This window comes from Perna viridis, chromosome 3 (genome assembly GCF_037379345.1).
Source record: "Perna viridis isolate PV_CMFRI_1.1 ecotype Kerala chromosome 3, ASM3737934v1, whole genome shotgun sequence".
In the NCBI taxonomy this organism is placed as follows: Eukaryota; Metazoa; Mollusca; class Bivalvia; order Mytilida; family Mytilidae; genus Perna; species Perna viridis.
In genome coordinates this window covers 29,067,404-29,139,492 of record NC_142447.1, presented here as the reverse complement: position 1 = coordinate 29,139,492, position 72,089 = coordinate 29,067,404, and the positions used below count along the sequence as shown (strand labels likewise).

General features: G+C 32.5%; 5 protein-coding genes across 5 annotated transcripts in view; 2 read left to right on the top strand and 3 right to left on the bottom strand.

Moving 5' to 3' along the window:
* LOC148621767 (acetylcholine receptor subunit beta-like 2) overlaps positions 1 to 5,539 on the top strand; it is an 8,793-nt gene extending 3,254 nt beyond the window's left edge. Inside the window, exons 2-5 of the mRNA XM_088576447.1 lie at positions 1,629 to 1,673; positions 2,262 to 2,371; positions 2,757 to 3,747; positions 4,362 to 5,539. Of these exons, the coding sequence (XP_088432573.1) occupies positions 1,629 to 1,673; positions 2,262 to 2,371; positions 2,757 to 3,747; positions 4,362 to 4,532 (1,317 nt within the window). The 3' untranslated portion in view covers positions 4,533 to 5,539. The remainder of the gene's footprint in view (positions 1 to 1,628; positions 1,674 to 2,261; positions 2,372 to 2,756; positions 3,748 to 4,361) is intronic.
* A 2,428-nt stretch (positions 5,540 to 7,967) lies between these two features.
* On the top strand, positions 7,968 to 19,798 carry LOC148621766 (acetylcholine receptor subunit alpha-like 2). Its single transcript, XM_088576446.1, has 5 exons — positions 7,968 to 8,440; positions 15,471 to 15,515; positions 15,831 to 15,940; positions 18,013 to 19,006; positions 19,491 to 19,798. The coding sequence occupies exons 1-5, from the start codon at positions 8,237 to 8,239 to the stop codon at positions 19,662 to 19,664; spliced, it is 1,527 nt and encodes a 508-aa protein (XP_088432572.1). The 5' UTR covers positions 7,968 to 8,236; the 3' UTR covers positions 19,665 to 19,798.
* An 11,293-nt stretch (positions 19,799 to 31,091) lies between these two features.
* Positions 31,092 to 46,318, bottom strand: LOC148621765 (acetylcholine receptor subunit alpha-like). Its single transcript, XM_088576445.1, has 3 exons — positions 46,223 to 46,318; positions 32,212 to 33,208; positions 31,092 to 31,618 (listed from the first exon to the last, which is right to left on the bottom strand). Exons 2-3 carry the CDS (start codon positions 33,178 to 33,180, stop codon positions 31,439 to 31,441), a joined length of 1,149 nt encoding a protein of 382 aa, XP_088432571.1. The 5' UTR covers positions 33,181 to 33,208; positions 46,223 to 46,318; the 3' UTR covers positions 31,092 to 31,438.
* LOC148621764 (acetylcholine receptor subunit alpha-like 1) lies at positions 38,007 to 55,529 on the bottom strand. The gene is made up of 5 exons (XM_088576444.1): positions 55,021 to 55,529; positions 47,825 to 47,869; positions 45,715 to 45,824; positions 43,464 to 44,451; positions 38,007 to 40,332 (listed from the first exon to the last, which is right to left on the bottom strand). Exons 1-5 carry the CDS (start codon positions 55,237 to 55,239, stop codon positions 40,147 to 40,149), a joined length of 1,548 nt encoding a protein of 515 aa, XP_088432570.1. The 5' UTR covers positions 55,240 to 55,529; the 3' UTR covers positions 38,007 to 40,146.
* Positions 55,530 to 68,328: 12,799 nt separating this feature from the next.
* The window catches only part of LOC148621763 (acetylcholine receptor subunit beta-like 1), a 20,141-nt gene continuing 16,380 nt past the window's right edge, over positions 68,329 to 72,089 (bottom strand). The window contains exons 5-6 of the mRNA XM_088576442.1: positions 69,461 to 70,499; positions 68,329 to 68,848 (exon numbers count right to left, since the gene is read on the bottom strand). Of these exons, the coding sequence (XP_088432568.1) occupies positions 68,651 to 68,848; positions 69,461 to 70,499 (1,237 nt within the window). The 3' untranslated portion in view covers positions 68,329 to 68,650. The remainder of the gene's footprint in view (positions 68,849 to 69,460; positions 70,500 to 72,089) is intronic.

The window sequence follows — 72,089 nt, the reverse complement described above, 5'->3', positions numbered from 1 at the left end:
TTGATCTTTTTGTAATCAAAATCAATTTTGTGTACACAAAATTGAATTCCGTCACAACAAAATCATTTTTGTTGTACAAAACTATGTTATACAGGCTTGTTTTATGGTCACTTCATTTTGTAATGAAGAAATTCTTTTTTTAGACAAAAGTCAATTCTGTGTCACAAAGTAATACTTTTACTATATATTACTTACTTTTGCAGAATAGCTCAGGTTTGGATTCAGGCGGGGGCGTGACGGGCGTGTCCTCTTTAAATTTGCAAAGCATGGGTTGTCAGGGGTAGATTTAGGCGGTTTTAGGTTGAAACTTTAATTTCTCGCTAATTTTACCCTAAAAGATACTTACATTGCACCACCCTAGAAGAATATTCCCAAAATTTAACCTACAAAAAATTTAACTTTGCACCCCCCTAATCTTAAATCCTGGATCCGCCCCTGTACCTCATCATATTGTATGTCCTTGCTCTAAGTAATCGGAAACCTGCGTCTGCGAGACCGCGGTTACTACATCCAATGAGAAACCTTCTTACAAAATCGTGATGAGAGGTTTCATTTGCATATCCAAAGGATTCTATAAATTAATTTGCATACAAAATTGACTTTTGTGATACAAAGTTGAATTTTGTCTCACAAAATTGAATTTTGTGACACAGAATTGACTTTTGTGACTCAAATTTGAAAATTTGTAGTAGGTCATAAATTTTGTTAATTTGAACTCATTTTTGTTGAACAAAATTCCCTTTTGTCTGTACAAAATTGAATTTTGAGTACAAAACTACAAGAGTCCCATTCGTCGCCCCGTATAACGAGCCTAAGGGAAGATGAACAACAGTCTTCATAATTATATTGAGACTCCCTCTAATTTTAATTGTTGATCCTGAAGTTTTTTCCTATTGTAGGAAATGGGTCATTCTTTTCTCCATAACACTCCACGATAAACAATACACATTTTTTTTAATAAACTGCAATTATTTCCAAAAAATACAATCTAAACCTGATGCCGAATTAATCTAATATAAATGTCGAGACAACAAGAAACAGACCAGGATGGGAGTTAACTTTTAACCAATCATTGCCAGAAAGGAAATATATATTGATGACTCTGAATAGATTACAAGAGGTTCATCTATATTTGGTCTTGACAAGGTCCTAGACAGCTAGAACATTTATTTGCATTACGACAGGAAGCAATAACTTGTTTACGATGATATGCTTTCGCCCCTTTGTTATATGAGTAACATGACAGAGGAATCTGGTTAAAATTAAGCAACAAATGATTTCCTGAAAACAGTTTATGCTGCTTAATACAGAATTGTGTGTATTTTCGGAATGAAAATCATCTTCTCTTGTCATATCCAACGGTATACTAGCCAAAATAAAAATTATCTTCTCTTGTCTTATCCAACTGTATGCTAGCCAGAATAAAACAAAATGGATGCTTCATAAACAAAACGTTGGTTATTTTGTGTTTATTTACTAAACCATTATTATATTATTATTAACTAGCTATTATTTGTATAATTACTTATTAGCTATTTATTTTGTGAACCTGTTATCAAGGTAGTTTTTTTTTTTTAAATTTGACTGGCAACTATCATTATTGAAACAATATCTTTATCTTTGTTTAGGATGAAAAGAACCAAATAATGACAACAAGTGTATGGGTACGTCAGGTATGTGTATACACAATATATTGTCATTTTCATGTATTTACTAGTAAATACAGCAATTTAAATATCTGATAAAGGCAAAAATGTTTGACCCGAATTAAACATTGTGACGTCATATTCTTTATCACATGTGTCACATGTCTAACCTTTATCTTGCCCTGTATCACATGGCTGACCGTTTATCGTTCCCTAATCGGACTTTTAATGACTTATTTGTTGTGTCTGTAGGAAAATTGTGTGATATAAGTAGTCTCATCCTAGATCAATATAAGCCCTCGAGTCAGAGTCCCTCTAGCTGATATAGATATTTCGGGATGCGATACAGATATTGTCATATATAAAGCCGAGTGTTCTGGGGCGCTGGACTTTGTGCAGGCGGTGTAGCCATTGATGTCAAAGCGGTACGAGTTCGAGTCCCGCGGAGGGAACGACAAAAAATTTGCATCGCAAATTTGACCCTTCTATCATCGTTGAGAATTTTTCAGACCCAGACCTCTCTCTCTCTCTCTCTCTCTCTCTCTCTCTCTCTCTCTCTCTCTATATATATATATATATATATATATATATAGCTTTTAACTACTGATTTTTCAGGAATGGTACGATCTTCGTTTACAATGGGACCCAAAAGCATATGGAGGAATTACAATAACACATATTCCAGCTGAACAATTGTGGATACCCGATCTCGTACTATATAACAAGTATGTTACTGTTGTTTCTCATGAGAAGTATATCTGTTACATTGTTAGATGGATGAGGGGCGCAAGGGAGGGCAATCCACCTTTGCAAGTTAGACTCGTTCTTTCGTCAAATTGCGTGTCCGTTACATTTGAAAGTTATAGGTAATTCATATACTGGGACAAAAGCGCTAATGACAAAACGTTTAACTAGGAAGAAAAAAAAAACTTGAACATTATAAAGGGGAATATGCTTTTTTTTTTTAAATCTTAACTAAATGATTTAGTATATGATTACAGTTAAGATCTGGCTTGTACAAGAGTTAAAATGAAAATCATGAGAAGACAATTTTTTTAAAAATAATTAATTATTATCATAACTATTTTTTTTTTGGCATTTATTTTACAGTGCAGATGGAGACTTTCCTATAACTTTAATGACGAAGGCCACGGTGCACTTCGACGGGAAAATAATTTGGGAACCGCCGGTTATATACAAGAGTTATTGTCCAATCAATGTAGAGTACTTTCCATTCGATATGCAGGAGTGTTTCATGAAGTTAAGTTCATGGACCTACCACGGAGAAGAACTCGATTTACAGCATATCTGTGATGCACAAGCAATTTATATTCCAGACAATCAGAAATTTATATTGAATGGGATAGATATTAAAGACTATATTCCTAATGTAGAGTGGGACATCATAAATGTAACTGCAAAACGGAAGGTGAAGTTTTACCCGTGCTGTCCGGAACCGTACCCTGATATTACATTCAACGTGACGTTACGCAGACGCACCCTATTTTATTCCCTTAATCTCATAATGCCATGCGTTTCAATTTCATGTTTGACGGTGCTTGTATTTTATTTGCCATCAGACAGTGGTGAGAAAATCACCTTATCCATTTCCATTCTGCTAGCTCTTACTGTGTTTTTCCTCCTTCTTTCAGACATAAATCCTCCGACGTCATTTGTAATACCGTTAATAGGTAAATATTTACTTTTCACAATGATAGTAGTGACGATGTCTATATTTCTGACGGTCTATACAATTGGAATAAATTTCCGCCGACCGTCTACCCACAGAATGAGTCCATGGGTTCGACGTGTTTTTACAGAAATACTACCGAAAATTCTTCTAATGAAACGTCCTGAACTAGATGTGAAGACTGCGGCAAAAGTTCCATTTAGAACATGTAATGGGATCGAAATGAGAGACGTCAGGGATTTCTATCAGGAAAATAAGGATACGAAAACCTGGGTATCAGAAACTGCTTATGAAAATCTTAGACAGAGAGTTGACAAATCGTCAGTCACTTATCGGAAAGAAATTCTAGAAGCATTTGAGGGTGTAATTGAAATTGCAGACCACATGAAGAACACAGATAAAGAAAATTCTGTAAGATTAATAGAAAAAATATAATAATATAATACACTAAAGATAATAACAATCATATACTACGCGTTACTAATTGTAGTGTATATTTTCGGTTTTAAATTTCCATTATTGTCTTGTGTGACATGATTACGGTATTTGATATACCTTTTAATATCGCTATATGAGCCCTACGAATAACAATAAAAACTGGTTCTCTGAATTTAAAGTCACTTTCTCAACCCAAATATTTTGTCATATATACACGTTCACCATAAATAAAAACAGAATTACTTAATTTACTTAGTTTACATATTTTGTCTAATAAACTGAATGTTTTGTGATAGCTTTAAAAGTTCAAAACATTGATACATCGGTTTTTTTTTTTTTCGTGAATGGTAAATTCTTCATCCACTGAAAGATTTGGAATGCTTTCTTTATTTTTTTTCGGTTTGGTTAAATGAAGAAAATACGACGTACCATCAGACATGGCTTCTGGATCTCTACTTCCGCATACATATCTTATTTGTCACGTTCTTACAATTGACAATGCTGAGCCTTGTCTGGAAGCCAACGAAAGTCACTTCTAGTTTTATTGGTATATGTCAATCAAATAATTCATTATTTTTTTATTACAGGAAGAGAGGGATTGGAAATATATTGCCATGGTAATGGATAGATTATTCCTTTATATTTTCACCATTGCCTGTGTGTGTGGAACACTGAGCATATTTATTTATGCACCGTCTCTATATGACGCCAGACCTCCACTTACGCCCGGTATCGGGAATGGAAATTGTACTTATTAAAGTTTGGTACTCTGAAACATGTAAGAAATTGCCAGATGATTTTATCTGATTTAAAATATCGACACTTTTGAAAATGATAGCAGTGATTTGATAAAAAGAAAGTCGCTATGCATTTTGTTGTTACTTACATGTTCATTTTAGCTAACCGTTCTTGTTGCAGAAAGGAATATGTATATGTGATTTAAGGCTTTCGTTGATTGCCAACGAACAGAATTTATTTAATCAGTATTTAGGACCGCCCCGTAAGAAAACACATCACTACATATATGGTTCGCTGTATATGTTCAGTAACATTTGATGCCTTATAATCAATACGATAAACATAAGATAGAGATAATTATAATTGATAAAAAGTGTGTGTCACAATGTTGGCAATACATGTATATTGCAACATCTTATTGATTGATATAGAATTTCAGATGTATTAATCTGTAAATTGCTTTCATTCACCGTTAATGTTTACATGTTTATAAAAAAGTTTAAAGCAAATTTGTATTTGCTATGGTCGGAGGTTCGACGGTATTAATATATGAAAAATGTTTCGTTCACAAAATGCATAAAACATTGCAAATAAGACATTAAACACAAATTACAAGATTAAAGTTCATCGTTTATCTTTGAAAACTGTGTCGGATAAACATTAATATGTCCCATTATATATTTAGCGTAAAGATAAAATAATGTGCCTTACAGGTGTGACAAAACCAGAACTTTTATAAGATACGTTTTAGTAGAACACATTTTGTATCGGACGCTTTACTTTATATCCATAACAGAACCTTCCATCTTTATATAATGCCTTACGGGTACAGTAATCAATTTTTGTTCATAATATTTTCAGCATTAACACTGAGATGACTTTTGTGACGCAGAACTTAATCCCTTGTTTTCTTTTTCTCATTATTTATAACATTGTTTTTTTTTTGTTTTTTGTTTTGCTTATTGATATCTGTGTGTATGTTACAACTGGAAATAATAGACAAATAAAACACCTTTCATTAAAGGAACGTTGTTTCTTTTCACTTTATTCATACAATTTAATAATAGCAGTGAGAATAAATTAAAGCCAGGGGTGATAATTGAAATGCAAGCAAGATACACACATTCGTGCAAGAACATTGCTTTTCTTTTACCCAAGAAGTATAATGTTAATAAAATTTGGTGAATGTTTATAGGCACACAATACAGAACTGCAAAGACCTCTTGTTGATAATCAAAAGTAATCGATTTCAAAACTATACCACTTTGCTTTCTTAACATGAAATAGTAATAATCCAATTTATACACGGAGAATGGAGAAAATCGTAGAAATGCAATACTGTACACTGCTTGATAATTTGATAAAAAAAATCGTCTACAAATACGGTGTTGGTTCATCTTACACACATATAAGTAATGTTGCTATATGTCGGAGAATTATATTTCAAATGTTTCTCATAATTCTTTATAGTTCTGGCGTCAGTTTTTATAATCTTTTATATGTATTTTGTAAATTTTTACAAGACTAATTTTAGAAATAGTTTCATAAACTGATAAAACAGGTCAATTCAGGTAAATTGTTGGAATTCAATTTACCAAGAAAAAAATAATAATAATAAAATAAAATAAAAAAATAAATTATAATAATAAATAATAGAATAGAATAGAATAAAATAAAATAATATATAGTAAAATTAATAAACAACCCCAAAGCAAACCCCATACGACTCCCCAACATTTTTATCGTAGTAACTAACACAACAATTACAGTACTAAGTCCCCTTTAAATATTTTCTGTGTCTTGTTTTCTGTAATCAAATAGAGTTGTCGTATAAAGCTGTTGGTACTTGTCATGTGGTTATATCACGATAACTAGCCACTTCAGCATCAATCTGTATCATGACTAGCCCTATCAATACTTTAAAAGGTAATTAACACAGAAATGCAATAATATCAAACAAGCAAACATCTGCTTTATGAAAAGACAAGCTTAGTTCTTAATACTCAGCTTTCAATAAAATGGTCCTTTAGATTTGTAATATACAACTTCATTGACAGTATGTCACTGATAATTATATAGTTTGAGCTATATATTGATGACGTAAGGGTTTAATAGAGACCAGCGAAGTGACCTTCTTTTTTTTGTAACTTAAATATACTATATTATTGCTATTATATTGAACAAAATGATAAGAATTAAACAAAAATTAGTCGTCATTTTAATTACAAATATGACGAAAATATTTTACAATTGTTCATTTTCAGTTTTTGTCGCGTACAAGTGCAAATTTCATAATAATTTATTTTTAGCAGTCTTTGCACATGTACTTCGTCAAGAGGACGTTTTACTTATCATAGTATGTATATTTACATCAAATATCAAAACTAAAGGGTGCATTTCGAAATACCTAAAAGGTTAATCAACTCGTAGTTGAAAACCGATAGATATTTTATTGTTTACAAGGATCACATCAAGAGATTTAACTCAAGTAAACCTACATGTTTCTATACATGTTCTTATATTAAAATAATAATATAAAAAGAACATGATGCTATAAAATTTGATTAATAATGATAAACAGTCAGAAAAATAATGGCAGAAAATTAGTTATTATAAAGCATTTTGATATACCCTTTGTTAATGAAAAGAACTTAAATCTGTACACAAGAAATGTATTTGATTATTTTAAATGAAATGAAAATGCAAATGCAACATAGCCACCCACAGCAATAAAAATGACAGTAAATGTTAACCTAACAACAATCAGATATAATGTAAAATATAATAACCTAATGGCAGAGTCTGTATCAACAGCGTGCAAATGTGTTACAAAAACATAACTGATTTCTTTCAGAAATGGTCGATGAAATCAAGAGCATCTAAATCTAATTTGCCTTGTAACAAGATCAACTCTGACAATTAATTGAAAGATTTATTTTGTCAATATTAATATCTCCCCGAAGACAATAAAACATTGTTGGGGTTGCGATTTATGAATATTGTTTACACTTGCTAGTCAGCGACTTCATATAGACAGATATAATATTCCATATGAAAAACTCATTAAATTAGTTTCTACACATTATATTAACGACTTTCTACTATATGTATTGTAACAGATGGTTTTTCAAGTCTACAAATTCACTTGATCACGCCTTAGAAGTTTATATGATATTTTTCACTTATTTGCATTGCTGTAACAGCTGATGTTTTCTTCATGTGTAGCATGTGTTCTAATATTAGATAGAAATACACACTATTTTGTTACAAAAGTATTTTGTGGATCATAATAATTTGTAAACACGATGAAGCAAACTAGGAATCCTATGATTGACTCGGTTTTATCAATGTAAATGAGTGCTGTACTCAATGTGTATATATAATCTACAATACAAGATCTAAACAAACACGATTTCTGTCGGTTCTAATAAGAAAATGTTTTTGACGAGAAAATTATATTTACATAGTATGTAAGACAGATAAGAACTTTTGCAGTGCATTTAAAGAGAACAAATTCATTTGCAACAAAAATCAATCGAAGTCTTGAGACTTTTGATGAATGCTTCAAGATGATGTCGCGTGTCAGGGAAATAGCGGATTACGAGCTTATTCAAAGTTTTATATTAGAATAAAACCATAATGGTGATTACAGTAAGCAAATCTAACAGTATATTAAACGGACTAAGACAATAAAGCAACGATAAACGGACTTTAATTGACAATAATGCGGACGTTAGTAGCGAAAAGTGTTTTTATCATGGTAATTGTGACTTCATGTTATGGAAAAGAGAAGGAACCTGCTGAAAATCGTCTCCACCACGAGCTGCTTCACCTACGGTCTTACAGTAAACTTATCCGTCCGGTGTCCAACAACTCAGTGCAACTCATTGTCAAAATTGGACTCAGACTCTCACAACTTTTAGACATGGTAAGTTTTCTAAAAAAAACCTTAGGTATGGTTTATGATAGTTACTGATCTTCATTGAAAAAAGTCAAAAGAAAACACAGTGTATATGTTGTAAAATGATTTAACTCTGGTATTTGCAGACATATTGGCTTTGATTCAAGTTTTATGAAATATTAACAATTTACATTTCAGCGATCTTATTTTGGCCTTATTTTTTGTCTTTGCTTTATCCCATGGGAGACCATGTGTATAAGAAAATTTAATCTAATGTTTTTTTATTTTATTTTTTTTATTATTATTTTTTTTTACAAAATTCTAAACACAATTTTGCTTATTCCTAATAATAAGCAAGATTTAAGAGGCACCTGTTGATGTCGTGACGTACCATTAAATTCAACTATTTTTTTAATATGGGTATCAAGGTAATCAGGGGTCATAATACAAACAATATATATTTCAAACTACAGGACTTACATTATATACTCTAAGTGTTACAGTCTTCATCAATTATACAATGAAGAAGTATTTTACGGCATAGATCTAATATAGATCATAGAGATGATTTACAGAAATGCAAAGGCATTTACTGTAATTATACCAAAGAAATTGTCTGACAACAAATACAAAATACATGTTTATATCATATTATATTAAATCCCCCCCAAAAAATGATAACGTGCACTAACTATAACCCACTAATATTCAACACATTCACATCCTCACCCATTCACTCTCACTGAAATGAAACTTTTGTGTTTAATTTTTACAATTTCATAAGTTTCAACTGCCTCCATATAGGTACAAAGAAAAGTTCTTACATTTATTCCCCGCAAATTGATTAGTTCCAAATCTCATGTTTTATATCTTTATAGGTATATTTAATTTAATATAATTAAGAATCAATTTTATGTTAAAAATTGCTAGACACTATCAAACACTATCCTTTATTTACCCTTGTCAAATTGACAAGCTAAATGTACATGTAACATGGAAATGATTTTGTTTAATTATGTGAACGGAAGGAAACATATTGTAATGATATTTGATTTCCTAAATCAAATATAGAAATTGTATTTAGGGCTATTAAACACATGCAATATCATTTATAACACTGACACTTTTAACAACTTGTTAATATAAAGGCAAACACAAATCTGAAATAATAGAGTATATGGAATTCATATTTCAAGAAAACATAACGCTATGCAAATTATACCCAAGAGTTATAATCAATCATACAATATTACACATACACAACCTGGTAATTAACTGTGTACAAATATGAATCGGAATATTTTATTACTCGCCGTCAAATCTGAAATAATTAAGTTAATTGTATAGAATACAAACAATCTGGCCTTTGTTTCTTCTTCAAAAATAAAATTGTCAATACTTGGAAGTGACTGCTTTATATATTCCTATTAAAACAATATTGACGATCTAAAGTGTTATTTGTGTCAACAATATATTTAAAAGTTCCACTAGATAGAGAAAAGTTATATCGAACATCTAATTAATCATATAAAGTAATAAACGCTTTATTTTTTATTAGAAGTTTCTGTTTATTGTTAAGTATTTCTGTCTTTGCTTTCTTCACCCAAAATAAATTGCTGCTAACGTAAAAGTATATGAAGCTTATGTTACATGTTTTCAATAATGCATAAACTAATGTATTAAATCATGGGGAAGACGGCCACACACTACATCTGTTAACATGATGATTTAAATGCATGACTTAACATAGTTTAAGTTAATAATACATCATAGACTCAAACTAGCATTTACATGGCTATACAACATATTTTGTGAAGGTTTCTTGTATTGAATATTATAGGAAAGCCACCTAAATAATATCGAACGACACAAGATACAAAGAAGCAGAAGCATGGCTATACAAATACAAACAAAATTTGAAATTACATGTAAATTATGTAAAAAATGTATAAAGCTAATAGCAGCCCTTTCCAAGTGTAGCAATACAAAATTACAAACTGTGAAAGATTAATTTGTATATGTTTGTGTACGAATTATATTTTCAATACTAAAAATTATCACTCAATATGTGCCAACACATTTCAAATGGCACGTGCAAGTCTTCTTGCTCCATTTAGTTATACTGGATAAGCCTCAGTAGAGCGTCAATTTGTTCTCTGATTGATTGATTGATTGTTGGGGTTCAACGCCCGAGCAGCAATATTTCAGCTATATTCAGGCAATGAACATGAATTGGATGATAAGAAGAACATGAAATGATGATGATGATTAAATGAAAAATGGGATGGGATACAAGGATAATAGGGTCAAATTTTGATTGCCACAAGAAAAAGGGAGGGATGGGTAGAGTCGGGCAATTTAGCCCCCTATGGCGGAGCACAAAGGTTCCTACTCCTATCGAATACCACAGCAGGGTTCTTTGTGAAGAACGTGGCATTTTTCCCAACACGTTGTACCAATATGGCTTGCGGTCAGGTTTTCCGTATTATAACCGCCCCGTGCAGGTTCGGGTGTTAAAAGAATAGGCCTGCAGCAGCGCTAAGCTTGTCGTATAAGGCGCCTAAATAGTGCTCAGAAACCTAGCCGGGGGCTAGGCGCTCTGCCCACAGAGCAACTGGGATGTGTGCCCCAGGTGGTGGAATGGGGTACCCCTGGCATGGTACATGCTGGGATTGTCAGTCTATAATACGGAAAACCTGACCGCAAACTATAGTGGTGCACAGTGTTGGGAAAGATGCTACGTTCCTCGCACGTTAAAGAACCCTGCTATGGTATTCGATAGGAGAAGGACCTTTGCGCTCCACCACAGGAGGCTAAATAACCCGACCTTACCCATCCCCCCTTTTTCCAGTGGTAATCGAAGTTTGTCGACCCTATTGTCCTTGTGTCCTATCTTTTTTTTTCATTTCATGTTCATTTTATCATCCATTTCATGTTCATCGTCTGAATATAGCTGAAATATTGCTGCTCGGACGTTAAACCCCAACAAACAAACGTATTATAGCCTGACAACCCCAGCATGTAACACGCCAGGGGTATCGCATTCCACCACCTGGGGCACACAAACCAGTTGCTCTGTGGGCAGAGTGGCCTAGCCCCCGGCTAGGGTTCTAAGCACTATTTAGTCGCCTCTTACGACAAGCTTAGCGCTGTTGCAGGCCTATTCTTTTGACACCCGGACCTGCACGGGGCTACTTGTTCTCTGTGTCTTTCCAACTAATCTGACATATTACGCTTCTTATTTTCAATATTCAACTCGGACAAAATCAGTAAATAATTAGGATTAAAACATATTTTTAACATCTTTCAAGCAGTTTTGATGAAGAATAATGAATAAGTGAACAATAATAACGTTTAAAAGGTATAAAAGGAGCAACATACAAATAAAATATAAATAAAACATAAAAAAAATAAATAAATAATTTTCGACCTTACGGCTAAATTCTATTGAAGAATTTTGTTACAAGATTGCATGATACTAAATCGTGTTAAAGTATGCTACTACTACTACTACTACAACTCCTACTAAGAATAATGGTCAGGCAAAACAAAAACCATAGACAATACATTCCAAAAAAATGTTATTTTGTTTTATGTATCTTGGATTGTGATTACCTACAAATCTTGGTTAAACAGAGACAAGTACAGTAGTCACAAAAATGGATAATTTGGTATACCCTATATATGTTTAAGCTTTAATATTTGAATACTTTGTACTCCTTGTACCTTATTAGACAAAATTTACTTTAAATCAAAATGACATACAAATACATTTTTCGTTTAGACAATTTAGAAAGCTTTCATAAAATGTATTAATCAAGATTAAAATAATGAATTATGTAAATTTTCAACTTGTTCTATCTGATGGTTTAAATAAATTTACAACAGAAGTACTCTGTACAATTCACGCGTAATAGAAGTACAAAGACCGTACATAAAACTAAAAACATAGAGATTACACGGATCAGGAAAAAATGCAGATTACAACTGCATTCAGGGTTTGAATGGTATGAAACTTTTAACTATAAGTAATGCCACACAACCTTTGTCAATAAAGTTGGATGGCAATTTTCTCATTTGTTGGTAGTCTCATTAATTATGTTAATTATAACTTGAAAAAAAAGCTTTATTTTACGTTTCACAAAGATGTCAAGGAAACAAGAAAATTTTTTTCAAGATCGATAACATGAGAGACAACAACATCCAGTGTACGTTACGTTCAGCTCATAACGTAAGTTGTGGTCCTCAATGAAGTAAGGAAAAACACAAGTCTTTCCACAGTTTAATAAGACTCAGAAATGTTTAAGGGATCGTTATTTAACAAATTATTCATGCTTGTAATTGAAAGAATACTACTATTTATGCCTTTTGTGAATACAATACCATTTCATTCTTTAACATTAAACCGCATGGCGACTACTTAAAAGAACGTCTCCGAGGGATTAAGCAAATAACATTAAAATCAAAAGGTTGCGACGATGGTCTTGCAATATTTGACATGTGAATAAAAAAAAAAACCAGAATAACGAATGGCTGTGGGTGTCTACTATTACAAACGGAAATATGAGAAAATTATTCACAGTTTAAATTTTTTTCCAAACCGAAATGATTGTACTCCCAAATTCACAAATTAACTAAAGCAAAATAACTATGTAGTATAATTTGTACTGTGATCTAAAAAGTAACGTTCCATGTTTAAGACCGACTAGGCAATTGTAAGTGACAATAAAAATATTTCCCTTTCATATTAGAATCCAATTACAGCTGATACCAAAGTGCCTCGAACTATCCGATAATCCCAAAAGACAATAAAGTTTACTAAGAGACCAGCTTTCAACTGCTGACTGTCATATGCTGTGTTTTATTACATTTGTTAAACCATAAATTTCTGAAACAATAACTTAGTCATTATTCATAAGAGAAAAAGCCATTTCTCCAAAGTTGTCGATAACTTGTCTCCCCGATACGACGTACGAATGGATGAGATGTTTCAGGGGTTACTTTCAGCTGACAAACTAAATGATAACGAATTCAGACACTTGATGACCTGAAGCTCTTTTGCAATTCTTCATTGATGGGGTAAATGAAAAGACAAGTTATTCCACTATTGATTTGCTCGGAAATCTGATCAAGTGTGGCCTCGTTTAATTCATTTGATTCTACAAGCAAACATTACGAGGGATGAAATAGCAACTGGTATCAGGAAATCATTATTTCAAACTTCATTTAGTCTCTGAATGCCAGTAATGAATCTATCCTAATCGTCCCAATCCAGACTTTACCTTAAATGATATTGAATCTATCAAAACCCTTCTTGATCCAGCATTCGGAAGATAAATTCTGAGCAATTATTCTCAAGATCATTTTATTTACATTATGTCCGTCAAATTTATTAGAACTTACAATATCTGTTCCAAGTGTCTTGCTTGATAACGTTAAAACAATGCTAGAAATGATTTTCTTCTTTTGTACAATTACGTCTGTTTATTATATGGAGAAATATTATGAAATAATATGTTTGTCCTGACAACATAAACGGTGGTAATAAACTTTAAGCTATAACTTTTTATGGGGTATCCTTTCCATTTTGTATGGTTGGCTGTCCCTTTTGTATAAAAAGAGACAGTAGAACTCATCGATGAGCAATGAATATTGTAAATTCATGATTTCAAAAAAAATATCAAAATGCTACAAATTTTGAAGAAAATAACAAAAGCGAATACCTGCGTACATAATTGTCTCACACTTGATTTTCATATAGTGAGATCGTAGTACACCTAATTTGGAATATAGGTATTGTGAATAATCGAATATTCGTATTTTGTAATATTGACAAATCGTATTTCGAAATATTCACAAATGATATTTTTTATACATGTACAAATAAGGATAAAGAAAAATAATTTCTTAGTAGAATTTATAATTATATTTCAAGAATGATATCACAATTTAAAACATCATTGCTTGTAATTTGATAGAGTTCGTTTAATCCTTGCATCAACTACAGTTTTCATCTAATGATAGACAGTTGGTAACATTGGCATGCAACGTAAATACCTGTAGATGAAATAGTCATAAAATTGAGATTTAATTAAATATGTTTGCTTCCTTTCCTTGTACAACTCAATTGTGCTCTAAGCAAAAATACTTTAATGAATATATTTTGAAATGAGTTTTAAAAATACTTTTAGATTATTCGGAATGAAAACAAATTCGTGACTTAAGGAGGTAGATCTAGGGTAAGGGGCATAACTCTTGAAAATAGTGATATCTTTGAATCATATTCAATTTCATCAAAGCCTATCAAGCTTTCATTTGAAACAGAATAAAATGAATCCAAGTTATTTTGATGCTTATATGATATTGAATTCAAACGTTCCAATGATTTGTAAGAGTTGTGTCCCTTACCTTATGTCAAACTTCTTAAAATACAGAATAAACACTCTGCAAATCTAATGAGCATATTTATAGTACCATAAACGGTTATAACAATAAATGACCCTTTTTCTAAATGGTTTTTGTATAGAACATCAATATCCTGGTTTTTACAATATTCAGGAAGCCTTTCGCATTAATCTACATTAAAGACAAGACAAAATAGTTATGGAATGGAAATTTGGTTCTGTATCGTTGCATTTGTCTAGCTCATTGTATTATATAACGACAGCCTTGTCATTTCACTCAAGATTATTTTTATTTCATTAATTCATCGACAATATCTGAAATAGTGGAGATCCTACACTAGTTTTTGTTATCATAACTATATTGTACTGTGAGACTTGGTGATTAATGGAGGCATCAAATCAGGAATACAAACTTACGACAGCAAGAACTAAAAAACAGACTGTATTACAAAAAAGTACGAGGCGGTAATATAATATCATTAATATAACAAAAAAACTTAAATGCGTTAAAATTTATTTAGTATTTTGCATATAATTTTTGAAAATAAGAACCATGATTTGGATTTATTGTGAAGGATCGCATTGTAACTAATATCACCTGGCTAGCAGGATGTTAAGATTCTATTATATTCATTTTATAATTGTTTTTACAGGATGAAAAAAATCAGATAATGACTACAAGTGTATGGCTACGACAGGTATGGCAACTAAGTACTATCTCTTCTTAAATCAAATATGTTTTCAACAAGATAACCAGGCTAAACATGAAATAAAGAAGTTATTGTTGAAATCGACCCTAAATATAATTTAATACACCACTGTTTTGCACTTTTCAAGGCAAAACTTAACATCAATATAAAAAAAACAATAAACACTAACTACGTCTACTGTATATTTCATTTTAGGTACTTGTTAACTTTTCTAAGCAATCAGTATTAAAATATTCCCATCATAAAGTATATATGTGCACGTTATAAACATGATCCTCATTCATCACGCTATATTTTTTTCAGGAATGGTCCGATTTACGCTTACAGTGGGATCCTAAAGAGTACGGTGGTATTACGATGACACATATTCCATCCAAACAATTATGGAGGCCTGATATACTTTTGTACAATAAGTATGTTGCTATACATAAGGTCCATTTAATAAAACAACCTTCAACTGTTACCAAGTAAATTTGTTTGTTTGTTTGTTTGTTTGGGTTTAACGCCCGAGCAGCAATATTTCAGCTATATTCAGGCGATGAACATGAAGTGGATGATAAAATTAACATGAAATTATGATGAAATGAAAAATGGGATGGGACATACGGATAATGGAGTCGACTAATTTTGATTGCCACTGGAAATAGGGAGAGGTGGGTAAAGTCGGGCAATTCAGCCTCCTGTAGCGGAACCCAATGGTTTCTACTCCGGGGGAATACCACAGTAGGGTTTTTTAACGTGCGAGGAACGTGGCATCTTTCCCAACACGGTGCACCACTATGGTTTGCGGTCAGGTTTTCCGTATTATGGCCTGACAACCCCAGCATGTAACACGCCTGGGGTACCCCATTCCACCACCTGGGGTACACAACCCAGTTGCTCTGTGGGTAGAGCGCCCTAGGCCCGGCTAGGGTTCTGAGCACTATTTAGTCGCATTTTACCACAAGCTTAGTGCTCCTGCAGGCCTATTCTTTTGACACGGACTGCACGAGGTGTTACCAAGTAAAAGGGTAGGTAGAAATTTCGTGTACTGTAACTAAAGGTCATAATACAACGTACGCACCATAACATAATACCCTTTCTTCATTCCTCCCATTCTACAATACCATATCTGGCAACTATTCCTGAAATAATACATTGTTTTTGATAGATACCTTTGTTATTTTAACACCGTTTCAGTGTTGACAGTTTTGTCATATCCCATTCATCATTCTGTGTTTGCTTTATTAGAATAAACACAATTTGATTGTAATTCTGTTGTGCTTATCTTTGCCTTGCTAATAAAATAAGACAAATTTCTAAGCACGAAATTTCAAGGAAATAGAATTCTAAGCTAATGAGGATAGACCAATGCGTAATGACTTGAGTTGGTCATGCCGATAGTCATCCACAATATTTATTATCTCAAAATTAGAATTCTCGTGCAAGTGTCATGTCATCTTCTATCGCCAATCGTAATTCAGGTTATTTTGGTATGGTACTGGAGGGGTTTTAATCACGTTATGTTGACTAGCGCATCAAGTTTGAATTGTACGATTTTTTTTATCGTAAGCTGCAAAGAGGAAACGGAAAATTACAGTTCTTGGTAATAAATGTCTTGTTGAGTGAATCGATAAGACGATTTAATTTTGATGTAAAGCTTTTGTCATTTTAGCCCTCTGGTCTCGAAGTCGTTTTTGACAATACAAACTAAAGGCGCCATGCTCTTAGCGGTTCTATAGAATCTTCAGACATCATGTTTCCTTGCCTGGTTACATTCCAAAAGACAAGTATAATACTTTAATAAATCAAACTTATTATCAATGAAAACATCATGACTGGAAGAAGACATAGAGAGCAATGTACAGATTGCTTTTCATCTGACATATCAATACTTAAATGCTGCTTTTACAAATTGAAAATATTCCACTAAGGTCCTAACGGGTAATGGAAACAAAAGAGTTAAATGCTTCAAAATGATTGATGTGGTATTTGCTACATTAACTGATTTTACTATCATACTTACAAAAGTCAGCTGTAGTATCAAATCAGATAAAATCATAACAGAAGTTGTTTAGCTTAATGCAATAAAAGAGGAGATATAACTGCAGAACTGTTGATTAAATTATTGTTATTGTTTGAGAGAACAACGTACATGTAGTTAGAATAATAAAAAAAAGAGATAATCTTTTTTGACTTCTCTGGTATACTATTCAGTTTTTTTAAAACAAAATACCTTGAAAAATATACATTTGTAAAAAAAATTTTCTAACTTCATGCACATGTACAAAATGAGTTTTTCTTTTGACAGTATCTGCAAATACTGATCGGTTGAAGTAGTACAATCGTTTTGAATTTCATTTGTGACTTTTGTATTTCTTGGAGCTGTTGTTAGCAATAAAAAAACTAATACAGGCTTTTATTTTAGGTTATACACATATATTCTTATTTCTATATTTGTATTAGCAAGTTTGCAGCTAACAAAAATCTATTTTCATTATTTCAGTGCTGATGGTGATTTTGTTGTAACTTTAATGACAAAAGCTACAGTTCACTACGATGGTAAAATAATCTGGGAACCTCCAGTTATATACAAGAGTTATTGTCCAATCGATGTTGAATACTTCCCTTTTGACATGCAAGAATGTTTCATGAAATTCAGCTCGTGGTCGTACGATGGCCATGAGATTGACTTACAGCATGTCTGTGATTCCCAAGCAGTTTACTTGGAGGAAACGAAGGAAAAAGTTATTTTACGAGGCATTGATATAAAAGATTTCTATCCCAATGTTGAATGGGATATCATTAACGTAACAGCGAGACGAAAGGAAAAGTTTTATCCGTGCTGCCCGGAACCGTATCCTGATATAACATTCAATGTAACCCTGAGGAGACGAACACTCTTTTATTCGTTAAATCTAATAATGCCGTGTGTTTCAATATCTTGTTTAACGGTGTTGGTTTTTTATTTGCCTTCAGACAGTGGAGAGAAAATTACATTATCTATTTCCATACTTTTGGCTTTGACTGTGTTTTTCCTCTTGCTATCCGATATAAATCCCCCGACATCATTTACAATACCATTGATAGGAAAATATCTGCTTTTTACAATGATAGTAGTGACTATGTCTATATTTCTGGCTGTTTATACTCTAAGCATTAACTTCCGTAGACCTGCAACTCACCGCATGAGTCCCTGGGTAAGACGTGTCTTTACTGAGATATTACCGAGGATATTACTAATGCGACGACCTGAATTGGAACGAAAACCTAATAGAGTGCCATTCAGGACATGCAACGGTGTTGAAATGAGAGATGTGAGGGATATATACTCTGGGTCCTCATCGAAATATAAGGAATGGCCTCAAGATACCACATATGAAAATGTCCATGCTTCAAGTTTTGGGACTTGTAAAAAGTACCCGAAAGAAATAAAAGAGGCCCTTGAGGGTGTCATATCAATAGCAGATCACATGAAAAATGAGGACAATGACAATTCGGTAAGGTTTTAGTTTTTCATCAGTCGTTCTGTCTTTGAAATAGTGTTCAATGTACGTTTAAATATACATAGGTCATCTCATAAGTAGAAGTTCCAAATATGCGTACAGAATGATGCATGACTGCATTACTATACCGTTGAATGAAAATCATAATTCCTTTTAAATGACAAGATCTACAAGTTAACTACAATCTAATAACTTGCCTTTAATAATATCTCACGGAAGAATCTGATAGTAAGGTTTGAATTTTGCCTCAAATATAGAAATTCAAAAATAAACCCCTAACAAAGATTCCATATTTTTGCATAAAGCAAGAGATATGTTTAAAGCATTTTTGATTGACAGTAAGCATACTATTACTTCTTTGTTTCTCTTTTCATATATTGCAACACATTATAAGAAACTTTTATTGACTATTAAATTTGTTCTTGTTTTATAAGTTGAAAAAAAATAATAGGTTTCGGATTTGTTTTTTTTTTCACAGGAAGCACGAGATTGGAAATACATTGCCATGGTAATGGACAGATTATTTCTTTATATCTTTACAACAGCTTGTGTATGTGGAACACTCAGTATTTTTTTATATGCACCGTCGTTATATGATCCTAGGCCACCTATGAGCCTAGACGACCAAGGAGTAGGAAATTGCACTTATTGAAATAATCAGGAAATCAGCTGACAAACCAATTGTAAAAACCTACGATACTGAAGACGTCGGATATTCTATCTTAGACTCCTTAAACCAAAAACGTCCACAGTTTACCTTATAAATTATAAAGTTTCTGAATACTAGTTTTTTAATGTTTGTTTCTGATCTATAAACAGCTGAGGTAATTTTGTTGTTTCATCTACCTATACAGATAATAATTCACTTGTCATTTTTATCATTACTTGCTCAATAAATACACGTAACTGTAATTGGACAAAATTGGTCGATAAAACAGCACAAAAATGTATATAATATAACGTAAAGTTAGGCAATCGAACATGGTGTCAGTGAATTAGTTTTCCTATTACGTCATCACTCATAAAATAACACATTTGATTTACCTTGTTCTTGTAAAAGGGTAAAAGGAAGGTTTATCTTTTCAACGATAAAGTCTTTATCTATCCTAAATACGGATCGTTGTTTTCTGTCGTATTCAAATAATTTCTATATATATGTAACTCATTTTATTTATAAGAAACCCTAGAAAAATATCTACTACAACCACCAGCAAAGTTCATTTGCTGGAAATGAATGTACAACCGGTTTGACACATGCTTTACTGAGCGCCCTTTCTCTCCCTCCCTCACACACACACACACACACACACACACACACACACACACACATAATTTAAAGAAGTCTTTATACGGAATAAAGGAGAAAGTAGTTTGTATGGTAAACACGCTTGCAGTTATCAATGAAAGAACATAAACCCATTTTTTTAGACAAAAACCATGACGACACTATTGGAAACACAGACAAGCTCCATAATGGCGAATTTGTATTGACTTTCAAGTTGCAGCAATCTGTTGTTTAATCAAACATTCTAGGCTAACTATAATGAAGCTGCATAAATTCCTCTCGAGAAAACCTCAAACTTGTATTTTATCGATATGAAAATGATTGTTTGTGTCAGAAAAAGCAGATGTTATTAACATGCAAACACATTATCTTTTTAGTGAAAAACATCTGTTTCAACAAGAGGAAATCACTTAAAAATATAACACACTACATCGCTAATACAATAACTCGACAAACATTTTCAGAAAGAGAAATGACAGAAAAAACAAAAACAGAAAAAAAAACACACACATATAAATAACCTATATCAAATGAAAGCAAATATCATGCTAGGAACTAACAGTATTGCTGTGTGAGGTTTTGGTCAAAGCGTTTCTCGTAGAATACGATCAGAATGTTCCATTGACGCATACAATACATCACCTCATTGAACTCAACATTTACTTGTTTGGTCGCTAAAACATTAGTTTATATAAATATTCTTCATTGGAAATGGTTAAAATGAGAGTACATGCAAAACGTTTTGAAGGCAGTTATATTTCATTCCGATCAAATATTATAGGCCAAAATTAAACAGAAACCTTTTTTTTAAATTGGCACAATGTCGTTGAGAACAATAAATAAATAAATATGGAATGAGAAAACATCATTGTAACCAAAATTCTTCAGTCAAAGAAATACACATATGACCACTTCAACAAGGTTAATCTGACATTGATAGTTGGCTATGGCAAGTATTTATTTTATGTCTACATTTGGTATTGTTAAAACAGATTGGAACTTCTTTACCAATAATCATTCAAAATTCAGTAAAGGAATTCATATTTCAAGCAAAAATATTAGGAAGTCTATATTAAGTTTGGTATTTTAATATTTAAAATACGACGAACTGCGCCTTTGCATGGTTTCAAACATTGTGAGAAAAAAATTTTCTACATACCTCGACAACTAGATTGTATGTTATTATTACCATTTATAGCGCATACAATGGTGTTAAGGTATAAGAATTGGGCATCCAATGATTAAATAACAATATACCATGATAAAAAATAACTGAACCGTTGAGACAGATGTGTTAAGTTCTATCTGACAAATAAATATATTGATACAAAGTTAAATTATCCTTCTTCGATTATTCAGTTCTGTACTTAAGGAATCTCCGGGAAACTGTTCCTAATCAAGTTAACCACACATCCGTATTTCATTATTGGTTCGTATCCAGTGGTTTGATTCAGATGACGTACCTGACAAATTGAAAGTAGAATAAGTAAACTTCTGTTCTGACCGGTTAATAGATATTAAGTTAAGTCTATCCCGTACACATCATCATTGTATGCCCTATAACTGATTTAGATTAGTTGTTAAGTATCTGTAGCTCTTTTCACAAAAAAAATCGTAAGAGTAGAATTAGTTGTAAGTGCTGTCGTCACAATACTTAACTCTATTATGACATCATAACTTACGACTAATTTTACACTTACGATTTTTGTGAAAAAGGACTGTTGCTTACAATGGTAAATTTTCGTACGGAAGAGTAATCAAGGGAATCAAGGTAGTTTAGCGGAAATAGAAAGAATGTATTCCAGTGACAAAGACCAAACATGAAAAACCGACAGAAAAATACGTTACAAACATTTTTATTTATTTTTCACGAACAATGTTGCAAATAACAGTATAATTCATGAAATATGCGTTCAACATTCAATATTCATATAAGCTCGAGTTGATCGAAACGAATGTCTAAGTAATGAGTTCTTTTTTTTTTTGGGGGGGGGGGTACCGATTGAATTATATTAGTATTAAATCTTAAGGTAAGTTCTAAAGGAAGGTATAGATGAAAATTATGCTCATTCAAATGAACAGATATACGACTGAATGGAAAATCTGTATCATTATTAACGTAAGGTGAGGTAAACTTTACCACAACAAGGGCAGTGTTGGTCGTATTATCCATAGGATTTAAATCACAAATATTTCAACAGTACACGAATTCAAGACATTCTTTTGAAATGTGCTATTTACAAAATTAGTAAATATACTTAATATACTTTAGTTATTTCAGAAGATCTCATCTTGAGCATTTACGCTTAAACTTTTTTAAGTATTTGAACAATAATTCACAGACAGCGGGAGTCTGAGAAGCACAATATCAAACATTTTCTTAAGAACTGATTTTTAGAATTATTGAACCTATTATTTAAAAGTTTGCCTTGAATAAAAATACAGTTTTTATTCTATACAAGATTAAGAGGCTCAGATTTCATTATTTAAGACAGCTTTTTAATTATAAAACTATTAATGATGAATAATGAAGTTTGAGGGCGTACCTGTCCCATATGCCATTACTTATTTAACACAAAGTATATAATACAGATGGTATATCATAAAGTATATATATCTGACTGAGGTCATTTGCCTTACAATTATAGCGTGAGAAAAATTTCAAGATTTTAAAAAAAAGGCGAATTCAATGTATCTGAAGTAGTATCCATTAAAACATAACACTTATACACGAACAAATATGGTTATTCAAACTGACAGATATAAATATATGTAAGGGGAAAATAGTCCATGTACCATGAAGCCTCATAGATACATTTTTTATCGTATAGCCTTATAACTAATATAAGTAAGAGATATTTACAGTGTTTTTTTTTATTTCTTAACTAATGTTGGTGTTGTAACTTTCTACAGTTAGATAAATGACAATTGCTTTTGTTTGGTTAGCCTATCATATAATACTTCCAAAAAGCAAAATCCACCACTATTATTGTAACAGCAAAATATCATTGCATTTTTTGATTATCTCCCATTTATCTGTTCCAGAAACAATTTTCGGCATCGATCCATGTATATTTATGACATTTAAATGAAAAAAGCTGCATATTAAAATTAAAACTTAACATTATACAAACATATGGTGACAAACCATATCAGATACAAGGTATCGAAGGGAAATATAATATATTTTTATCAAGTCGCCTTTCAAACAAAATTTAAGAAATATCTTATTAGACGTCTGAGTGAGATAAATAGTCTCAAAACTGATTAATTCTACCACTGTTAAAATTCAATTTGAACGTCTTTTTTCTTCTAATCTTCGTCGTTCGTACACATATGGAATGTTAAAGGCAGTAAATTAAGTAAAACATGGAAACAAGACGAATTAGTCTTCGCCGAATCGTGTAATTATTTACAGAAGCATTGCATCTAAATGATCAATTTGATTACAAACGGTGTCTGAACACAACATAACCATTCTTTCGGCAGTGGTCGTAATGCTAACGTGTAATTTTGTTTGCAAATTACTTTTCCTTAAAATTTAATCTTTATTTTTGTAAATATGCCTTTGAGAAAAAGTTTTGATTTCATTTACAAAGATTAACGTATATCAACTTGTTTACATTTAAAAGAGTATACATAGCAGCTTTGAAATTATAGTAGAATTCGTTTTCCAAAATCATCAATTATAGATTTGTCCGTGCTGTGATAAGCACTACAACATGGTACTTTCTTCAACTATGCTTATGCGTAAGGCACATCATTTGATAGCCAATAACATTTACATCACTCTCAAATGCACTATGAAAAAGCAATATGATGGTCCACGTGTTTGCTTTTAGGGTTCTTTTCACACAAATCCTCTTTACCAATTTATTGTGTGAATTGTTAAACATGTATCATGTCTCATTTGTGCCATCTTGAATTGTGACTGTTGACTTCCACACTAAGGCTCTTAACATGTTAATTCATAAGGTGGATTATCTTCAAAGCATTTCACAACAGTCATCTCCCTTCATGCTCATCATCATGAGATACCCAACCTTCACTAAAAAGTGTTCCTGTCGTTCAACTCATGCTTAGGAAGGATTTGTACTAGCAAGGAACATAGTTTCGTTGATTTCTTTATACCTTTTTAGCATATACTCAATGTATGTAAATGGAAAAACATGAACTAAACATGGTCGAACTTTTCCTTATATTTCTTTTTTTTCTTTTGGGCGCTTTAATTTTCAGTTGTTTACAAAGTGTATTTTGTATTTTGTGTCTATTCTTCATTACCTTCTGTACCACGATGTAACAATTCATGACTTAAAACGGAAAGGAATACCGTTTTTGTCAGCATGACATCAAAGACCAGTATTATAGCAAAATAATTTTGTTCTGTTAATAGTACCTATTGTAGTGTCTATATTACAGAAGTTACACGCGAGAATATTTGCTCTGTTTTCAAATTTGTGTAGTAATATTTATATTATATACATTAATTAACATTTAAGTCACTTGGTATTAAGCTCACATCTATTGTGAATAATTGATAGTTGATTTCTTTGTTAAGCAAAACAATTGAACTGGTTTAATTATTTGCTAATAAAGTAATAATCTTATATGTTTAGTTCAATCCAAATATTTAATTCATCACCAAAACCACGACATTCTGATATATTCTTCAGTTAAACATGTTTGAATACAAAATTCATGCAAATAATTTGATAAAAAAAAGGAAACATGGAAGTAGAACACACCTTTTGTTCGATTGACCAGGGATATACAATGGATGAATTATGTGTTGACAGTTTTTCCTCTGTTTGTTCGTTGATAGGAGGTAGGTGTATGTTACAGGATTAACCATGAAAATTCTTTAAAAACTGTTCATAATATCTAAACGGAATGCTATGCAGGGGCGGATCCAGGATTTGAGTTTAGGGGCGGCGCTAATTGAATTAAATGCCGTGCAAAGCAAGGCAAAAAATATAGGGTGAAACTAGTGGTGAAATTTGTTTTCTTACCGATTTAAGGGGGGCATACGCCCGGTACGCCAGGCCTTGGATCCGCGCCTGCTATGTCAATTATAACGCTTATAAAGCGGTGTAAAAGCTACACACTCTTTCTAACTTGGAAATATATTGTTTACTTATTTCTCGTTTTTATTGCCTAACCAAAATAACGCTATTAAACTACCATATCGCTTTATTCGTATTTTGTTTTATTTTTAGAAAAACAGAAATGATATAGGGGTAAAGTAAAACAAAAGTAAAACCATCAGCACCCATCGTTATTGCCAGATATTTTTAATGGTCAGTCGAAACCTCTAATAGCCTACGATTTTACGGTAGACCCATGAAGTCAAATGGTTTATATACTATTCAAACATTTTTCATTATGAAATCCTGGAATTGATTAAAGATAACTAATTATTTTCACTTATGTCTTTCGCTACATATTTAATAATCGTGAGTATCAAGAAAACAAATTGTATAAGAAGCAATTACAAACAATCGTTGGACTGAATTTATTTTCTATGCAAAACTGTACTTACAAGATCAAAATCTGAATCATTATGTTTATGAAACCAAGCCTAAATTTTAAGATTGCTTCATTAAATCTTTCAAAAGATTCCAAGTTAATTGGGTCGAAATGATTGTTATTCAAAAAGTCTTGCGTGATTTAGGACCAGCCTAACTTCATGAATATGCTTGTTCCATGATATTTAAGTTATTTACTAAGCGCTTTAAAAGATGAAATTGGTCGTTTTCAAGCGGCATGTCAAGCTCATAAAGTCAAAGAACTTCTTTGGCAGTTATTTATTTCACGAAATTCATCTTTCTGATTTTATAAATGGTATGATTTGGACGGATGCTCAGTCAACCCATTATTTCCAGTAGCGCCGAAGAAATCTCATTGATCCTAATTATATGCTGGACATTTTTTCCGGCTGATAACGGAGCCATAAATCATAATGAGAACGCGTATCCTGTTGCGTCTAAGATCATGCTTCCATATTATGTCCAAGATCTGGCATAAAAAACGAACCTGAATTACAATTACGTATGACATGAAATTATCCTTGTCAATCAATATTATTTTATTCCTTAATTGAACAGTACTTTTACTTTTACCAATAGTTCGTAAAGAGCGCATCTATGTTTTTTATACTTTATGATCTGTGTAACTGATGATAACTCAGTGGCTTAACAATTACAACACCTTTAGAACGACTGTTTACTTAAAATTTATAAATAAACAACAGATAAATTTAATCTCAAACAATATTTAGAACAAAGAGTGATCTAATCCTCAAAACGATTTCTTTATTATGAAATCATTAATGACTTTTAAGCTCATTGATATCGTTTTTTTGCTCAAAGTGAAATATGTTTGTAACTTTATTTTTTTTTAATATCCATAAATAAGTGTCCTTCTTGTAAACTAAGGTAACAACAACATTGCCGAACACTAATCCGATCCATAATTGAAGTCAAGTCCTAATTAGATTTACACCACCGGAATAGCTGATATCGCAATAGTTCTGACTTGGTACACGCATTTCAAACGAAATTGTGGGTAAAATCTAAGTTTTACAGTGCGCCAATCCACCCTCTTCCATTGTGATGGATATACCGGCGGCGATTAAATTGCATTTACATCAATGGTCACATCAGAGCAAAGAATAGTTTTCCAAAGGCAATAATCACTGATTGTTTAAGAAGAAAAAGAATATTTGGTAAAAGACTTTTTGAGACGCTTTTGCTTATACCCCTCATTCGGTAGTCTGTTATGCCAATATTTAAGGCGTTCAAGAAATCCGAGTAGTTAGTACTTGCTCTAGCGTAACGAATCAATTGTGAAATATAAACACCATATGCAATAGATTAAGGTATATTGCTGCAAAGATAAGAAACATTTATAATTTTAAAACTAAAGTGGAGAGGAGCATAGTTAGTGCCCATTGGCATGCAAACTGTTGCTGAAAAATATCTCCTCCAAATGTGACAAATGTTTTATAAATGAGGAGACCAAGCATGGGATAAACCTGCTTTCTGTGAAGCACACTTGACCCTTCTGAGATGTTTTAGAAAAAAAAATTGGATTTGTTACCTAGAACATCATAATTTCTCGAATCAGCAAAAGATTTACAAATAAGTCCTTTTAATCGATATTTCATGTAGCAATGTAGCAATATAGTGTAGAAAGTTTAGAAGTCAAAAGTTTAAGAAAACTAATTTCCGAAAAACTGCCCGATTTTAGTTTTCAAGTAAATCTTTAGAATATTTTAATATCCTTATATGATAAATGCCAATACGCGATTAGACGTTATGGCAAATAGCGTATTTTGTTCTTACTGTGTACAGTATCTTTGTAAGGTAAAGTCAGAAGAGACCTCAAGTATTTCTCGATGTTTAGATTTTGCAATGTCTTTTTGGTTAAATATTCTACTACTTATTGTCTTAGTATAGTTTTAGGAGAAACAAGGAACAGATTTTTGTTTGAAATACGGTGGAATTTTGTAAACTACCTTTTTAAAAACACATCATCCAATTTGGCAGCAAAACATTCAAGCAAATTCAATAACTAGTACAAAAAAAATTGCCGGAATTTGAGGTTACTGTTTCTGTGCATTTGACAGTTGTGTTAATTTTAGACGTCAATGGTAGCCCCAAGACTTTAACCTGGTTACATCTGTCTTTTAATGACATTTACGTTACCAAATTACTGCAGAACAAATTGATTTTCCCCAGCCGTGAAATAATACTGATTTGTTCACTTCTAATTGTTCTTTCGGCGTCTAATCGATCTCCATTGATAATAATTTGTCAAAGACAACATGTGCTTTCTTGTACTAAACGTGCTGATTTGTTAGGCAAAGTTATTGGAACGTAGATGTCTTAGGACAAGCGTGAATAATGAGGTCGTATTTGCTGCCAAAACTGCCAATACACATCACTATTAATCGAAAGTTAATGTTTCGTATGTAATTACCTCTCTTCAGGAATAGGCTTATTAAAAACTTAACAATCGAAAGTCAAAAGCGCAGACACGTACTTGTTTAACTTTTATTGGAGACATATGTGTTTTATGGCCAGTTTAGGATTTTCTTAATAAAACAATGTCTACGTTTGCATTTTCGACTAGCAATAGTGTCAGAGGGCAGAAGGTCACACAAAAAAACAAAAAAAACAAAAACAAAAAAACAAAACAAAACAAGCAAACGAACAAAAATAAGCAGGTGGTGACTTTCAATTTACAATGTCATACGTAATTAAATATTTGTACGTTCATCGGGTAACTTATTTAATTTTAGTTTGTGTAACGCAAACAATTAATTGTACGTTTTACTTTAATTTAATATAATTTGTCCTTTTCATTTTTATTACATAGACCTTTCAGATGAATATTTATGTTAATAAATTTTTAAAAGATTTTTTTATTGGTATATTTACATAATACCACATAACGAGAAAAACAATTATCAAACTCATGTAAAATGTTTAGCTTTTTTCGGTTCAAAGAAAGAAACCATTGGGAGGTTTTGAAAACTGCGACGTTCACGGAAGAAGAGGCGATATCAAAGTCGCATCAAGGATTTTTTACGACATTACGGACATCAGAACATACGATGTTATATACGAGGTACAAATCGTGCAACACAATAGAACTATAATGGACATTGAACAACAACACAACCACCTTAAAACCCGGAAGTGACCTCAGAGAGGGTGATCTGGTTCAAAATACTTATCAGAAATCCGCCTAACTGCTTGTTGAAGGCCAAACTCGGACGAAATCATTGTAAGATGCAGGTTGCTTTGCACATCGATTAGGGACAATCAATGTTGGTCAAACGGTTAATAATGTCTACCTTAATCGATGAGCGACATATTCTTGTACCTGTAAATCGGTGTGATGGCAACAATCTCTAGAAATGCGTATTCGTTAAAAGACTAAGTCAAGAAGTCTTCAACGTGTGTTTACAGTTTTTAATATTAATCTGTGTACGGCAGTTGTGATCATGTATGTAGCAGAAGCTAAAATTAAAGGTCCGTGCCCGCTTGCCTTCATTTTGCTAGATATGTTTTGGATAAGTTAAAGATGTCAAATGTAACCACACGTCAGCCATTTCTTGAATCATACGAGTATTGCTTATATGAGAAATTGTACAGCGCATCTTGGATTTGTGTTCAAACTTGCTTTGGGGTAATCATTTTTAAAGCAAATGATAAGATGTCAAGCAGAAACATCATTTGAATACACTGACATCAACCAAAACTAAGACAATTGTTACAATTCGTGACACGTTCAATTCATTTGTGTAGGCGGTGATTTAATTTGGTTATGTTTAATCAATGTTGAGTCTTTTCATCTGATCATTTTACCAAGTAAATCAGGAACCATTGTGAACCAATATCCTGATTTTAAAAATATTTTCATATGAATTAATTATACTTTTTTGAAAACCAAAATTGAATATATCGATCATAGCCTACCTTTTCCTGGTAATGTCGATATCAATGGGCGTTAAGGAAATAACGAAACAAAAAAGCTCCAAATATGTATTGGTAATAATATCCTTGATATCCTTTTGAAAATGTTGTCAAGATGTATGTTGCATTTGGATCTTGTTTGAAGATTTAGTTTGCAGTCTTTTCTCAAGTTCATTTTCTGATCGAACAAAATCAGATTTTTTTTTCATAAATAAACGTGCATCTTGCGATAGATTAGACACATTGTAACGCCATTGTAATATTGAAGTATTGAACAATTTCATTAAACAATAAGTATAAAATATTGTGTAATCGGTAATTTAATTTTTATACCTAGATATGACCTTGGTTCCCTTGATTACTCTAGATCATATTTGTCACCAGTTTACACTTTTTTCTTAGTAACTTGTATCCTCTATACCAATAGATTACATTTTTGTCTTCATTTGAATGCTATTAAAATAAAAATTCCATGTTCAAAAATGAGTAAATGATATTTCTGAACCAAGTTATTATGATTACTATTTATATGCGGAGGTTTTGATGTTCTGTAAGGTACGTGTGGCAAGTGCATAATTGTGACTTTTAAAAACTATATTTTACCTACACGTATATTGTAGTTGCGCTTGTTAAAGATTACGATTATAAACCGGATGTTTTGCTCGTCAAGGCGGCCAAAAAAGTTTTATTGATAAAAAAAAAGTTTGTTATGAAGACAAATTGTTATTTAATTATTAGGCAAACTACTTTTCTACATACCTAGAAAATACAATCACACCAAAACGGTCGGTATCTAAGATGTAGATTAATCGTCCAAACAACATGTAGTGTAAACATTGTAAACATTATATGTTTACTCATAGTGAAATCACCTTGTAACTAGGTTCCTCCAACCTGTGAATTTATACCATCCTCACCGGCTGCAAAGGACGACTTCAAAATATGGTAATTTTAAAATATATGTTTTGTTTTAATAACATGGTCTTTACGAAAGTTTTCTTCCGAAAAGTGTAAATACTACCAGAAACACTTAGTTCTTATTTAGATGGCCGCATTTAGAAATAAAATGATGCCGGACGTAATTTTCCATTAAAATGATTAGAATATGATATAGGGACAGGAGTGCATTAATGTGTATAATAATTCTGGTCTTCGTTGGTTAGACTGTACTATTTTCACTGGTTGTTTCCTTTCTTTTAATACTTTATTGGTTTGGTATTTGTATACATGCTCTTTATTTTGTTGAAATTAGTTGTATTTTTATATAATCTTCCCAAAACTCAATGTGTATTCAAGTCAAATATAAAATCTCTTTGTAAAACTAATTTCTTCAATGCTACGAAAAAACAAAGACAAAGGACAAAAACTTAATGTTAATCATCCCAATTTAACATTCATTAAAAAACTTCCAGGGCCTATTGATACCCTAATAGTATAAAATCATATCAATCAACTATAACCAATATTTTGAATACATGAACTTATTTTTGCGACATATAGATAAAAAGTTGCTAAAAAGTCTAATAACATGAACTGAACATGCAAACCAATCAAACAATCACACATTGTCTTTGGAAAGAGCATAATGTTCATCTAATAACTGTACGATTTATATCAGCTGCATGACAGTTATATATAAAGCGTCTGAGTGAAAGAACATCATAACAAATAATCACATGAATTCTTGCTGTACGACTCTGGCAGGACCGGATGTTGGTCGTCATAAATCGTAGGTGCTTGTGTTATAACCCCGAAAAAACCAATGAAGCAAGCGGCTGTAAATATTAATAAAAACAGTCTATCTATCACCATGGCAACGTATTTCCAATCTTCTCGAACCTACAATAAGAAAAAAGATATGGTACCTATTATACTACCGGTCTTGTCAACAGTCCTGAAACACTAATCAAGTTACGACTAGCCGCATTTACAGTGATAACACTAATACTTTGAGTAACAATCAACATGTTTTTTTCTGTATGTATACAACATAAAATGATATATAATAAAATCGTAGTCACTGTAAATGTAATTGGTCATGCATTGATTGGAGTAATTGATCCAGTAAATTTCAAAAACTTAATATTTGTTTGTTTCGAATGAGTGAAAAAAATAACTATTGGTATTCTGGTTATTTTCTTATCATCTTTGTGTTTCATAATACAAAAATACCACTTTAATATCAATCCTGCAAATTTTGGAGTGCTGTTTCAAGTAGAGTCAATTCTCAACAACAGCATTAGAACAAAATACACACAAAAGCTAGATGTAAAACAGGGCATGGTGATAACTGAATCTTCATTTTTATTCGTGCTCTTATAAATTGCCAAAGCATTTTGATATTACATTTCATAGTTTTTCAATATATAAAATTTCACTAAGTTAGTTTATCTGAAAATGGAGTGAAAGAGTTCAATCCACAGTTAACTTACTGATAGGTATAAATCCTGTTTCTTCAGATGATTGACGATGCTGTTCAGATTTTCTACGCAATTCGTGTAAGTGCTAAATTCGTCATCCTCGTCCTTTGGTGGGTGTATTTTAATCCTTCTATGGTTAGTTACATTGTCACAAACGTCATCGTTAGACAACAAATGTTGTGAATTTATGTCGTTTTGTTTCACATTGTTGACATGGTTCTCATAATTTGCTTTTGATGTCATAGTACTGTTATTTCCAGCAAAGTTGTCCTTTTTTGGTCGTTTCATAAGCAACAATACTGGTAAAATTTCCAAAAATAGTAAGCTGACCCATCTCGACATTTTAACTGTAGAAGGTGACAAAAAGTGAATTCGTATTGTTACAATAGTTGCAACAATGGACAAAGTAACCACACTCATTGTAAATAGCAAATACTTTCCTATCAATGGTATAACTAATGATGTTGGTGGGATTATTTCAGCCAGAAGTAGGAAAAACACTGTTAAGGACAACAATATCGAAATACTTAGGGTTATTTTTTCTCCACTCTCTACGGGAAGGTAAAAGACAATCACTGTTAAAAATGAAATTGCAACACATGGCATTATTAAATTGACTGTATGGAATAACGTCTTCCTTTTCATTGTAATTTCAAATGTGACGTCAATATACGGTTCGGGACAACAGGGATAACTTTTTGAGTTCTTAACAGCAGTTCCTTTTAAAACGTCCCACTCAACATTGGGATAAAAGTCTACGAAATTAATACCATTCTTTATCACTCCAGAAGTATTATTCTTGTCTGAACAGTGATGAATGAGGTCTATTTCGCTACCATCATAGGTCCATGTCCCGAACTTCATTTTGCAAGATTGTATGTCAAAAGGAAAAAACTCCACATTAATGATACACGCACTCTTGTAGATAACAGGTGGTTCCCATATAATCCGTCCATTGTAGTAAACAGTTGCCTTTGTCATAAGGGTAACAACAAAATTTCCGTCGGCACTGAAATACCCAATTTTACATTGTCATACACTAAACATGAAAAAAATGGAAAACCAGAATGTCGGAAAGATAAACTTTACTGTTATTCAGTAGATATTTTGTATATTTTTAAGGTAAATATATCTTATAAGAAGATTTGTTTTAGGTTTGATCGTAGAAAGCTTGAAAAATGACACAATAAGATACTTGCGCAAGGTGTATGTTTAGAATTTAATTCATTTCCTTATGTATATCTCAAATTATGTAAAATTCAGATTTCAGAACAGATGTGAGCCTCCTGATATCTACTTTTTAACCATGTGTATTTCCTATTTCAATAAGACAAATAAGAAAGATCAAATGCATCGACTGATGTTTATAGATTCTATGTGTGTTTTATTTCTTGATTTGCTTTGTTTGCGTTTATTAATTGGTATGTGTATTTTGGAACGTTAGAACATTGTCTCCGATTTCTTCCTAAGTCTTTATCAGAAGACTTTCATGTTAAGGGTACCATTGTTAACATGGTCCCCGCTGAAGCCGCCAATCACAATTAATGGACAATAACTTTGAGTGCCTTAATGCTTTAAAATTTTATCTTACTATCATAAATGTTTCTTTAAAGCAATAACAATTCAATCTAATGAGATAAAAAGGCGCAAATTTAATTTTTTTGTATGATATTGTCACATTTATCAAATATATTCCTAAGACTATCAAATAACGAAGATAAACAATGACTTACATGTGTTACTAGCTTAGAAATAAAGGTTAATAGGGACAAAGAAAATTACTAATATCGACAAGTCTACAAGCTAGCTCTATACAGTGCAAAACGTAAAGTAAACAGTAAAAGAATGGAGCCATAGATGATATTAAACAATATTTAAAAACCATTTGTAGCAACATTTGTGAATATGTCTTAATTTTTTATTCGTTGTTTGCCGTTTTGCCAACAAATAATTACGAAAAAAATTATTCCTGTCGAATATGTAAATTTTGGGCTTAAGGCGAAGCATAGAATAATTAAACAGAAACGCTAACATAAGTAAATGGCGAGATGGTGATGTGCATTTTGGGAAAGAACTTGTGGAAAATCAAGACTTCATGAAAACCGTTGAAATAGATGTATATATTTCCAAATTGTAGGGGGTTATAATGATTACTTGGATCACGTCTCAATCCGCACATGGAAAGTACAAGATTGGTACATATATGTCAGAGTCTACAGGTATGCATAAGCATTGCTGTAAATTGCTTTGGGATTTTTTTTAAATTGTAAAAATGTAAGTTGTGAAATGCCATTATTCGTACTTGATCTGGTCTATATCAATTTTGTCTCATTATTAACTAGCATTTTAAGTCAGTATAAAGGTACTGACATGCTTGTGTTGTTACAAATACAGGATGACCATATATATTGATTTATCAGTTGAACTTGTAGTTTATTAATTAACCAAATTCAGCTTATTTATTGTCTTATGCTGTTTATAGCATTTACATGGTCTGATAAAATTATTATTTCGGTTGATGTAGTGGTTACTGACACGACAAAGAAATGTCTATTTAATCATCGTCATCGTGTTGTTGTGGTAGAACAAAATGTACCGTTAATTAGCAAACTGTTTTCAGGCCAGACTTGAAATCTGTTTGCTTAAAAGATCATCTCAAAATTCCTCATTTGTTATTGAAAATATTCAGTTTATGTTTGCCTAAAGGCGTTCGCTTGTTGAAAACGCAATCCGAAAAATACCTTGGTGAAAATGGATCCACACTGTCCATACAAAAACATTATACTTCAAGTCTACCTCCAACGCTATGCATACATTACAAGGAAACACATATTTGCATAAGCTTGTTTCAAGACGGTGAATAGGAAAAAGTCGGAACAAAATTATTGTGAAAGAGTAATCATGGGAACCAAGGTTATAGCGATATTCAAAAGAATGTAATCCAGGGACAAAGACCAGACATGGAAAACAGACATACACAACAAAGAACATAAGGTAACTAAAATCATACATACAAAGTAACAAAAGTAAATGAACAACTCGGACTCCACTAAAAACTGGGAGAAATTAATCATTAAAAGAAAATCTATTTACCCACATATTTTGCCCAAAACAGCCGATAGTGTGTTTTTTTTCCCATAAATTAAAGAAAACGGTTTAATACTGACCAATAAACATAACATACACTTATACTTTGGTTAGTACATGTTTGTAACATGTGATGTGTATGGACAGTTCATTAATTTGATAATCATTCAATAATATAGAAATACATTAAGTATTGATCCAAGCACAAATGAGCTTAATGGGTGTTCTACAATCTATAAATAATGAATTTGTTGCGAGCACACACCATTAAAACTTCCGTCAATAAAATTTTGCGATCTTTTGAAAGTCTGACTCTCACATTCCTGAATATTTCCGGCAGAAAAAGGAAAAATAATTTACTGCGGTAACTGAATAAAGAAACATTAATAATTGATATTGTTGTCAATCTTTCGGAACATAGTTTTAAACGGTCAAAATTTTACAGGTTGTTCTGGATATGTCTTATAATTTAGTTTATTTTATAAATCTGAAATACCAAATTTCGAGTAAAAATGATTTTTTATCATTGTGTTGGATAATTAGTTATACAGCATCATAATAAAATGCGGTGAACCATTTTAGAATTAAAAATCCTTTATTTAATCAACTTTCACAGGCAATATGCAGTGGAGAACAATATTTTAGGTATGAATTTTGTAACTTTTTATCTATCACCAAATTACATTGTCAGAGTATATTTACGAATATCATGTGAACAAGCAGAACCTGAAAACATCTGTCAGTTCTATCCTCATCCGAAAGGCCCACTAAATGAATGTACAAATGACAGTTTTAGCAGTACAACACGCCAAATGCGACAAAATACTACTTGTTTTTCGTTTTGTTAAATGAAGAACATCTAATAAAATGACTTGAAATATGAAGATGACAATCATCTGAATACTGAAGCATAATGTACAAATATTATGTCCGTTTAAGGAAAAAAATCAGTATTGTAAGGAGCATTTTTGTAAAGTTATCATTTCCACTATGTCAATATCATTTGTATTAATCGTACATTATTCTCATTTTTTTAAGTCTTGATTTATGACGAACATTTAAACAGTGCCCGTATTCTTTCTTCAATTTTACAGGTGTAGGGCAACGAGACATTTAGGTATGGGCATTGGGGAATGGAAAATAAGGATAACAACAAAATTACTGAGCACTAATCCGATCCATAATCAAGTCAAAATAGATATTACACCACCGGCGCAGCTGGTTCCGTAATATTCCTGACTTGATACAGACATTTCAAATGCAATGGTAGGTTAAATCTAGATTTTACAGCGCGCTAAACCTCCCTTTTCCATTGCAGCGTAAATAAACCGGTAGGGAATAAATAGCATTTACATACTATTGCGTCATAATCGGTAAGCAGCGGTCACATAAGCACAAAAAAAAGGAAAAAAAAATCGATACTAATATTTTTAGGAGAATCTGGGTATTTTTCAACCAAGGACTGATATGGTAAGAGACCTTTTGAGACTCATTTCATACCCCCGAGGCTCATATCCTTGATTAAAGAGTCTGTTGTGCAGATATTTATGGCGTTCAAGGAGTAGTTAGTAATTGCTCTAGCGTAACGTATCAATTGTGAAATATACACCATATGCAGGAGATAAAGGTTATTGCTGCACAGGTAAGGAAAATTTTTGATATTAAAATTAAAGTCGTTTCTTTTATCATAAGTCTTAGTGCTGAGATGACCACTGTTGTCAAAATCGAGATGTAGGTCCAGAAGAGATGCCGAACCAGCTGTTTCTGTAGTCCCCTTTACCTCAAACTCTGGTGGATATATTGAAGTTACCATTTACCAAAAGAAGGGTTGTTGAAGCAAACGTGACAAATATGTTATCATTGAGGAAATCAAGCCTATCGCAAACTTGCCTTTCTGTGTAGAATAATTTACCCGTCTGCGATGTTTTAGATAAATATGTTGATTTGTAACCATGAACATAGTTTTTTTCAAAACAGCGAAAGATTTACGAATAAGTCTTTTCAAACAAGATTTTAATTTACCATGTGGCAACGAAGTGTTAGGAGTTGAAGAGTTAAAAGTTTGCAGAAAACTAATTTCCGAAAAGCGGCAGGATTTAAGGTTTTGAAGTAAATCTTTAGAATTTTTATATATCCATATGATTAATGCCACTACTAAAGTTGGTGGTATTACAACTAGGTTGTGGCCTATTCTTCACTGCAGACAATATCCTTGTGAGGTGAATTGACTTCTCCTTCGCGGAGCAACTTTAAGATCCAACTGTATACTTTCTCTTTGTGTGGATTCTTATGAAGTTTGGGAATCCAATACAAGTAACGTAAGTCCTCGCATTTTTTGTCAATGTTGAGAGAAGACAGAAGGAATTATGGTTGTTTAGAATTTCATCTTTGTCAAAAGTAGTACTTTTGTATTTGTCATTACCTGGGGTGTTACTGCCAATGCCCAATTCCTTAATGAAGCAGTTTGAGGTGATGGGCTTTACAAACAAATAAAATGTTGTTTGATGCTTTGTATAATGAAGACATGAGTTTCTTACAACCAAGTTTTAAACCAAACTTTGCATCACTGATTATGAAATTTTGTTTTAAGACGGATGTTAAAGTTTATTTCGTAATACGAATACTCCGTGGTTTAACTAAGACAATGATGAGTAGATATTGAGAATGAGATATTGGTAATGATTTTTAGGAATGTGGCAATGGGGAAAAGCGCTTTTGAAATTAATAATAAAAAAGGAAATGGGGCATGTAGTGATGGGTAACAGGCAACACAGAATGCATGAGTTTATGCCGTACAAAAAATGTATCACCAAAATTAACAATTAAGAAATAATTCGTGGATGGGTTAGATTTGTACTCATTTTCACATGGGTACAGCATTTACATTCGATTATTTAATACCGGGCGAAAACGAGGTGTTATATGAGAATATAAATGCCAACCCCATGTTAAAATGAGTACAAATCTACCCCCGAAAGAATTTTTTTTCTAATACAAATACGGTAATTTTTGTGACAAAAAATTCCCTTGGCGTAGCCAAAATAACGGCTGTTCCGTTTAACCTCCCCTGTAGGGAAGTTGGATTAAATATGTATATTCATGTCATCGTATATGTTAAATATGTGTACTTATACAATTTATTTTAATTAGATCCGTCAAATCATCGCGTAAACATTTTAAGTGAGTATTTTGTCTCGAAGCGACAGCGAAAGAAAAGAGACAGTGCGCATATGCTAAAGGTGGAGTTGTACCGACATATACTGTTTGACGATATTAGGACGTCATATTAGAATAGACAATACCACATAATGAAAAAAATATAATCGAATTATAAAATTACTATGATTTTATAGTTTTGCTTTGGGAGAGATAATTGGTGAAGAACGCACTTACAAAAAAGACAAATTTTACCTCAACGTTTGCATAAACCTCATTGGCTTACATTTGTTAATATAAATATATATTTTCACCAACGTTACTATAAACCTATCATACGAAAACATTAAACAAAATATTCTTAATCTTTATACCTCTTTCACATTTTACTAGTGATTTGCGAATGCTTTAGGGCTGGTTACGGGTATGCACGACCAGTTTACGATTAACAAAGCATGGTTGCAATGACAGTTCATGATTTATTGCGATTGAAAACGATTAATTTACGAATGCATACGATATTGTTAAAAATCATTGCAAGTCCAATGCGAATTGTCACGATTGGTCAAATCTTTCACGGTTAATTACCGAATGGCTTATGACGACTTTACGAATACTTAAGATTTACGAGTGTTTTACGAACGGTAATATTTTTTGTCAATGGGGTTGCATTTGTCAAATAAATTCAGGCAGTATAGCCTCATGCATTTTTCAATTGATTATTTTACATGTTTTTGAGAAAATTAAGTCAATACTATACCAAAAATGCTTTCAACTTCTTCGCCCACTCGCACGACAACCTAACCCTCTACGTCCTGGACAAATCATTTATTTATATTCGCAAAGAGCTCGCTTGAATTCGTGTTTATTTATGAATCCATCGAAAAACAATCGAAAATTTCTGGCAATCATTCGTAAAAGAATCGATAAACGATCGTATAAAAAGCAAACAAAACAGTCTATTGCGAATGATTTACGAGTTCTTATGATCGACTGACGATGCCTTCGAATGGCTAAGAGTGACTTGCTAGCTCTCTACGAATAACATTTCCAAAAAGTTTCATTGAAATTCGTGTAAAGATTTTTGACATGTCTCTGAGAATCAATACGAATTGTAAAGAGTTGTTTATGAATGCCGACGAGTTAACAACGATTGCCCGTGAATGATTAAGAATTCACGATTGGTAAAGATTGGTAAGAACGATTCATGTATGTGAAGGGAGTATTACAGAACTGAACATTACTTATGTTTCGGAAATTGTCTAATTATTTTCAACGAAGGTTGGTTACTCTCATATACTTATGTAGTTTATAAAAAAGGTAATCCATCTGCTGTGGGAGATGCATCCAAAACATATGTGAAAAGTATCTTTGGAAGATACATCCAAAAGGATATGTGAAATATAGCCCACTTTCATGTATACGTCTATACCATTTTAAATAAAGTAAGTGTAATTGAAATATATGAACAGCTACTTATATTTTACCTGATAATGGAGCGATCGTTCTAGAATGCCACAAATATCAAAATGCAAGCCTCAAGAAAGGCTTTTTTATGATAATTTTATATTTACAAAGTTGCATGGCATGACATTTTGAAAAAGAAATAAACAAGAAAAAATAGGAACATTAATTTCTGTCAATATGTTTAAATACTGCTGTCAACAAGGGAATAACTTAAATATTTTTTACCAATTCATTTGTTCATCGATGAACTATGTCACATGACAATTTACTACTAATGTCACCTTGGGTGACTGTTTGTATATCACTATATATAGTTGGTGCTTGGAGGATTATCCCAAATGTTCCAACCACACACGCTGTGGTAAAGATCCATAGAAAAAGTCGGTCAATTACCATGGCAACGTATTTCCAGTCCTCTTTTATCTGTAAGAGAACAATGATTTAATGATTATAAGTAACTGCAAAGGTGTCTTAGCGCATGTTGGCAGCATATTTTGACTAAGAGTCGATGCTTGCTTCCCAGTTGTCAAAATCAAAATTCAGATAATATCCACTCAACAAATGTGTCGCAATTGTCAGCTTCATACGACCAAAGTGATAAAACTCCGAAAAGTTGGTCCAAATATTGACAAAAAACTCAAGCTTGATACAGCTATGAATTTGAATCGTGATTGAAATATGACAAACAGTAAGATTTTGACCAAAATGGAAGTAATCAAATAACGCAAATACTTCAAATCAGGCTGATTAAAAGATCATATGGACAGACAAAAAATCACAAAAGTTTCACGAAGATTGGAGAACTGTTTTGGGTTATTGTACAAAAGTATGACACAACATAATTTGTGGTTGTGTTATTTTTTTTTTTTTTGGGGGGGGGGAGAAGGAGGGGTAACTGCGAAAACGACCAATTCTTATTACTGTTCTAATAAATTGATTTGAAAGCGATCTTTAAAATAGTATTTATCAAATGTCAGTTATTGTTAACGCATATTTAGCATAATGAAAGCACTATTTGTACCAAAACAGTTCAGTACAAAACAAATTAAGTCGTATACCAAACTATACCTATAGTGGACTTCAGATAATAAATCAACAAACAAAATATTTTGAGATAGTCAGAACAAACGAAAATAAGTATAAGAACTTTCCCGCATAACGTTTCTAAATACACCCATTTTAAATGTTCATAAGACCATTAACGTGAATATAAGCTATACAATTTACTGATTAGCTGATTGTCATTTGAACCCTATCTTAAATATATTTCTTGTTTTTCATATATTACAAAATATATATAGATTCATATGTTAAAAGCCGCATCACTGATACGTCATGAACGACGCGAGTTCCAAATATGGTTTGACACAATGACGTTGCACACAACTGTGATTAAAATTAATACCGGATTTATTCTTTAGATGGTCTAATGTATGGAATTGGCAATTTATCGGACTTCCATAAAATGTAAATGAAGAATCTATCTTCATCTACAACGTCTTTAGATTAGATAAATTCGATGATTTATCAAGGTTATTTTTTGATTTATCGCTCTGCGAAAACAGATGACTAGCAGGATTTTTGTTAACTATAGGATATAATAAATCATTTTCTCATGCCAATAGGGAGATACGCTTGTTATGGATCCGTCTTGATAATGAAGTATAGTGTCGAATGATAGAGTTGCATGCTCGTTTTGATCAGTTACAGGTCAAGTGACTGTTGTTACTTGTGACGAATACGTTTGCTATTAAAAAGCAAGTTTGCTTCTTTTAATTTTGCAAAAAACAAAATTTTGATATGTAAGAATTTCTCGAGACTTTATCAGGTATCTGGTGGTTTTTGTGTTTGCTTGTTCTGCATTTTCTGAAAAAACATGGGGTTAATCAGTTCATCTTGTTGAATAGGTTTATAAAAAAATCCATTTGTTTTCTAAGCTACAAAATGCAACAAAAATATAAATAGCATTAATTAGTTTTATCCTTGACCTCGAAATACAAAACTCGTTGACCAGAAATGGGCTTGGTAAAATGACGACTCCATATGTCATACATTAATTAAATACATACATGTGTTCTTATACATTATAATTTTAAAACTAGTGTTAGTATGAAAACTCTAAGAGTTATTGTAACTAAGATAAATGATTGAGTGTTAGTATTTAACGCCTAGGCAGCAATATTTCATCTACATCCGGGCGATGAACATGTAATAATGATAAAATGAACATTATATGATTATGAAATGAAAAATGGATAGGACACAAGGATAATAGGCTCGACAAATTTTCATTAAAAATGGAAATAGGGATAGGGTGATAACTAAGATAAAGATAACTGTTTAAACAGTCGATAAATATAATAATGTTTTTCATGCATCAAGTGATTTTACTATTAGTTCAAACCAAGCTTTAACAAAAGAAATTGTAGAAGAAAAAGAATGAAAACAACAAAATCTGAATTCGAATTTCAAGAAAAGAGTTATTTATCTCTAGGTTAAGGTCACGAGTATTGGCCAGTTTAATATGGAACACATACTAGTAAATGTGGGTTTCAAAGTCCAAAGTCTAGGAAATACAGAAAAATATATACAACTCAGCTAGGAAAAAAATAAGATTTATCATCTCCAAAAAAAAACCCGGACGTATAATGTTGGCAGAGCATCCTAGCTTTTCTAAGTACCACCATTCAAATGTTCAAGAAATGTCCATAGATACACGTCAACAGAAAACTGATATTCAGAACAAATATGTCATCACGGAAAAAATTTGTATGTCAGGTCTGTTGTGTAACGTTTATTATGACGACAGAATATTTGAAGTGAAAAATACTGATAAAAGACCTAATACATGTATGGGAATTCTTCAGTTTTTAACGTCCAATTTGGATCCCCTTTTCCAGCCTCTGGTCAGCATTTAAATATAATCTTAACAATGACACATTGAATAGTCCTGTCGGTGTCAATTAAGCCATGACGTCAATTAGGACCAAGGGACGAATTTCATCAACGATCGCAACCCCTTTGGTGACTGTGTCGATGATGTATTGAATACAAACTTTAAATATTGAGTTGTGTTACGAATAAGTATTCAAACGAAAACAATTTGGTACTACAGCATGTCGGGATCTTCGAATTTCCGTACAACTTGCGTACAAATTATGCTAAATCATGTGATTGTTCGAAACGAAAACATACTACGCTAGATCAATGTACCATTCCTAAACCAATCCAATAACCCGGCAATTATTTTATATTCATTTGCATGTAGCTGTTTTGATTAAATTACGTGAATTATTTTAAGTCTTTAAGTTTAAATGAAAACAGAACATTTTATTTGGCAAAACATATTCTTTGTTTAAATAGAAAAAAAAATACATAACTGAAACATCCTTAAAAAACTGAAGCTTCCTTAACTTATGGTTTTAATCTATGTAATTTTATAAGTTCGGAATAAAAACGTAAGTTGGTTCACATTTTTGTTTTGTGTTTCACGTCTGCAGAGGAGGGTAAACAACGAAACCTATATTCCTAATATATAATCGCCGCATACTAACCGAGTTCTCTCTATCTGATTTTTTCAAATGGTCAGCTATAAAGCAAACACTTTCTACTGCTTCCATCACCATTTGTGGCACTGGCTTAGATACTATGTATCCAGAATCAGAAACTTCAGCCCTTATTGCCTCTCTACTAGCTTGGAGGAACCCTCGCTGAAGGTTGAAGTTGTGCTGAAGAATATCCCTACAAGTTCTTGTCGAAGGCATGCCATTACAATGGTTAAAATTCTTTGCTGCTTTCTTAGCATGCTTGTCCTGTGTTGGTCGCCTCATATACAAAAGCCTTGGCAAAATGCCAAGAAACAATCTTCTTACCCATGGTGCCATCGTATGAGTATATGGCGACCGAAAGTGTACATTTAACACAATGACTGTCACAAGAATGGATAACGTTACTAATATCATGGTAAACAATAAATATTTTCCTATCAATGGTACTACTATAGATGGTGGAATTATCTCGGCCAATAGAAGAAAAAACACAGTCAATGATAGGAGGATAGAAATACACAGGGTAATTTTCTCGCCACTATCCGAGGGTAAATAAAAAACTAAAACAGTAAGGAAGGAAATAGCAACACATGGAATTATCAAGGTTACAGTGTGAAAGAGTGTCTTTCTGCGCATTGTGATATTAAACGTAATGTCCGGTTCTGCGCAACAAACACCATCGCGATAGTTTTTCTTTGCAGAACTTTCTAAAATGTCCCACTCTACACTTTGATAGAATTGTCTCATGTCAACACCTTGTTTTATTTTAGCAGTTGATGATTCGTCCTTTGAACAGATATGTACTAAATCTACTTGATTGCCATCATAAGTCCAAGAACCAAATCTCATATCACATTTCTGTACGTCAAAGGGAAAAAACTCTACATCTATGACGCAAGAACTTTTATAAATTGCAGGTGGTTCCCACACCACTTTGCCATCGGGATGAAGTGTTGCTTTAGTTTTTAAAGTGACCTCATAATGTCCATCAGCACTGAAATGTCAAATCGATTTTTTTCATGCTTAATATGTGTTTCGTAATTTGTTTTCCGGGCCAAATGTCTTTAAGGATCTACTGTTGAGCCATATGTGGGAGGAATAGCTCTCGATTATTTTGATTAATTAAAAAGTAGTAGGATGTCAAGAATTAAAAAAAGCAAAAACAAACCATAAAACTATTGAATTCAATTAGGAACAGGATCAGAAAGTGTGAAAAAAAGAATTTCCAGATATTAAAGCAATGCGTTTTGCTTCTTCTAAAAATTCACGAAATGTGAGAAAAATATCATTTCAAATCTATCTTGATAAAACAATCGATTCCGATGTTATTAATCATGTATGTTTGTTCTGATGTTTTAATGTTAAAGCTTTTAGAAATGTTGCGTAATACCGGTCGGCTTTCATACATTGTTCAATTGCTATCAATGACATCTTTCAGTTTTTAAGTTATATTTAAGAACAAAAACTTTGTTTCCGATGATATTTAAGAACTAATGCCAGAATTCTTTAATAACTATTTTATCATTTATCAGCTTAAAGTGCGATGCGATATAAACAACATTTTGGTTTCATGAAGATTTATTTCGGTACTTTACTTTTGGCGTTTGATTCTATACACAAAAGATGTCTGTAGATCTTCTATCAAAAATGGATAACGAATTATTACAGATTTATCTCGATATCCGACACAAAGAACGGTAGGGTTGGGAAAATAAAACACATATAAGACATAAAACTAAAAACTTTCAATGAATTTCCTTCGTGTAATTAATGATATTCTAAAGGAAAATCAGAGAAAATGGACTGGCGAGAGTTGCCCTGTGTTTTCTATCCATCTGAAAGGCAAGTATTAAATTACAACATAATTAAACCACATTTGACACAGAAAGCTGCTACGTGTATTAATATAATATAACCAAGTTCTTTAATAATTATTTTTCAGAACTAATTAAAATAAAGATTATTACATTTTCATAACAAACAACTCCTTCCATGATAACTCTATCGTACAAATAAATCTAACGGGCATTTAAAACATTTTTGTTAAAATATCACTCTTTTGAAATAACAAAAAAAAAAAGAACGATATACGGTAACCTAAGCAATTTAGCGTAATCATTCTGATGTATAAATTTAAAATGTTATCTTGGCGTAAAGTAGCAAAGGTGATGGAGAATATCCAAAGGTAATAAAATATAACAAAATTAATTAAGTCATCAGTTATTCTGATGGAACCTGATTCCATTCCAATACTCACTTGTTAAACAAAACAATATCTGGTGTCCAAACGTCCTCAATAGGGACTTCTAGAACAGATAAATTAGCATACTCTGACGGCTTCCATGTTAAACTTCTGTCCGTCCATTCCTTTAGGAAAAAATGTTTACAACACTTAACAAATCATTGTGCAAAACTAAATTATCCAACATCGTGAGAAGAAGAGACATCATTCGATTCATGGGGAAGTGATAGTTCTACTTTATGACTTTAATAAAGAGTGTCAGCACTAACTTGCTGATTAAACGAAAATAAAACCATACAAATCATATTTCTTAATTTTTTTTCGTTTTGCTTATCAAAACTTAATCTTCGACTATTGAGGACAATATTTTATTTTTTTTATTTTGTTACTACTCGTACCACTTTATGTTAATCCGAAATATCTGCTGACATGTCAATCCACCATAAATCGAACGTATCAAGAAAGAAAGACAAATAACTGAATACAGCTAGACTGATACACATCACAACAATTAGTTACTTACTTATTGTATAAAACAATATCCGGAAGCCATATTTCCGTGGAGGGCACGTAAAGACGTGTAACACCGCCGTATTCTTTTGGTTCCCATTTTAATTTAATATCGTACCACTCCTTTATGATAGCAGCATAAACAAGGAAACAACTACATATACTAATGTGGACGGATTTATCATGTGTGTTTTTCATTTGATTGTTTATCTACTAGCATATTTTTAATTACTGCAAATGTATGATTCTTATTTGTATGTACCGTGTTTTCAGCATACTGATTTCCAAAATTGCATTGGTTTTTCTATTTTTAATTTAAATTTTAAAGCAGAATTCGTTCATAGCCATTAACTTCTTACGTTCGTCGCCTCAGTCATACTGATGCTTCGATAAAAGAGATTTCAAAATTAGAAAAAAAATGGAAACCTGTCTAAAATGCCAGGTCAAATAAAGATGCATTTTACTATGTAAGATAAAGTATCAAGGAGTTTCTGTATAGTCTATATTCCAGTGATTATATACCGTTATTTAGTATTTGTTGATATGGAATTAAAACTTGTAGTTTATCAGTTGTAATGATATCACACTTTATGATATAGATAATAGGATTTTTACAGCCTTAATGCTATGCAATGTCTTGTTCGTAGATAAGATGGTAGGTGGGTGTTGACTGATAATGTGATACATTTTCGTAAGTTATCGTAATCATGTGAAAGAGATGCATTCGAAAATTCTATCCATAATTAGATTGCAAACATTCCTAAAATAAAATCTTTACATTAACATTTTATCTATAGTATCTCGTTAACTATGTTAACGCTGTCACATTCGGAGACGATTGTCAATTATAAATTAATCAGATTAAAATTTCAGTGAATGGTGTGCATGATGTACAGCTAAATGCTATTATTTATTAGAAATGTCACTTTCATTTACAGAAATTTTATGATTAAAAAAACATATTTTACTTGATCAAGTAGCCACGAAATGCTGACGAGACGTCAATTACACCTTTCAAATTTATCTATGCTTTTATGTATTAGAACAAGAGTTGATAAGAGCTTTGCATGATAGTTTAGGGACAAAAAAATGTAATCAATCACCAAAAAATGAAAAAAGGCAATCATAGCAGTTTTTTTTAAAACATTTTCTATAGTCTACTGGGAAACAACTGCCTACTATTATATTTTATCTTGGTTTACAGACGAAGAAGAACACAGACATGTACTCCAGTATTTCTGCTCCGATAAGAAAGTGTACCATCCGTGGGACGTTCTACAAAACAAATAGGACTTTAGAGTACGAAAAAAGCATCATTTCACTGAAACATCACGAACTCTTAATAATGTCCTTGAGACATGCATGAACCAGTCTGAAAGCATTTGACCCTCTCTAAAGTCAATATATTAGCATTTCATTAATGCTTTAGAGACTGATATATATATTCAAATATATATACCTGACCGAGATAGCCTGGTGTTACCTTGTATTAGGTATTTTATACGATTCCTTCGAGACAAATGTACCTGTTTAATCAATCATTGGTCTGATGCCAGGTATTACTAACATTTCATTTCAGTCCTTTTCAACAATATCCCCAGTGGCTGTCACTTACCTGTCTGAGCCAGACATTGGTTGTCATTATCTGATTCTTCTCGTCCTGAAAATAAAATGAAGGGATTCTTTTACTGGTTGTGGTTAACCATTAACAATGCTGTATGCACTCTTAACAGCAGCAATAACAGAAGATGCACTCATAGGGCATCTCTGTACATAAATTGCATCAGGATTCATGTTGGAACAAAATAAAAATTTAATTTTCGATATACTAGTCTGTGACAAAGGGTATCCTAGACGATAACCGTTTATATCACACTCCTAAACCTATTTCACATGCTCTATACCACACCCCATGACCTATTTCACATGCTCTATACCACACCCCTAGACCTATATTGCATACCGTATATCGAACCTCTACACAGAAAACCATTGAAGTATTATAGTTAATGAATATGGCATGTCAAATTATGTATCATATGCGGTATCAACCCTTGACTTATATCACCCCGGTTGTGCTTGGGTTGATATAGAAGGCATGTGATACAGACTTTGTATGTTATATTCAGTATATATCTTAATCCACTCAATGATGACAACATGATAATAGTTTACAAATGAATGAACAACGAGGGACACATTTAATATATTTATATATTAAGCTATTGATAAAATAAAACAAAGTCTAGAAAACGTAGTTTGTTAAAATTTAAGGCACCACAGGAAGTTCAAGAAAAACAAACTTAAAAGTCTCTACAAAATGGGACAGTTGCAAGTATTAAGGCGCGCTTTATATTAATGATGTTAAGACATGACATCATTAAGATTGAAAATCGGCAAAAAAAACCGAACAAACAAACAAAAAAAAAAACAAAAAAAAGCTTCAGAACTGATGCGAAGTCTTGTGTACTGTGTATTTCTTTAAAAGTTTTTTTAGAACTACAATCAGTCTTCGAAAATAATAAGATATAAAATTGCTAAGTTGAATGACAATTTGTACTCAATGAAAAAAAAAACTTGATAAATGCATATCTAAAGATATATACTCGTTCACATTGATTTTTGTCGGACAAAGTAAAGTTGCAGTATTTACTAAATGTAAATAAGCAAAATGGTCATTTAGAGGAACCGTAGACTAGGTGTACCGGTGGAGGGGCAAATATTTTCTTTCTTCTTAAAGTTTCCCCAAGATGGCACGAATGAGGAAATATTCGACGAAAGAAATTAACCTAATCACATGAAAAAAAAATTAACATAACGAATCGAAATAACCTTCATATTACAAGTAGCTGTGAGTTAATTCAATTAACCTAGTTTAAAGAACAAATGATACTGATGTCTCCTTTCTCTTACAGAATATGATACCGATATCTCCTTTCTCTTACAGAATATGATACCGATTTCTCCTTTCTCTAATCTAAGGATTCATTCATGTTGTTGTTCTATTCATCACATGATGATTGCCAATATTTCACGACAGAAAAACTTCGTGATGGAACAATTTGACATCCAGAAAAACCATTATTTCTCTGCATGATGTATAAACCTATCAATGCTTCAGCGCACAAACGTTTGAATATTTGATGGCACTAGTAAGTGTGTGAATTGCTCACAAGTAAGTGTGTGAATAGCTCACAATTAAAAAGAATCTATAGGAACATTCCAAATGAAAAAAATAAGGATACCTTTTTAAATTCTTAGTTTGTCTTAAGCCGAGAATAGATGTATAAAATCGCTTAATATTTATTACTTAGCACAATAACAAATGGAGAATATTCAAACGTTTACAAAAATTAAAAGCAACAAAAAAGATATTTTCTTTAAAAACCTCTTATTTTTTTACAATCTTATTTACATCAGTGGCACACGAATGCATCACCCAGTTATGTACATAATTAACATTTGAGTTGATGTTATACAACAGTTTTCTTTTGCGGTTCATCATCGTGCAGTCTTCGTACATTAAAACGGTAAAATTGTAATATCTTGATCAGAAGTTATTGACACTTAATTGAAACTCGACAGACTGGCGGAAATGAACGAACGTTGAACATGTAATTACCTCAATTTAATATGCTTGATGAGTAAATTTGATCTAAAACTTGTTATTTGCTCTGAACACATGACATATCTGCATGTCTTATAAGACATTCCATGTAAATAGGAATATGATATAACTGATATGAAGTCAGATGGAATGAAAATTGTCTGTTTACTGCGTCTAGCCAGGTCATAACATATTGTAATTAACGGAAACAAATATGTAGAATAATTTTGTAAACATTCGCTTTAAATATTTAGTTTGTCCTGAGGAAACAGGTTGTGAGAGTATAATGTCTTGGACGAGTCCGTTCGTCATATCATGTTGTCGCCTGGTTAGCACCTCCATTTTTTCCGATTTTCCTCAAACTTTTGTAAATGGTTAGTAGCTATCAAAGCTTGGATACTATTGATTGTCACAGAAATAAGGCTAGGGTTAACATCTTCTAGGCGTGGTACTTAGTTAGAAAATAATTAAGGATCGTCGCAAGGCGAGCAACAACCAACATAAAATACAAAATACTATAAGAATTAGAATACCGTATTATTTGTATGGTGATAGGCATGTCTTTTTCACCAAGACCTCTGCTAAGATACGATAAATATGTGCGAACTCGTGGTTGTGCAGTGTTAGAGCATATATCATCTTACTGAAATCTAGGTGTTATTTTTTACATAAAAAAGACCTAATATATAAAATCGACAATAGAAAATTCATAAAAAAGGACCATATTTACATTTAGAAAATATACTGTCGATTATAGACCACTTGGGTTTTATAAATCTCAGAAAAAAATATTTTTTTCAAAATACTTTGATTCTAGGAAATATGTTTAGAATTTTATCTAACAACTTTGTAAAAAACAAAATACTTTCCCATTTGGGTGAGATGTAATGTTATTTCAATTTTGTATATTTTTATTGTTGTTTTTTGTATGTTTAAGTGTTGCATGGGCGAAATTTTAATTTTTCAAGCGCATGCGTATGACATCTTAAATAAACTCATTCGAATATCTAAAATGTCAATTGGCCACGAAAAAATGCTTTTTAATCCTTAAAATATTAAAAGTACTTGAAGTGATTTATGTAAAGTAGCTTTGATCACATGGATTGTTGTTAATGTTTATATCAAATATTAAAATAGCTGTTCAAACCTTCAAACAGACATATTTTGATTAAAACATTCAAGATTAAGATTGTATAGAACCTAAATGAAATAAAGTCTGTTGAGATAAATTATGAAAATATTTCTCAGAGTTCGTAGGCACTACAAGAAGCGGTTTATTTAAGTGTAAACTGGTCCAATCCAGGTTATCGAGTATAACCTGTTAAAAAATAGAAAGAATCTTTATAATGTAATTTCTAATGGATCACAGTCCGAATAAAAATTGTTGATTCGTTATCAAAACGTTATTTCGTTTAGGATGATTTGAAACGCTGAATTGGAACGATCGACGTTAATGATGTCATGGTTCAAAGAAAACCAACCAAACAGAAAGTTTGTTACAAATCAAATTAACAATTTCTCGTACATGAACTTATGAATAAAGTGATAAATATCAATACGCTTGCAAGATGAAAAATTGGAGGCACTAGACGACATTGTGCTACCGGTACCTATCTGGCAAATACCACATGGTTTATATCGGTAAAATCCTTCATCATTCGTAAAAATACTTCAATTTTGTTTTATAGTTATTTATTGGTCTAGCTTTCTAAACTTAAAGTTTGCATATCAAAAGTACGTCTTCAACAAGACCTACACGATAGCGTGTTAAAAAGAAAGATTTTTATGAAGTGTCTAATTCAGGATATAAACTATCAATAAAATATTGCACAAGCTGTCAATAATTGTATTTTCGGATCATTATTGCACCATTTCTTTCAATTTGGCTCCGACCAGCAACAAAAGAAAACGTTAGAACTGTGTTTGTATTGTACTAAGCACGCAATATCTATCGGATCTATTCTTAGTTTTTCAAACAATTTATTTCTACTAATTAAAGTAGGAACACCAATAATCTGAGAATGTATCAGCTCTTTGTATATTTTGCTACATCAATGTAATAACTATCAACAGTAATTAGTGCCATAAGATAGATACTAGAAAGAATTTGGCGGATGTTATCATTCTGTCCGTAATATATATTGCACATCCGACATTCAAGTCTTTCTAAAAAGTGAGAGGGAAATATAACTTTCATGTTCTTTACATAAAAGCCAAGAACCTGCAAGTAAAACTTTTAAGTATAGAATATTTATTACGTATTGTATTCAAAAGTAAGTGCTTAATTCTTAAACTTAAATCTCACATTATTTCCATATTTACACAGACTGTTGTACTGATACTATTTTTTTTATGTGGACGTAGGTTATGAGTCTTCCGATCCATGTATGGTGTTCAAGTTGATTCGAATGGTCATGCCATAATGAATGCATTAACTAAGACACTTCCTCTTTGTCTTCAACAACTGGTTTTATTTCGTAAACATCATGGAACCCTATGTGATATGGTTCAAGTCCTTTAAAAATGACTATTTTGATAATTTTTGGTCTAGACGCGCAAGTTAGCACATACATACAATTGTTTTATTAATGACTCTGGCATCAGATTTCCAAAAGGCAATTGCATGTTACATTTTGTTGGTTAAGTGTAGGTCTGTGTAAGAATCAGGCAGTGGGTGAAACATGGTTTGAAAAAAAACAACATCACTTTAAAAATGTCCAATCATAATCAAGGAAAAAAGACAAGATCCATATTTTGGTAAATAGAATTATAATTCCATTGTAATGCACTGAAAATTAACGTTTCAAGAGCAGATAACTATCAAAAAACCTCATTTATACAACATTCTTTTGAAAAAATTCTGAGAAAGTCCATGGATGCTGAGATTAAATAGTGGTCTTTGAAAAAAAAACCACACCACTTTGAAAGTTTAATTTGACCATTTGCACCATCAGAATAAAGGAAAGAAAACAAGATTTTCCATATCATTTTGATAAATAGAGTTATAATTTCATTCAAATGCTTTGAAATGAACATATCGGGGACATATGACTATCAAAAACATCATTTTCTAATATTCTTTTGAAGAATTCTGAGCAAATCCAGAGATGCCGAAATCAAAGATCAAACAGTGGTCTTTGGAAATAGAGAAATCATACTTGAGTAAAATTGTGTTGTCAGATCGGTGTTTTTTTTTACATGCATATTTCTGACAATTTCCCATTTTGCCCGATTCTTACAAATATTTACACTTAAATATAATCATACTAAAACAGAACGTGATTTGCCGGACAAAAATATGGCATCATAGAAACCTTTGGGACATTCTGATGTAACAATATACAAACTAAATAAGGAAGCAAATGTCCTAAAGGATTTTGTCGCGACATAAAACACTCATCATGAGAAATATAAGCTTTAGTTAAAAAGGACATAACTAATTAAACCTGATATCAATATGGATTCAGTTTCTTTACAATTAGATAATTGTTTACAATTATATATATTTTTTTTAAATCACCCCTTTTCTTTGTTTGTCATACTTAAATAAAATTTCAAAAAATAAATACTATCTTACTTATTATTTTTACCTTATATATTGTCAAGAATGGGTACATGTATTATTTAGAAATTGAAACTTTCAACATGTTAATGTGTACATACATGTATACATATGGGCAAGAAGTAGGTCAGTGTACTACAAACGAATTTGTAAAAAAAATATGGATTCAAATGAAATATTTCTACACTATAACAAAAAAAGTTAAAAGAGATAGCACCTTCCGTAAATCCGTTACACCCTTCATTTCGTGCGTTAGAGCTAATATACACCCTATTGATGTCAATAGATTAACACGTTTTCATATGCAAGATTACTATATGAATCCTTCAAGTAAAGACCATGCACTTTGGAGTTTTATGGGTTTTTTGTTATTATGTGTTCTAATTCTGTGCAAACCACTTCAACAGTTTGTTTTTCATAACTAAAGGTAAAATTTGATGTTATTTCGATTGTTTCGTGTTTGTGGTCTGAATTGACTGCCTTTAATTGCAAAATGAAAATGATTAATTTCTGTTTTTCGTTTTCATATAGATGTCCACGATATCTCGAAAATAATACTCTAAACAGTATGCATTAACTGATCAAATGAATGGGTATGATATTTGGAATTTTCAAATTAAATATTTGTATACAAAAAATCAACTCTAACTTCATTTGCCGTTGAAGACTAAGTTAGAGCAGTGTTCGATGTCTTTACTGCTACTTTAGTGGATCCCATTCCAGATATATAATGGTCGGAGACAATAAATAATAAACTCTGTCAGAGAAACCAAAATGTTGAGATAAACCAGTTTCATGTTATTTGATAGATAGTTATATTTAGCCCGAAAATATTCAATGTTTTTGGACATCCTTTCTTGTTATATGATTATCATAGGGTCTGGTGACCACCAAGAGTTATAACAAAAATAAGTACCAGAGATTACTGTTTATTTTCAATGTTAAATCTCTCCGGTCTGAACACATGTTGTTAGTGTGAACTTTCAGTACAAGAATTTTAACTGTTTTATTAACTATATATATAAGAAAGCACAATAGGATATGGGATTTTTTTTTTCAATTAAAAAGATCAATTATTGTACCTTTCAATGTATGAACACGACGACGTCGATAGACGCAAATGTTATATTCTTAATGCATGAACGGTATATGTTCTATGGAAAAGGTCTTTAGTAACACCATTCAAATTTTATAGTGTGCCATAGTCACTAAACATATAAAATACTGTCGCTTTTGTACTTAATTGAAATAGAAATTAGGCCATGATATACTTGTAAATTTTTCATTCAAATTTCAAGGCTTTGTAACTTTAAAGTTAAGTTTCAAATGTAAGACTCTAAGTCTATTGTAATTATTCAAACTACCAAGAAACTAATAAGTTTTTAGTTTATATTTTTTTCTATACAACATTTTCAATATTCATGTGTTATTATTTAGTTTTATTTTTATTAACATGTACCTAATATCAAAAGTTTGTACAAGGCTTGCTAAATCAATAAAAACAAGAAAATTTGCACGTCTGGAAAACTTTATGAAAAGGTTGGTATAAATCCTAACAAAACCACCCATAAATCAGGTAATAACAGTTTCTAAGTATTAAAGTATTTTATGCAATCGTTAATGAGGTAAGAAAGCTACTTACTATATCTATCAGCTGTGACAGTCTGATTCCCATTCGTACAGTTAGTTTATCTGAACTGTTCCCCACCGGACGTATCAATTTGTTGTACTGCCTGCCCTTTAGTAGGTCATAGTACAGTCTCCGGGCGTCGTCGCTCCCGTCACCGGGGTGGAGATTAATCAGGAAAAACAAAAGAGAAAGTCCGTAAACTGTTACAATAGAACTTAAAACTTCTATCATCTTTTTCTAGTCAGTCTACACAGGAATTGATTTCTTATGAAATGTACACACACAAATGTTACACAGCATGATGAATATTGTTGTTGATTAGAGAAATCTGCGATGCCATCTGGCGGGAAATAACAGATAAATAATGAAGTTGTTCTTCGATGAAGTATGAAAATATGAACAAATTAAGTCGTTCGTATTCAATAGCTGCTAATAACGACAATTTCATTAACAATTTTCCGAATAACAAATATTTGGACAACAAAATTGTATTTAGTCGGAGGCGTTAAATATCTGAATCAGGTTTATTTAACAGTTAAATCCATATGCCTAATTAACTCAGTCATATTCCGTCACATAATATAATATTTCCTGTCAATCGAATTTAAATAGCATTCATGCACTTTCAAACTAAAAGTATCTATTGAATTTTTGAAGTCTTCGAAAGCCTGCCTTTTTGACCCAAAAAGTAGTACAACGTACGTATATATGTTTCCTATTTTGATATAACTTTAAACTACTGTAATCGGGTCTGATTTTTCCCAACACAGCGGTATGGTTATTCGGTCCAAGGTTGCAGGTCAAAAGTTTTATTTGTTACAGTAGTCAAAGTAAACAAAAGAGAAAAAATTAAGTCGAAGGATAACAATTTTTATAACTTCCATTTCAAACTTCGGTATATACTAGGACAACCAGTACGAAAAGATGAACACGAATTACCAAAATTCAACACCGCTTTGAAGATGTCCTTAGTTTTGGATAGATATCAGGGTTGCTCATGTAATGCTAGCTGTCTATGTGTTATTTATCGATTTCATCTCCGTTTTAAAGTTTAGTGTTTATAACCGTCGACCTTCAGGTTTCGTTATTGTGTGTTCGCTTTAATTCACTTTCCTTTGACAAGTGTAATAAAGGTTGACCATACTACTTTTTTTCTAAGGACCTTCCAATCTTAGAAATGATGTGTGATGAACGTTCTTAGAATTATTTATTTTTCTGTAAGTCTAAACAGCAAAGTGGTAGAGTTTATTATTATAATAATATAAGACGCTACTTAGAAAGTGATTTTTTGGTCTAATTAAAAACGCAGACAAAAACAAAACATTTGTATATTGCTGTTCTTTAACAAATAATTACGTCAAACATTACAATTACGGCAGGTCAGTGACACAATATCATGTTTTATGGAACACTGAAAAGAGATACTGACCGAGGCCATAGTCTATATCTCTTTTCACACTCAGTTCAGATGAACTTCTTTTCATTGTGATTATTGAAACTAATATTTGGTATGCATTTAATGTGGTAACGCCTGGTAGGTACAACCCTTTTTTAATATGCATTTCTTTTGGATGTCTCTAGAAAAGTAAACAAATTTAGGTAAATACATTGTATCTATACTTGACCAATTAATTTTGACTCTGATTCTGATAATTGAGCCAAAGAAAACAAATTTACAGTGAATGACGTCACCCATGCAATATTACTTGTAATCAAAACGCCATGAGTGCAATTTCATAAAATATAGGTGTGTCAAAAATACATTGTTCAAATGGAAAAATAAAGTAAAAAATGTAATATTAAAAGGCAATGCACGGACAGATTTCCGATAACATTACAATACACGGTTCTTAAAAGTTTTTATTTGTGTATAGACTTATGGTGAAAATATGATAACATCTGTAATAAATCTCCACACTAGGAGTTAAGTAGCAGTCTTTATAAAAATCAGACAGATGTCAAAAACCCACCAAATTCAATTTAATTTCTTGTTCAGAAACAGACTCAGTCTCTGATCACAAAACCAATCCTAGTTTTTCATTTGGTGGTTTCGCTTTTGAAATAAAAATCATATAGATTGTACATGAAATTGGCACTTTGCAAGAGTAATCGTTCTTGCTTTGGTTTCATTTGATTGATTTTTAGTGGGAGATAAATGTATGGTTTTAAAACAAAATTGCCGATCTAAATGCAGAAATGATGATCGTTATGTGAATGCATAGCCTATGTAGACTGAAAAAGCATCGTTTGTTTGGTGGGTTTTTATACACCATTGATCACTTTAACGTATCTGAATTTTATGTGGACTGGTACTTAATTATTCGTAGTATTCATTCTATTATGGGCCTAACTTGGCCGAAACAATCTATTTGATCATTAAAACTTTGATGTCGTTTCCTGAATAAAGTATATGGTATGCGTCAAGCATGTCGAGTTCCGTGCAGGTCCGGGTTTCAAAAGAATAGGCATGCAGCAGCGCTAAGCTTGTCGTAAAAGGCGACTAAAATAGTGCTCAGAAACCTAGCCGGGGGCTAGGCGCTCTGTCCACAGAACAACTGGGATGTGTGCCCCAGGTGGTCGAATGGGGTACCCCTGGCGTGTTACATGCTGGGGTTGTCAGGCTATAATACGGAAAACCTGACCGCAAACCGTAGTGGTGCACCGTGTTGGGAAAGATGCCACGTTCCTCGCACGTTAAAGAACCCTACTGTGGTATTCGAAAGGAGTAGGAACCGTTGCGCTCCGCCACAGGGGGCTAAATTGTCCGACCCTACCATCCCTCCCTTTTTTCTTGTGGCAATCAAAATTTGTCGACCGTATTGTCCTTGTGTCCCATCTTTTTTTCATTTCATCATCATCATTTTATGTTCATTGCCTGAATATAGCTGTAATATTGCTGCTCGGGCGTTAAACCCCAACAATCAATCAATCACTCAATCGATCATGTCGGAGTATAGATAAATAGTACATGGTGTTTTGTTTCTGTTGCATAAATAAATAGTTAACGGCTATATATCGAATGAGTTTTCAAGGATTATGCTCCAGAGTTTTTAGCCTGTAAATGGCAGCTCGGCATATTCAAATACTCTCTTTCATTGCTGGTTTCAACTAATGTAACAATCGGTTCAACTTTTCGTCCTAAAGCAAACCAATTTTGATATTCAAAATGAAAGGGGAAATTTTCGCCAAAGATTATATTCGTACGTGACAGTTTTGATGATATGAGTAGCTGTGTGTTCAAAACAAACATATTTCCATATCAAGTATTTCTTGCTTTTAAGACACTCAAGTATTTAATAGCCATTATGATGTTAAAAGCATGGTGTAATTGTTCTGTCAGGTCAAAACAACGTTCAACATTAAAATCTCTACGGGCGTAGAGTGTTTCATGACGTATGATGACTTCATACAGAATGGCTGTCATAGGAATTTTGAGATATCTTGCATCTTGTGGCAAACAAATCACAATGTTTAGTAAATGCAGTTTAAAGTGCTATTTAAGATACATGGTTAATGTCTTTCGCCATTCGAGAATCTTATTGGCAATTTGGCTGGTGAAAACCTGAGGACATTTACCCTACCGGTGCACATGGTTCACGTTCAAGTTTTTAGGGGAGTTCGGGTTGCAAATTTTCTTTTGTGTGTTTTGTCTGGTTCTTTCATGTTCTGTTGTGTGTGTCAATTTTCGTTTTGAGTCGTAACCCTTTGATAATGTTCCTTTTTAATTACCGTTCGAATCCCGCTTCCATTGATTTCTCCATCTACAAAATCATGCATCATCTACCATGAACAACCGCAGACTTAATAAATCAAATTTACGATACTATACGTTTGTGACAGTACTAAATTGTATATGGTCTATCCGCATAATACAGTTAGTGACACGATGGAGGCTTAGTGAAAGTTGATTCTCTGCCTTTGAAGGGTAACAAGTTTTTTTGTTTTTTTTTAAGGATGCAACTTATTTATTTTTGTTGTGAATTTCTGTGTTTGCCATGGAAAGATATATATTTAGTTGCTCATTTACTTTTGTTACTTTGTATGTATGATTTTAGTTACTTTATGTTCTTTGTTGTATATGTCTGTTTTCCATGTCTGGCCTTTGTCCCTGGATTACATTCTTTTGATTACCACTATAACCTTGGTTCCTTTGATTACTCTTTTGATTACCGCTATAACCTTGGTACCCTTGATTACTCTTTAACACAAATAAAGCAGGTCATTATATGTAATTTTAATCACCATTTAATGTATACTTGTCAAAGATTGTTCAGTGATAACTAGGTAAAATATGTTTTGAAAGTAATTCATTTCAAAAGAAAGAAAAAAAAAGACATATAAAAGAGACCATCACTAACTTAAATTTAACTGAAACATTGTTCATCCTTGATATTTAATACAATATTAATTAAAATGCTTTTTTTATCAATTATTTCTATGATAAATTAAAAATTGTTAATAAAAAGAAGGACATGGTTATATGCCATAAAATGTTCACGGAAATACACAATACAACTCTTGGTGATGCTTCTTATTAGGTTCGTAATCATTTTCCTTTGATAGAGGTTATTGAAATACCACAAGTCGACATTGGCATAAATCTGTCGGAAGGTTGTTTATTACAAGAAATATTCATAAGATCCAGTTAGGTCAGACGAAGAGCACATTAATTTGTCTGCTGGTGACCTTAGTGAAGCTGATCAAATGCTGCTTCAGTATTCGCTGTTTTTCATAATAATGTTTTAGTTAGACACCTGCTTTCACAGACAAGCTACCACAATCAAGACTCATACCATGAATTTTCGTCTAACCAAATCAAATATTCGTGACCAGTGAATCGTCGTCTTAATTACATATGTCAATAAATTCAATTCAGTTACAGTTGAGGATTTTTCTTCTCATCAACATATCACGACAACTACAACTAGTGACTTTTGTCCAATTCCTCGGTCTGTCATCAATGTAAAGGCTGTCGTATGGAGATGAATGCCTGTGTCTATTTATTAGACGCGAGTAATCAATTAGGCTGTCATTGTAAACGTTTCTGACCATTTCCATAGTTTTTTGTCTCCATTTAACACTAGTATGTTGTGTGTCTTTGTATTCATTTTCTTGTCTTATTAAGTCTTTCATTTTCGAAAAAGTGTCGATCGGTTAATTTACCCCAGTTCTTTTTGGTGGTATGATTATGCAGGTCAATCATCCTATTTGCATAACAAAAACACTTGCCCAATAACCATATCAATGAACAAGATTTTCAAATACGAATTGGTTATATTGTGGACGGTTCAAAAGAAAATGTCTACACATTAAACACAAACAAACATAAATCACTTCAAGTTTTTAAAGAAAACTATATTAAAAAGAATCATATCTAATTTTGACGACAATATAATCTTAGCATGGTTTTCTCTTCGTACACACACATTGAACATAAAATGCAGCCAACTCCGAGCAAACCCACGAACTTGTAATGTGCCACCTTTCTTTTGCTTAGGCATCATGTTCATTTTGTATTAGTTTTGGAAATCGGGGATGGTAACGGTTGTTTTATCGGTTGTAAATATAATTCCTGGAAAAAAAAACCAAACGCGACTTTTATGATGACCACAAAAGTAGAGGTCATTCTAAGGTCTCAGTATCTCCTGTGAAATAGAATGATTAGGGAGCAGGTGAATAAATATTCAGCATTAAATGAGTTTGTCCGGAATAAATTGAAGGATACAATTTAATAAAAAAAAATCGATAATAAAACATGTGACAGAAACCTTATCTCTTTAATTCACAACATAATTTGATAGGAGAAATACTGAAAATGTCTGATTCACAACATAAACACCCATTTCAATCATTTTTAATATATTTATATATTTTTGTGCATGTGTTTGAAAAAAAAATATAGTTCCCTGCTGTGCATTGCGGGTTGTTCACAGAGGGTAAAAATTCTAGATTACATTTATGTTCTTTGAAATATGTACAGCTCTGTAGGTATATTTAATTCTGTTGAAAAGACGACTTGACTTTGATCGTCCTGTCTTATTCTAAAATGCATCGCGAAGTTACATTTTGTACCATATTATATCGATACTGTACATGTAGGTAAATATTTGTATTATTTTATTTTTGCGGGAATTCGTTCTGATGATCGGTCTCATTACGCTGAAATACTCTGTAGTGCGAAGGTATTTGTCTTATTTCAAACTTGGTGTTAACTAGAACGTTTGCTTTTGAAACTTTCAATCATCTGCCGGAAGGCTAATGAAGGCTTAAGTGCAAAACTTGCATAACTGGAATTCCATTTCCTAGAAAAGCTAGTTAGTCTGAATAGCAAGAGGATTAAACCGAAGCATAATCATAACATTAAAATGATGCAACATCATAAATAGTTCCGAACGGAACATATTTGTGTACATATAAATTCATGTTTATATATACATACATTGAACTATGGCATGCCGTTATCGTCAAAGAGTTATCAAGGGAAACAAGACTCTAGCGGAAATCAAAAGAGTATAATCCAAGAAGAAAGACCAGACATGGAAAACAGACATACACAACAAAGAACATAAAGTAATTGAAATCATACATATTGTTTTTCTAGAAACACCCGCCGAGTTGCTCATAAAAGTCAAGTCCGGGGTAGACGAAAGAGAAAAGGAAAACTATGGCACGTTTAACAAATCAGTTTTCATGGTGCAGATGGATACACCGTATTGATCCACGAGTTCATGATGACGAAAAGTATGGAAATAATATGTGATGTTAAATTACACAATCAATATGTTTATTCTGCACTCAAAGTTTCCAATTTCACACGCAATTTTCTTATTTTTAGAACGCACTCACAATTTTAATTCCGCACTAGGATTTCATCATGCATTAGAAATGGCTAAACTGTACAGAGTAATCATGGGAACCAAGATTCTAACGGAAATCAAAAGAGTGTAATCCAAGAAGAAAGACAGGACATGGAAAACAGAAACACATAATAAAGAACATAAAACAACAAAACTAAAATCATACAAAGAAACAAAAGTAAATAAGCAACTCAAACTCCACTAAAAATTGGAAGCATGGACCAGATGCATCGGTAGGGTAAGCTTTACCTTTCTAGACACATCCTCCGAGTTGCTCACAAAAAGTCAAGTCGATCCAGGGTGGACGAAAGAGGAAAGGAAAACTATGACACGTTTAATAAATCAGTTTTCATGGTGCAGATGGATACACCGTATTGATCTACGAGTTCATGATGACGACCATAAAACTCCTGTAGTGATGATTACATGATTATGTTCCGAGAAATTAAAGGAAACGTTCACATAAGGAAATAACACTAAAAAAAAACTACACACTCAAAACTTTATGCATTTTGACGCGCAGAATTCATAAATATTCAGTTAATATTGATTTGCACAAGTAGATAAGCATTTTTCTAAAGCTTTAAACGTTTACTCGGAACATTTGTATTCCGAATTGAAGCTTCAAGTAAGTTGTGGAAGTCCCCGACAACAAGGTAATAAAACCACGGTAACTGAACGATGACAACTCTTTAAAATCAAGCTAATAAGTAATATAGACATTTTATTGTTTATTCATGCAGTGTAATATAAAAACAATCAGACCTGAAAGTTCTTTCAATTTTGTATTTTGGTTATACGCTGGTGCATTTGTTACTTTTCACCATTCCGTTCCTTTTCTATTGAGGGTCTGTATATATTTAGAAACATTATCATACTCATATGCGCCATAAAACTAATGAACGTTTTCTTTAGCGAAAATGAATACTTCAATCTTATTTTCACTAACATTCATGTTAAGTCCAGTATAAAACGAGGCGCTATTTTTGATTAAATCTTTAAATTTATCTGGACATTTGATACCTTACATTTACTATTTTAATTAGATCACCTAAAAGCTATAGTCGAAATACATGTTCGCTTTATATGAATATTCTACTCACATTTCTCACAAATATTAATTATCTGATATACCAACGTATGCAAAGAACAAATGTAAACGCAATTAACTAATGTCGTCAAGTTTCAAATAGCTTCTGCTTTTTATGCCATTTGAGAATATATGTAGAGTTCGCCTGTTAACCAGGTGTTTAACAGTAAACATTACCATTAATGAATGCTCGAATGTCCGGAAACTTCTACTGAACAAACATGGATAATTAAGATAATTAAAAGGAAGCCCTGACGAGTTGGGTTAATCATATCTGAATGGTATGTTTGTTTTTTGTTGGGGTTAAACGTCCGAGCAGCAATATTTCAGCTATATTCAGACGATGAACATGAAATGGATGACAAAATGAACATGAAACGACGACGAAATAAAAAAAAAGGATGGGACACAAGGATATTAGGGTCGACAAATTTTGATCGCCACTAGAAAAAGGGGGGTGCGTAAGGTCGGGCAATTTAGCCTCCTGTGTCGGAGCGCAAAGGTTCCTACTCCTATCGAATACCACAGCAGGGTTCTTTAACGTGCGAGAGGAACGTGACATCTTTCCCAACACGGTGCACCGATATGGTTTGCGGTCAGATTTTCCGTATTATAGCCTGACAACCTCAGCATGTAACATGCCATGGGTACCCCATTCCACTTGGGGCACACATCCCAGTTGCTCTGTGGGCAGAGCGCCTAGCCCCCGGCTAGGTTTCTGAGCACTACTTAGTCGCCTTTTACGACAAGCTTAGCGCAGGCCTATTCTTTTGACACCCGGACCTGCACGGGGCTATGTAGATAAAATATTTTCTCATTGGTGCAAGTAGAGCTAATGATCATCGTGTATGTTGTCCATACATGTAGTAACATGCGCATGACTGAATTTTTTTAAATATGTTTTGTATTTTTACTACCTTAATTTTGAATACTAGCTAATGAAATCACGACAGTGGATCTCTGGTATTTAATATTTTTTATCACTTCTGATGTAATTAAATGTGTAGATATCAAATAACTCTATATAGTATTTGTACAACAGTGAGTTTAATTGAGAGATTATAAATATTGCATATGACTTTAAGTGGGTTTGATGTTCAATAAATATTGCTGAAGTATACATATTTGGTCATATTATTTAAACGTGTCCACCCACGTTGTGATCATAAACCATTTCCTATAAGCACTAGTTCGGTTGTGTCATTTTAAAAATATGAAAAACGATACAAACAAAGATGTCATAACAACAAACTTCTTCAATAAATAGCTTTTGCAAGAAGTACAGAGGTATTTTTCCCGAGCTTTCCTCGACTGATTGTCAAGTATAGAATAGGTATGGTGTATATGTCGAAGAAACAAGAACCCCACCAGCTTGAAAATGTCAGACCAAGGCCACCCATTGGTCTTCAATGAATGACAAGGAATCCCTCATACTACAGGACAGGCTGCGTCCGGTCCCAACACATCATTAGACACAGGTTCAGCGAAAGAGTTAACACTATATACTCAAGCAATATAAAATAAACTAAAGGTGAAAACGAAACAAGACGTATATTAGAGGCCAGAAATTCCTGACTTGGAAATGGCATATTTATATAGTATTTTGTAATGGTTAGGCAAATTGGACATGTTTAAAAGTGTTGACCATAGTGATAGCTTTAACGACGTATAATATGTTGATAGCTAAATCGGACAGTTGTGTTTGCATTCTATAGTGTTTCACAAAGGGAATTTAATGGAGCTGCAAGGTTAAGAGGAAATGACAGAACGACTTCATTTTAACCCAATTAACTTTTGACAAGCAATCAGTATATGATTTCCAAAGAAACCGATGCAAATAATTACAGATTTTATCACAAATATGATGGAAAATCGTGAAGTCATTCCAATTATTGGTAATAGCTAATTCATTATCCGCATACTATTATTGTAATATAACGACAAATAGATGTAAATAAATCATATGGTGTCAATTTGATATCATTACTAAGTCATATATACTAAGTGACTCGTACGAATATCCACCTGAATTCATAACATTAAAAGCAAACATTTGTTTCTTCTTTTCTTTGTTAAAGTTTATTTAATGCTATCGCTGTGTCTAACGTTGAACGGATTAATAATTTTCACTTCATCTTTTTAGTCCTGTCGTGGTCGTCTCCGTTTGAAAGTTATTTGTTAAATAATCCGTCTTTGTTTAACCTCATGATGAAATAGGTTTTTCTTAAATATAGTTGATAATTAAATCGCAACAATGTCAAATGACCTGACCTTACTTGCAACTGCCATGTGAATCTGAATACCCTCTTTCTAAGTCCTTTACCATGGACACATTTACTTAAAGAAAAGATAAAGGGTAAATTCCATTTTGGACAAAGTGGTTCAAAAACCTACATCACCACCTTCCTTAGTCGTTAAAAATATAAAAAAAAAAGTAATACAGTAGCCAAAATTACGTACCATCAGTGGATAGGTAATCTTAGAATGCATTTGCTTAACAGACAGCTAGATCAAATCAACATCAGTCAACAAGGACTATATGATAGAACAACATTTTGTCCATATCGTAAATTCATATCGACGACAGTCGAGTTGTAAAGTTTTGAATCTAATGAAATTAGTTCTACAAATAGTGTTTCCGATGACATTTAGTTTTCGGACTTTTCTTATAAAATAATAAATAAAAATGAGATTGGTCTATCAAATAATAATGACTTCTATTATACACTTTTCTTCAAGAGAGCCTTATTTATATTCATTGAATCATCTATTTGTTAAAACAATGAACTCATTACCGTTTATATAGAATGAATATAATAATTGCAAATAAATCGCTTACACAATTGAAACAAAAGCTCTTAATACGATGGGTTTTTTTTCGTAGAGACTGGTTGCTTATGGATGTCACCAAGTGAAACTTTGTTGCATGTGATGACCAAGCCAAGATAACAGTTATCATTCCAGAATTTATTTTCTAGCATGTATACTGCGACAAATGTACATATTTCTAAAGAGAGCGCTCAGTGACTGATAGGGGAGAAATATGTTAAATATCTAAGTTGCCATTAAAAAAAAATCTACGGCCGTCACCAAGATCTGACTGACAGATAACAACAGTCTGCATTCATATCAGTGCTGTTTTTTTGTCCGTGCTGAATGTCTGAAATCGTTGTATATACTATAGGTAAATTGTACGCTAACTGATCATATCTAGATGAAAAATGGTAGCAATGTAACGCATCCCACTTAATTAAAGAAATATAAATACTGGTACACCTTTTTGGATGAAACTTTTGATGTTGAAACCACTTCTTTCTCACTTTCTATAGGTTTCGAAGTTAAATTCATAAGTTTAAATTGTTCCCCATACTATACCATAATTGTAACCTATAAGAGACCGAGTATCGGCATAACTCCTTGTGTGTCTGTTCTAGTCCTCAAAACTGTTTACTGAATTAGTAGACATGCTTTGCAACAATACCAACTAAATTGAAGGATCTAAAAGAACACGTCAAATCCGCTTGTAGATTTATAAGATGGTCGATCAATTATTCAAATTCTAAAGGCTAAGAACAACTACATGTTACAATTCAGACAGACTGAACACTGATGTCAATGGCTTATCTAATTTTATTTTTTTTTTGTTAAAACTTCAAAAATCTGTGAAGGTGATTTGAAGAGAGAATTTCAACTACAAAGCACAATGTAACTTTTATAAAAAAAAAACAAATATCTATAAACAATTATCAGTGTTCACGAAAAAGGCATGGTAAAATATTGTTTCGAAAGGACTTTATAACATAAGTTAACTTGTATGATTGCTCCCACGGTCCACAGAGGCATTGAAATATTGAGTACCTAATTTTCGCATAACTTGGCGCCAAACTGTGGTAAACTTAACATTCAAGATCTTCTTTCACTCATTGCAAAGGTCAGGTACCGTTTTATACATTAAACTATTTCTGTTTTGTTTCGTATAATGGTTGATTTAGAACAGAGGTTTGAGCAATGAATCATCAAGAAAGTCGTTACAAAAGCTCAGAATTGTTACATGCAAAACCTAAACATGATCGGATCATTACAATACCCTTTAATCTCATATTGTTTGATCTTGGATATAAAGACGAAAGGCAATAAACCATCAGAAACATCTAAGACAATCGTCCCTTATTGTTGCAGTATGTGATTGATATTTGCACAAATATTTTGCTGCTACAAGTAATAAATTTCTCCTGGTTCAAATGCATAGTATGATACTTAATCAGACACACAGACAAGATAGTGAAAAAAGCCATAAAAGGTATATTTAATAATCTGTCTTTGGATAATTGCGGACAAGTAATGTTCACATGTATGCACATGTTTATTGTTTGTTAGGATATTCGCGCTATAAGTCCTTGCCATAAAAGTGTCTCCTATTGCATTAGTTCTTTGCATGCTACAATACATTGTGTACATTGTTTCTAATTCTCACGATTTAGTAATTTACTTAAATTTGATGTCTAAAAATGTTTGTTCTCTTTTGATGTTTCGGTATTCTTTGCCGATATAGTTAGACTTTTTAATGACATAACTAAAGCAATACAACTATTTTTTTTTATTATATACATTTCTTTGTCATGAAACTGACAAACCACAATGCATATTTTTGTAACAAGCATTGTAATCTCCTTTATTCGATATGATGTTTAAAACAAAGCAGAGCGGTCGATTTAATATTCATATTTAAAGATCACGCTCCGTACAGCGTCTGACGTTCGAAATTCACTCTAGGCGCTGCTGTCAGCCCTCTAAGAAAATACAAGAATCTTTCAAAGTTGGGAAAAATGAGTAATTTTACGCAACGTTATCGGATTATCAAACGACGTTTTATTTGAATTATGTCCGAAAATTTCGAAAGGCTTGTCTGCAGCGGTTAATAAGAGAGGAAACAAACGCCTGCCGCTGCGTGGAGCTTGTTTAAAGATAAACTGAAACCTGAGTGAACCGAACCCCTTTTCGACTTACAAATATGTTGGGTTTAGACAAAAGTGTCTGGTTAAGACAAGCTTTCGAGTCTTTTTTTTTAGAAATAGATTGAAACAGGTTTCATTGCATATGATATTTAGTGTGTAGTTTTGTTATACGTATTGAACTTGCATGTAAGTTTAAAGTGCTATTTACTCTAAGATGTAGTGGAGTCCGGGTTTGATCTTTCTGAAAAAAGAAACATTCTGTGTATATTCTGGAAGTTATTTTGGTTTGTATATGTCTTTTTTCTTGGACTTGGTCCCTGGATCCCTGCATAATTAATTCCCAATATAATCATAGCCTCAAAACCATTACTCACAATTATATCTTAAATATTTTGCTCGGAATATCAAGAACTCAGAATAAATTAGACCTTTCTTTCGTAAAGAGGTAAAAGTCATAATCACATCTATAACAGTAAATATTGTGCACAGTAAGAACATATTGCCATCCGTACCATGTTGTCATGTATAAATCTCTGAACGATACATTGATTATTGAATGTTTGCATATCTTGCAAATACTGTGTTGCAAAGTAAAAACGCTCATGTCTATACTTTCAAAGATTCACCACATTATAGGTGTAGTAAATCTCACACTGATAGCCAATTAGCTATCTGAAACTCCTCGCAAACGAGTTTTCTCATTCAAAATATGTATTTTTTCCTGCGCAAGAAAACTCAAATTACGATTTATTTTCTTTTGCTTCGAGTGCTTTTATCTGAGTCATAAAGCCGTCCATTATTTCATCTTGATCAACATATTCTAGAATATGCGGTGCTTGCATCAGAATTCCCAATGTACCTCCAATTGTTACAATCAAGAAAATATAGAATAATAATCGGTCTATAACTAATGCTACATATCGCCAGTCATCTAAAACCTGAAAAAAGACATTAATTCAATAATGCACAGCGTAGAATAGTAAACGGAAACACTAACAAATGTTTTACATACGAAAATAAAAAGAAATTTTAGTGCCTAAATAAATCCAAGTTCACATCTTCTTTCAAAACATCCCTTAAAAAATTTTAAAAAACTTTAAATGATAAAAGGCATGCGTATTGGAAATGGTTAAACTTGACATCCTTCTCCTGTGAAAATACATACTTTACAGAGAATTTCTAATTTCCGTATAAGAGAACTAGATCTTCTAGCAAGTGCTCAAAAGGGCCACTCAAATGGCTTAATAAGCTACATTTTTATATTGTAAAAGAAATCATATATTTTTTTTAAATTCAGTTTCAAAAGAAGCGTCAAAATTATTATTGCATCAGAAGAAATGTTTTACCCAGTTTTTAGATTTTATGTTATAGTTCGTATTAATATTGTTATTTCTTGTTTAGTGAAAGGAACATGTTGCATCCATATCATATACATTTTTTTCTGTTACTACAAAGGATGTAAATTTAACAGTTTTTTTATTTTAATTTCCTAATAATATTCAAACAGAACAGTGGTATATTTTTCCAGATTTATTGAAAGATTTACTTACTGTGTCAAAATCATTCTCAGTTTCCAAATGGTGCGTGATAAAACTTAAAGCTTCTGTTGCTTTGTAAAGCTCTGGTGTAATACGTTTTGGGTAAGAATCAGACGTTTCCTCACTTATATCCGAATTCATTTGATTGGGACTCAATCGACAATTCGGATGATGTACTTCGGTGAGCTCTAATAAACTTGAATGTCTACTGTTGTTCTGGAACGGATGATTTTCGGCAGGCACATAGCCTGTTTGTTGGACATGATGCTGACTTTGATCATGTTTTAAATAATCGGGCGTTTGTGAAGAAGCTTTATCAGAAGGATGTTGCCATCTTAAATCGTGATCGGGCCGTTCCAAAAACAGAAATTTTGGAAGCAGGTATAAAAATACATATCGAACCCAGTAAGGCATTTTGTGTGTTCGTGGAGTTCTATAGTTTCGATTTATGACAATAACTGTTAAACAAATTGCAAAAATGTTCATTATAAACGTAAAAAGTAAATATTTTGCTATAAGAGGTATCTTTAACGACGGCGGAAGAATTTTTGAAATAAGCAATAAAAACACAACCAACGCAAGCAAAATAGAAATACACAGAGTAATTTTCTCTCCTGCATCCGCAGGTAATGCAAACACACATATACTAACGAATGATATCAGAACACATGGAATAATCAAGTTAACTGTATAAAATAGCGTTTTTCGCCTTACTATGAATTTAAATACTATAATATATTTATAATCATCGGACTCCGTATCATTTACTCGCTCAATCCTTCCAGGAAAGTCTATGATATCCCATGTTCCACTTTTTAAATAGTCGGTCGGATCTATAAAGTTCATATTCTTGTAAAAGCTAAATTCAAGTTGATCTCCTTTAAATGTCCATGAGCCAAACTTCATTTCACACTCCTGTTGATCAAACGGAAAAAATTGAACATCTATGGTACACGAACTTTTATAAATTGCTGGAGGTACCCAATAGTGATTTCCTTCATGAGAAAGAACGACATTGGATTTATAGGATACTTCATAGTTACCATCAGCGCTGAAATAAATAAGACAAGATTATATATATATATATATATATATATATATATATATATATATAGAGCACATGCCAAAGTTTTCTTGCTAGCCGTTATTGAGAAACGTTAGCTTAGGTTCTATACGGATAAATGTTTGCAAAATTATTACAATAACTTAATGCACAGTCCCCGATCGTAATATTTTGTGTAATATAGTTTTTCAACGTTGCTCATTTACTTTTCTTACTTTGTATGTATGATTTTTAGATACTTTATTTTCTTTGTTGTTTGTGTCAGTTTTCCATGTCTGGTCTTTGTCCCCGGATTATATTCTTTTGATTACCGCTATAACCTTGGTTCCCTTGATTACTCTTTCAAGTACATTTTGTAATATCCTTTTACCTTTTATAGTTGATTATTAAGATTAAAACAAAAGTGTAGCAAGTACAGAACATTATATTTTTTACTAGATGCCTCTGAAATATTGCTGGTCGGACGTTAGACCCAAACAAACAAACAAACAAACAAACTTAAATTTTGACGCTTGGTTTCTGCCATCATGAGTTGTATATATATATATATATATATATATATGTGAATGAATGTATGTATGTGTGTGTGTGTGTGTGTTTACTGTTGCAACCACATAGCTAAGGAGTAATCAATGGAACCATGGTTATAGCGGTAATCAAACGAATGTAATCCAGGGACAAGGACCAGATATGGAAAACAGACATACACCACAAAGAACATAAAGTAACTAAAATCATACATACAAACTAATAAAAGCAAATGATCAACTCGGACTCCACTAAAAACTGGGAGCATGGACCAGATGCACCGGTAGGGTAAGCGTCCTCTGCTTTCCTAGAAACATCCGCCGAGTTGCTCATAAAAAGTCAAGTCCGGGGTAGACGAAAGAGTAAAGCAAAACTATGACACGTTGAACAAATCAGTTTTCATGGCGCAGATGGATACACCATAGCGATCCACGAGTTCATGATGGCCATAAAACTTCTGTAGTGATGGCTTCAATCTTGTAGCAACATAACCCTGTTCCAGAAGCCTATTTGTTAGAATTCTAGCTAGATACAAAAAGTCTGCGTAGTTTCGGCAGGCTCTGACATAACGTATGAGCTGTGATATGAACACGCCATACACGGGTGCTGAATGGATGTTGCCACAGTTGCTCTGTGAGCAGAGTTTGTTTGTTTGTTGGGGTTTAACGTCCGAGAAGCAATATTTCAGCTATATTCAGGCGATGAACATGAATTTGATGATAAAATGAACATGAAATGATGATGAAATGAAAATGGGATGGGACACAAGGAAAATGGGGTCGAGAAATTTTGATTGCCACTGGAAATAGGGAGAGGTGGGAAGGGTCGGGTAATTTAGCCTCCTGTGGCGGAGCCCTATGGTTCCTACTCCGGGAGAATACCGCAGTAGGGTTCTTTAACGTGCGAGGAACGTGGCATCTTTCCCAAGACGGTGCACCACTATGGTTTGCGGTCAGGTTTTCCGTATTATAGCCTGACAACCCCATCATGTAACGCGCCAGGGGTACCCCATTCCACCACCTGGGGCACACATCCCAGTTGCTCTGTGGG

What these genes read in the sequence shown, in the direction of transcription:
- LOC148621765 (XM_088576445.1), bottom strand. Translation starts at nt 33,180, where the DNA reads ATGACAAAGGCAACTGTTTACTACAATGGACGGATTATATGGGAACCA. An exon ending in AACAGGATTTATACCTATCA is followed by an intron (nt 31,619 to 32,211) that starts GTAAGTTAACTG and finishes TTCTTATTGTAG; the next exon opens with GTTCGAGAAGATTGGAAATA.
- LOC148621766 (XM_088576446.1), top strand. Translation starts at nt 8,237, where the DNA reads ATGCGGACGTTAGTAGCGAAAAGTGTTTTTATCATGGTAATTGTGACT. An exon ending in TCTCACAACTTTTAGACATG is followed by an intron (nt 8,441 to 15,470) that starts GTAAGTTTTCTA and finishes TTGTTTTTACAG; the next exon opens with GATGAAAAAAATCAGATAAT. An exon ending in GATATACTTTTGTACAATAA is followed by an intron (nt 15,941 to 18,012) that starts GTATGTTGCTAT and finishes TCATTATTTCAG; the next exon opens with TGCTGATGGTGATTTTGTTG.
- LOC148621764 (XM_088576444.1), bottom strand. Translation starts at nt 55,239, where the DNA reads ATGATAGAAGTTTTAAGTTCTATTGTAACAGTTTACGGACTTTCTCTT. An exon ending in TGTCACAGCTGATAGATATA is followed by an intron (nt 47,870 to 55,020) that starts GTAAGTAGCTTT and finishes TTTTATTTTCAG; the next exon opens with GACGAGAAGAATCAGATAAT. An exon ending in CCAATGTCTGGCTCAGACAG is followed by an intron (nt 45,825 to 47,824) that starts GTAAGTGACAGC and finishes TTTTTCCTAAAG; the next exon opens with GAATGGACGGACAGAAGTTT.